Consider the following 53,999-nt stretch of genomic DNA (forward strand, 5'->3'; position numbering starts at 1 on the left):
GGCCCACTCCAGGGCTCGACCCATCAGACAGGAGACGAGGACGCTCACGCTCTCCTCCTCCAAGGGAGTCGGACGAACGGTAGCCAGGTACAACTCCAACTATAGCAGGAACCCCTTGCACCCAGCCGCCGTTCCACCGTACTCCCTGGGGAGAGCCAGACGCAGGGCACCGGATCCGGATGCCGAAGGAGGGGTAGGTGGTGCTGGTGGAAGAGGAGCTGGAGGTGAGGTAGGGAGGCCTCTCCTCTCCCATCGGTCCATCCTCTCCATCATCTGGTCCATTGCCGACCCAATCCGGTGGAGAATGGCCGTATGATGAAGGACTCGCTCCTCCATCGATGGGAGAGGAGGTGCGGCTGCTCCTGCTGACTCCGTTCAAAAAGGTGCGTATTCTCCGGCACAAAACGGTCACGCCAACATACAGGGCGCATAAAACAGACCAGCCCAAACACAGGACCAAACGGTCCATAGAACACAAACATGAAAACACATCCACAACCAACAGAGTAACAATCCCGCACAAACCTAGGCAGACCTAACAGGCTTAAATAGACACAAATCAAGAAACAAAACATGGAACAGTTGTAACCAATAAGACAAAATGAAACGAAAAGGAAAAAGGGATCGGTGGTGGCTAGTAGACCGCCGACGATGACCGCCGAGCGCTGCCCGAACAGGCAGGGGAGCCACCTTCAGTGGGAGTCGTGACAGTACCGGCCTCGGGGGCGACCCGGGGACAAGGCGCAGGGCGATCCGGGTGGAGGCGGTGGAAGTCCCTCAGTAATGAAGGGTCCAAAATGTCCCCCACCGGTACCGAGCACCTCTCCTCCGGACCGTACCCCTCCCAGTCCATGAGATAATGTAGGCCCCTCACCTAGCGTCTAGAGTCCAGAATCGCACGTACAGTGTACACCGGGGACCCCTTGATGTCCAGAGGGGGCGGAGGGACCTCCGGCACCTCACCTTCCTGCAGGGGACCAGCCACCACCGGCCTGAGGAGAGACACATGAAACGAGGGTTTAATACAATAGTAAGGAGGAAGCTGTAACCTCTAACACCTCGTTTATCCTACTCAGGACTTTAAATGGCCCCACACACTGCGGCCCCAGCTTCCGGCAGGGCAGGCGGAGGGGCAGGTTTTGGGTCGAGAGCCAGACCCGGTCCCCCGGTGCAAACACGGGGGCCTCACTGCAGTGCTGGTCAGCGCTCCTCTTCTGCCGTCCACTAGCTTGTTTTAACGATTTCTGGACTGCTCTCCAGGTGTCCTTCGAGCGCTGCACCCATTCCTCCACCGCAGGAGCCTCGGTCTGGCTCTGATGCCATGGAGCCAGGACTGGCTGGTAGCCCAACACGCACTGGAACGGTGACATGTTAGTAGAGGAGTGGCGGAGGGAGTTCTGAGCCACCTCCTCCTATGGGACGTACCTCGCCTATTCACCAGGCCGGTCCCCGCAATACGACCTCAGAAACCTACCCACATCCTGGTTCACTCTCTCCACCTGCCCATTACTCTCGGGGTGGAATCACGAGGTCAGACTGGCCGAGACCCCCAGCCCACCTGGCCTGACGCGGATTCAATCTCCTCTCTGCGCGGATGTACTCGAGAATACGATGGTCAGGCCAGATGAGGAAAGGGTGCTTGGCCCCACGTCATAGTTCTGCGGCTCCCACCCCAGCCTCGGACACGTCCACCTCCACTATAAACGGCAAAGAGGGGTCCGGATGAGCCAGCACGGGAGCGTCTGTGAACAGCTCCTTCAGATGACTGAAAGCTCTGCCCGCCTCTGCTGACCAGTGCAAGCGCGCCGGCCCCCCCTTCAGCAGTGAGGTAATGGGAGCAGCCATCTGACAAAACCCGTATCAACCTCCGGTAGTAATTGGCAAACCCTAAAAACCACTGCACCTCCTTTACCGTGGTCGGAGTCGGCCAATTACACGGCTGTAACGCGGTCATACTCCATCACCACCCCAGAGGTGGAAATGCGATAACCCAGGAAGGAAACGGCTTGTTTGGAGAACACACATTTCTCAGTCTTGACATATAGGTCATGCTCCAGCAGTCGCCCAAGTACCCTACGCACCAGAGACACGTGCGCGGCGTGTGGCAGAATAGATCAGTATATCATCGCTATACACTACCACTCCCTGCCCGTGCAGGTCTCTGAGAATCTTGTCTACGAAAGATTGGAAAATGGTTGGAGCATTCTCAACCCATACAGAATGACGAGGTACTCATAGTGGCCATATATGGTACTAAATACGGTCTTCCACTCATCTCCCTCCCGGATACGCACCAAATTATACACACTCCTAAGGTCCAGTTTTGTGAAGAAACACGCCCCGTGAAATGATTCCACCGCCGTGACGATGAGAGGTAGTGGGTAACTAAACGCCATTGTGATGGAATTTTGACCTCTATAATCAATGCACGGACGCAGACCTCCCTTCTTTTTCTTCACAAAAAAAGAAGCTTGAGGAGACGGGTGACGTGGAGGGCCGAATGTTTTATTTTTTTATTATTAACAACAAATCAATACATAAATCACATGAGGGAACACAAGCATACATAGATTACAAACAATAGACAATCGAGCTAGGGGCGGGGCTAGGTGGTACAATATCACATTACAATTACACAAGGACCTTAAGGGACATGCATATACTTACAATTCTAACAGCTTTTTTGTTAGTAGAGCATTTAACCATCTGAAAATACAGTTCAATTTCTTTTTGTAGGGTACGAAAATGTGGTTTTCTGTTTGTAAATTTACATTAGTGTATATGAAATTTGGCCAAAAGTATAATGAAATTAATTACATAAAAATGTTTCCGCTTATTTCTATTGTATGTAAAGAATCCAAACAGTACATCTCTCCACAATAGTGTAAAATCTTCATAAATGTGTTCAATTATAAACCTACTGATGTCTTGCCATAGTTTTCTTACATGCATACAATGCCAAAAAAGATGCAAAACTGTTTCTGGGTGGTCATTACAAAAGGAGCAATTTGAGTTGATGTTTTCCTTAAACTTCTTCATATAGTGGTTTGCAGGATAATATTTCTGAATAATTTTAAAGGAAACTTCCTTAATTTTGTTAACAAGTATGTGTGTGTGGCAACATCCAAACTTTTTTCCAACAGATATTATCAATAAATCCATTCCAATAAGGCATGACATAAGGTATAGATACAACATCCTGCTGAAACAAGGATCGTATCGCTCTGTTGTTGAATGGACCAAAAGAGAAACAAATCTTTCCTACAGGGTCAATAGAAGGTAGGCTCTGAGGGTCAGGTCTTGACATGTTCCTGAATAACATAGCAACACCTGAGGGAATGGCATCTAAAACAATTGCAAAATCTTTAGGTGTTACAGGGACCTTGTAAAGTGATAAGAATTCTTTATAACTGAGTAAAAGACCCTCTGCATTTACCAGTTGGCTCACCAATAGGATATTATTTCGGAACCAATATTCTAAAAACAGAGAGGTATTTTTATACAATATATCCCAATTATTCCATATATAATATATGTGTGGAGAAAAATTGTGTTTAGAAATTAAGGACCATGACAAGAAATCCTGCCGATGAAAAGCAGAAAGTTTCACTGAAACTTTGTCAATATTATAATTGCAAAACAACATAAAGTTAAGGCCACCAAAAGTAGAGAAGACATGATGAGGAATACAATTCCAGATAGAAGTGGGTCTTCTTAGGAATTGTTTTATCCAATTGATCTTGAAAGTATTATTTAAAGTAGTAAAGTCCAGAAAATTCAGTCCACCATTCTCATAAGTGTTCATTACAACAGTTTTCCTAATGTAATGGGTACGGTTTCTCCAAAGAAAGTTGAAAAGCATCTGGTCTATCTACTTGCTTATTTTACTGTGTTAGTATGTTAGTCTAGAGATACCTTCAGCCTTGGTTATTAGGACTCTACCTTTTAAAGATAAGTCCCTCTGTAGCCATTGATTTAGTTTCTTCTGGGGTTTTTTAATAAGAGGGTTAAAATTTAGTAAGCCTATAGACTTTTGATCCTTTGTAACAGTTATGCCTAAATATGTAAGTTCTTCTTTTACTGGAATACCATAATATGAAGGTGTCACACAATCTTTGACAGCTACAGTGCCTTGCAAAAGTATTCGGCCCCCTTGAACTTTGCGACCTTTTGCCACATTTCAGGCTTCAAACATAAAGATATAAAACTGTATTTTTTTGTGAAGAATCAACAACAAGTGGGACACAATCATGAAGTGGAATGACATTTATTGGATATTTCAAACTTTTTTAACAAATCAAAAACTGAAAAATTGGGCGTGCAAAATTATTCAGCCCCCTTAAGGGACATACACACATTTGTAATTCTAATAGCTTTTTTGTTGGCAGAGTATTGTTGGCAGAGGATTTAATTGTCTTAAAATATAGTTACATTTATTTTTGCAAGGTAGTAAAATGTGGTGTTTTGTTTGTAAATTTACATGTGTGAATATGAAATTTGGCCAAAAGAATAATGAAATTAATTATATGAAATTGTTTCAACTTACTTATATTATTTCTATCATAAGAAAAAAATCAAGTTTTATAGTAGACACATTTAAAAAAGTTCTACCCAATGACATCATCAGAAGTTAAAAACATTTACAAAAACTGTAGCTAGGTGTCCATCCAATTGGCGACACATTTTAATGCGAATATTTTAAAATCTACACAAAGAAAATATGCGTTCTTCCCACCAGGGATGTTTCCACCAAACTGACTTTTGCAGATAAAAAACACATTTTTCATGTAAGTTTTCATGTACTGAATAAATAGCAAATGTGGCTACTCTGGTATCCACACATGCACTCTAACCAGCAGTTCACAGATACAGTGTGGATAGGTTAGTTTACATGATACGATTGTATGGATAAGCGCAAGAACGGCAGTCAAGCACCTATCATATGTCACCAGAAATAAGACCCTTGATATTTATTTATCTCAGTCAGTTAGAAAAGCTAAGGCTAGCTTTTTCAAACAGAAATATGCATCCTGTAGCACTAATTCCAAAAAGTTTTGGGACATTGTAAAGTCCTTGGAAAATAAGAGCACCTCCTCCCAGCTGCCCACTGCACTGAGGCTAGGAAACTCTGTCACCACCGATAAATCTTTGGTAATCGAAAGAGCTGCAAAATATGGATCCCTACAAATCAGCTGGGATAGACTATCGGGACCCTCTCTTCAAAGGGGGAGACACTCTAGACCCAAATTTATGGATCTATATCCATCCTGCCCTGCCTTTCTAAAATCTTTGAAAGCCAAGTTATAAACAGATCACTGACCATTTCGAATCCCACCGTACCTTCTCCACTATGCAATCTGGTTTCCGAGCTGGTCACGGGTGCACCTCAGCCATACTCAAGGTCCTAAACAATATCATAACCGCCATCATTAAAAGACAGTGCTGTGCAGCCGTCTTTATCGACCTGGCCAAGGCTTTCGACTCTGTCAATCACTGCATTCTTATCGGCAAACTCAGTAGCCTTGGTTTCTCAAATGACTGCCTCGCCTGGTTCACCAACTACTTCTCAGGAAGAGTTCAGTGTGTCAAATTGGAGGGCCTGTTGTCCGGACCTCTCTATAGGGGTGCCACAGCGTTCAATTCTCGGGACGACTCTTTTCTCTGTACATATCAATGATGTCGCTCTTTTACCCTCGTAAAACTGACTATCCTACCGATCCTCGACTTCAGCGATGTCATTTACAAAATAGCCTCCAACACTCTACTCAGCAAACTGGAAGTAGTCTATCACAGTGCCATCCATTGTGTCACCAAAGCCCCATATACTATTGACCTGTATGCTCTCGTTGGCTGGCCCTCACTACATATTCGTCATGTAACTGGCTCCAGGTCATCTATAAGACTTTGCTAGGTAAAGCTCCACCGTCTCTCAGCTCACTGGTCACCATAGCAACACCCACCCATAGCACACGCTCCAACAGGTATATTTCGATGGTCATCCTCAAAGCCATCACTTCCTTTGGCCATCTTTGCTTCGAATTCTTTGCTCCCAATGACTGGAACGAATTATAAAAATCACTGACGCTGGAGTCTTATACCTCCCTCTCTAACTTTAAGCATCAGCTGTCAGAGCAGTTTACCGATCACTGTATCTGCCAATCTGAATATAGCACACCCAACTACCTCATCCCCATATTGTTATTTATCCTCTTTTGCACCCCAGTATCTCTAGTTCCACATCATAATCTGCAAATCTATCACTCCAGTGTTATTGCTAAATTGTAATTATTCTGCCTCTATGGCCTATTTATTGCATTACCTCCCTACTCGTCTACATTTGCACACACTGTACATAGATTTTTCTATTGTGTTATTGACTGTACGTTTGTTTATGTGCAACTTTGTTGTTTTTTGTCGCACTGCTTTGCTTTATCTTGACCAGGTCGCAGTTGTAAATGAGAACTTGTTCTCAAAATAAAGGTGAAATAATATATATATATTTTTTAAATGATTACAATACTGGGTGGGGTGAATATATTTTATATGACATACATTATTTTTTGTTAACTAGTAAATGGCAGCCTACAGCAGTGTGTTTAAATCATTTCTAACTTGTTAACAATTTCTGCTAGTTAGTTTTTGCTACCATGTGGGTTTTAGCTTGCTTGAGCTTGCTAACTGAGGAGTGTTAATTCACCTGTTTCCATACACGTTTCATTTTAAAGCATTTCTCTTACAAAGGAGTTGTTTAATCTAACTGCTTAACTATTTATCTGGACATGGAATTGTATTTGGGGATTTTTTTACTCCTTTTTTTCAGATTTTTACAGGAAAATGCAAAGGGCACTATCTGATGTGTGGAGACATTTCACTGCAGCTAATGTAGAAGGAAAAGCTGTGTACATTTGCAAATACTGAGACAAATTATATGTGAAGAATGCAACAAAGATGCAGAATCATCTGCCAAGTGCATAAAGTTCCCTAGCCGCGTCCTCAGAGCATGCGCAGACCAGCTGGCTGGTATGTTTACGGACATATTCAATCAATCCCTATCCCAGTCTGCTGTACCCACATGCTTCAAGATGGCCACCATTGTTCATGTTCCCAAGGAAGCTAAAGTAACTGAACTAAATGACTATCGCCCTGTTGCACTCACTTCTGTCATCATAAAGTGCTTTGAGAGACTAGTCAAGGATTATTTAATCTCCACCCTACCTGATACCCTAGACCCACTCCAATTTGCTTACCGCCTCAATAGGTCCACTGACGATGCAATCGCCATCACACTGCCCTATCCCATCTGGACAAGAGGAATACCTATGTAAGAATGCTGTTCATTGACTACAGCTCAGCATTTAACATCAGTACCCTCCAAAATGGTCATTAAGCTTGAGATCCTGGGTCTCGACCCCACCCTGTGCAACTGTGTCCTGGATTTTCTGACGGGCCGCCCCCAGGAGGTGAAGGTAGGAAACAACATCTCCACCCCGCTGATCCTCAAAACTGGGACCCCACAAGGGTGCGTTCTCAGCCCTCTCCTGTACTCCCTGTTCACCCATGACTGTGTGGCCATTCACGCTTCCAACTCAATCATCAAGTTTGCAGACGACACAACAGTGGTATGCTTGATTACCAACAATGACGAGATGGCCTACAGGGAGGAGGTGAGGGCCCTCAGCGTGTGGTGTCAGGAAAATAACCTCTCACTCAATGTCAACAAAACAAAGGAGATGATCGTGGACTTCAGGAAACAGCAGAGGGAGCACCCCCCATCAACGGGACAGTAGTGGAGAAGGTGGAAAGTCCCTTGGCGTACACATCACGGACAAACTGAAATGGTCCACCCACACAGACAGCGTGGTGAAGAAGGCGCAACAGTGCCTCTTCAACCTCAGGAGGCTGAAGAAATTTGGCTTGTCACCTAAAGCACTCACAAACTTTTACAGATGCACAATCAAGAGCATCCTGTCGGGCTGTATCACCACCTGGTACGGCAACTGCTCCACCCACAACCGCACGGCTCTCCAGAGTGTAGTGAGGTCTGCACAACGCCTCACCGGGGGCAAACTACCTGCCCTCCAGGACACCTACAGCACCCGATGTCACAGGAAGGCCAAAAAGATCATCAAGGACAACAACCACCCGAGCCACTGCCTATTCACCCTGCTATCATCCAGAAGGCGAGGTCAGTACAAGTGCATCAAAGCTGGGACCAAGAGACCGAAAAACAGCTTCTATCTCAAGGCCATCAGACTGTTAAACAGCCATCACTAACAGAGTGGCTGCTGCCAACATACAAACTCAAATCTCTGGCCACTTTAATAAATGGATTTAATAAATTAAATAACGTCACTTTAATAATGTCTACATATCCTACATTACTCATCTCATATGTATATACTGTATTCTATACCATCTACTGCATCTCGCCTATCCCGCAAGGTCCATCGGTCATCCACATATTTATATGTATATATTATTATTCATCCCTTTACATTTGTGTGTATAAGGTAGTCGTTGTGAATTTGGAAGATTACTTGTTAGATATTACTGCACTGTCAGAACTAGAAGCACAAGCATTTCCCTACACTTGCATTAACATCTGCTAACCATGTGTATGTGACCAATAAAATGTGATAAGATCTTTGTTGGTGTTGACCTAGAAATAATACAAATGTCTTGCTTCAAGAGGTAAGATGAGATGAAACTACTCAATATCCCCATCTGCTGGCCTTTGCGCCAGAACTACAAAGAAAATAAATAAATAAAAGTGAAAGCTATCCTAGCTAGATTAATTTCTCAAATAAAATACAAATGCAAATTTTTTAATTTCGCGTATAATTGATTACTTCCTTATGACATGTCTAAACATGAAACATTTTATTCACAGCACACCTCACCCTACCCTTGAAATAATCTCACTAGGACCTTGTGGCAGCCAAGCAAATCAAAAACAAGCTAGGGAGGGAGGGAGTTCACTGTTCAGCTGAGGAATTGAAACTCACATGTAAACTGTCCGTGCAGAAAGACCCTTGCACTGGATGGCTGGTAGCTGTACAGCTCTAAATTCTTTGTGCTGAGATTTTCCTCTGTCCATAGCAGTAAACGTCGATTTATGTGTTTTATCACCAGGTGGGTTGTAACTTTCTCGAATCGTGCCCAGCTAACGTTAGCTAGCTAGCATGAAAACTTGAGGCATGGTCAACTATTTAGCTATCTAACGTTAGCTAAACAAAACAAATGTTTGGCTAAACTGGCCAAGTATTGTTTTCTCGTTGCTGTATACTTCGCACGAGCTCTTGAACCTAGTTTATTTATACTGGCTAGTTAACGTTAATTCGATAGTAGACGTCAAAATTATGTTGATATGGGCCTTTCTCTTTTTACAGTGTGCAGAGATGGACATGGACCGTCAAAAGCGCCAGGAGGGCATTCAGAACGCCCTGGGATTCATACAGTGAGAAATTAACATTTCCCCTGCAATTCCCACAAGTTTTCAACTAAATTGTAGCCAGTTGCTCTCTTTCATGTTATTCATCCTATACCCACAAACGACCATACTGCACTAGTTCACTTGTATTGATAGGTTATCTTTTCCTCTGTGTCTTAGGTCTTCTTTGCCTTATCCAAAGCCTGAAGGCTATAAGGTAGGGATTAATGAATGCGGTGACTGTCTTCTCTCTTGACCTTAGTCTAGGCATGTCTACACCCCCTATACTGTTCCAAAGAACATGTTGTGGGCTCACAGTCATGCAGCTTGCCCTTTGCAGCGATTTTCTCCTTTTCACATTTGGTCCATGGGAAAAAAGTACCAAAAACAGCCATAATACTGATTAGACACATCCATGTCCTTTATGGCTTTTCCTGTGTACCATCTTTATCTCACTCCCATGCCATATTCCTCTCCTCTTCCCTGAATGTCCATCCAGGGGTTTCTGACCCAGTTGGTGTGTGACCTGCTGGATGAGGGAAATGCAATGTTCAGGGAGGGTGAGTGGCAGCAGGCCATAAAGGACTTCAGTGAGGGTGTTAACGTGGCCCACTATGCCCAGGCTGAGTCTCTAGAAATTCCCTCAGCCCTGCTGGAGAGTCTGTATTTCAACAGGGCAGCAGCCTACCACAGCATGGTGAGTCAGAGTGGTGTGTCACCAGGATTATGCATCTTTGATCCACAATATGGATGATTGAATGAGGTTCAAGATTCTGTATACAAAAGGTATGAAGTCATCTCTTAAATCGAATATTTAATAGCAATTGTGTTGTAAGCAAATGTGCGGTAGTGGGCAAATATTGAACCAACGGTGAATACCCATGGCACTTTCTCTATTTCAGTATTTTGTGTTGTTGCATCACATTGTTTCATTGCATCATGTGCAACATGTTTCAGCCTCATTGAACTTTTGCCATCATGCCACACTTCCTCAACATCCCCTTGAAGTTACAGAGCCTGTATCATCTATCATTACCCCATTCTCATTAGCCTGTATTAACCACTGTATGGCCTTAGTCTTTCACTCTGTGGCAGAACCCACACGTTACCTGTCATCTCTTTCTCTCCATCTCTCTCAGGGGGAGTATGAGCAGGGTGTGCAGGACTGTGACAGTGCGCTGGCGCTGTGCAAAGACAGTTGCAGGGCACTCTACAGGAAGGCTCTATGCCTGCGGGAGCTGGGCCGCTTCAGAGAGGCCTACAACTGCAGCACGGGCTGCCTGCTCACTACGCCTAACGTGAGTAACATTATGAATTACCCCTTCACATCAGAGGCTGTTTTCTTGGACTAGAAAAGCATGCACACCTTTAAAAGGTTAAGTAGCATATTGTTTTTATCTATAAAAAGTGTAGCACAACTGGCAACGTTTCTTTTTACCACTTGACATATGTCATTTGGGATTCCTCATGATGATCTGCTAGTGGAGAAGGAGATTTTCATTTCATACGAGTGGATTTGTTTCCACATTTCCTTCTCTCCTTCGAATACCTTTTGATGTTTTTCAAAAGAATGTGAGAAGATGTGACGAGGGGGGAGACCTCACACCGTACTTTTGAAGTATCATGTAGCTCAGAATAAGTGTTTGTGAAATTAATTTAATAAAAAGCTTATTTAAATGTCAATAATAATTTTTACAACTATTGTACTCTTCATAGGACAAACATGTGTATGACTTGGCACAGGAGCTAGCTAACAAACTGGGCCTGAAGATACGCAAGGCCTACGTTAGCACACAGGTGAGAATCCATTTCCAAAGCAGAAGGTCTAGATTTAAACAGCATGGCAATTTACCTTCCATGATAAGTGGCTTGGATTCAATTGTTCTCAATCTGCCATTCTCTGACCAAATCTGCCCTGGATTAAATCTCAATTTGGATTCATAACAATTGAAGTCATTAAATTTGACATTTTCTTTAGGTTGCCTCTTTATGGAGTTAGTATTTGTTTCCTTTGCAGGAGTCGGACACATCTGAGCAAAGTAATGGGAACACAGTTCCTTTTGCAGGAGAGGCAAGTACAACAACTTTCACCATTACACTTAGGGTTGCACAATGCAGAAATCGCTCTGCCATTTCCTGGTTGCTAAAAATAACAGTTTGTGTAATTATAAGGTAATTATAAGCTAGTATTGTTTAGAGAATCATTGTACCATCTAAACTGCTCTGAAATATATTTTCCATAACCAAAAATATTGTATTTTCAGCTGTTTGAAGCTGGTGTACAAAACCGAAAGTAAAAGATGCAAAAACAAAACATAAGAATAGGAAGCAGACAAATAGAGCACATAGAAAATATCTATTGCTTTTTAGACTTGCTTTCAAGTCGAATGATAGAAATGTGGTTATAGATCTATGTGAATTTAGTCGGGCTGCCCAAAAACTTGCCACTTAAACTGGTTGAGATTTGGAATGTACTTTGGTTTACCTGTTGATTTATTGTCACTTAAACAGCTGTTGTCTTTCTCTTTTCACCTCAAGATGTATAGCAGTGGTCTGGATTCCTTAAGTGACATTTCATCAGGTAGTAATTCTCCTGACCAGAAATGTTGAATTACCTATCACATTGTAATGTAAGGACTATCAAAGAAGATTTCTTCTAGAAAATTAAACTCACCTGTTCCCTCACCCTGTCTTTCAGTTGTTTTCTCCTGCAAGCCTCTATCTGCTGCTATCCCAGTTAGTGATGAATCCTCTCCCTCTGGTCCTCTGGTCTACTCCAACCTTCTGGGTAGCCCTGTCCAAGGCCCTCGGGGGTTGCCCTTCTCTGTGCCTGAGTCAGAGCACCTGGGTGACAGTGAGCTCATGGGAGATGATCTAGACAGCCTGTTGGACTGTGTGAGTTTGTCTACTGGTTGATGTAATATTCAGATATAGCTTCCTTGAATCTGTCAATGCAACTTCTCATTCTTTCCCTCTCGTTCTCATTCAGATTCCCCCTCAACGTGCCTTTCCCATCATCCTCCCCAGCTCAGCTTGTGTCCCCATCCAGCTCCCGTTTCCCTCAGGCCTACCCTCGCCCCAGCTCCCCCCAGCCTTCTTCAACTCAGCCATCAGCCAGCTCAACTCTCTGGACACCTTCCCAGGCATGGGTGGGGAGGATGCCCTAGGTGTGCTGAACTCTTTAGATGGCCTTGATGCACTAGACTCTCTAGATACTTTAAACAACCTGGACACCCTTTCAGACCTTGGTGGTGGGGATGCCCCAGCTCCCACAACAGCACTCTATTCACTTGATGCTTTAGATGCCCTGGACAGTTTCTACCCACTTGGGGATGCAATAACAGCCAAACCAGTGGTGGTGGGGGGAGGGGGGCTGGACTCCCTCTCTAAGTTCAACCTGCCTGGTGAGTCGATTGAGGGCGGTAATGTCTTGTTAGCTTATAGCAATGTATACATGGTTTATTTTTCTTTTAATGTTTAACACCAAGAAAGTTGTGAATCTAATGTAGATGTTATAATTGATTGTTTTTTGTTCTCACGCCATCTTAAGGTGCAAGAATCTCCCACAATGTTCTCTCTGCAACATGTTCGCCCAAGAAGTCCAAACACACAGTAAGCCATTTATTTCTGTCAGCAGAATTTGCTGGACTCCCTCCCGTACATTTAAATTAAAACATTTATTATGCAACATTTAGGTCACATAAAACTTTGTAGATGGAGTTCACCTTTCACAGTGTCATGCTAGTTTTGCCTTGACATATTAACTTAAATGAATTTCTATTACCATGGCGATGTAGGTGGTAAAGAATGGCCAGGTCTCCTCCAAGCTCTCTCAGCTTATCAAGAACCCCCTAGCAGCCACCCATGACTTCATGCAGGCCTGTGCCACGTGCTACAGCTGGATAGGTACAGTAGTGGTCATGAATAACTTGCTCTCAGACAGTGTCCTTCCCCCAGTTTACTACTTTACTACTTTTTGTTTTTTTGTAGTCTACTTTTTCTCCCCGATTGGTAGTTAGTCTTGTCCCATCGCTGCAACTCCCGTACGGACTCGAGAGGTGAAGGTCGAGAGCCATGCGTCCTCCCAAACGCGACCCCGCCCAGCCACGCTGCTTTTTGACACACTGTTCGCTTAACCCGGGATCCAGCCGCACCAATGTGTCGGAGGAAACACTGTACAGCTGGCGACCGAAGTCGGCGTGCTTGCGCCCGGCCCACCACTAGTCGCTAGAGCGCAATGGGACAAGGACATCCTGGCTGGCCAAACCCTCTCCTAACCCAGACAATGCTGGGCCAATTATGCGCCGCCTCATGGGTCTCCCGGTTGCGGCCGTCTGCAACACGGCCTGGGATCGAACCCAGGTCTGTAGTGAAGCCTCTAGTACTGCGATGCAGTGCCTTAGACCGCTGCGTCACTCGGGAGGCGCCCTACTTCTAACTAATAAGACTGACAGTTTCAAGGCCATCATAGCACTGAGGTTCACTTCTCTATTATCATTCTATGTCCCCCCCTTAACTCCCCTTTCTCTCTCTCTCTCTCTCCCCCTATGTACCCCTTTACCCGTATATCACTCTCTCCCTCCCTTTCCCTGTCTCTCAGGTCCAGGGGTCCTGGACTACCAGCACCAGGCAGAATTGGCCCACCGTTGTAAGCGGGACATTCTTCTGTGTAGGATCAGGGCTGCAGAGCACCCTGTCTGGAACAGGGTGCGACCCCGCCCTACGCACAATTTTACTGGGGCGTTTATGCTCTGCAAGGGTATGGAAAATAACAGTCGCTGGTGTGGGAAAAAGGCTCTTTAGATGAAGAGTGTGTGTGTGTCAGGATGAATAACCCAGTTTTAATCTGTGGGAAAAAGGTCCTAAAGGTTAGCGTTGGTCTGTTTGTATATGTAGTAATCTAAGTTCTTTCCCTCTGTGCAGAGGTGCTGGAGACTCAGAAGTGTAAGTACAGGGCGGGCTGTACGTTTGCCTACTGCCAGGAGGAAGTAGATGTGTGGACCCTGGAGAGGAAGGGAGCCCTGAACAGAGAGCTGCTGTTTGACTCACAGAGCCCCAACAATGACAGGCCCACACTCAGCATCAAATGCCTACTGCAGCTCCACAACGGCATGTTCATGTACCTCTGTGAGGTAGGACACACACACACACTTGTGCCCTTACACAGACCCGCCTCCATATGTCCAAGCTTGACCAGTGAAACATGTTAGAGGGCTGCAAGTCCCGACAGGGAGCGTGCAGTCAGACAGATGACTTTGGGATGAAAATATTTTTTCTTGTCCCGCAGATTATTTGGAAACAGTTGTCTTTCTGCTTTGTATGCTTAAAAGCACATGTTTTGCATTATTCACGCTCTGCTTCAACTTCAGTAGCCTACCTTTCCTCTCCTAGTTGGGAGTGAGAGTTCAAGTGTGCCGAGTATGTGTGGTCTCATTGAAATAGAGTAGGCTGCCTACATGGGCGGAGAATCACGTGGCCTTTAACTTAAATATGATTAGACTGTAGCTTACCACAGTGTGTATAAATACATATTGATAATGGAAAGAAGTGGAGGCGCTCAACCAACGTGAGATGAGGTGCAATAAAAATTGGATGGAAAAAATCTGTCCTGCGCAGACCTCTAAAACAACCTTACCCATGCTCCCCCCTACTTGTCTCTGTTTACCTCAACTTTCCCCCTCGTTCTCTTCCCCCTTTCAGGAGTGCTATGACAGTAAGCCTAGGATCATCAGTAAGCACAGTAAGGAGGTGCCGTCCACCTGCTCCAACCCCTACGCCCGACACCCATTCGACAAAAACAAGTGAGTCGTGTTTGGTCCCCCCCCACACACACACACACACACACACACACACACAAACCCTTACTCTCCCCCCCCCTCTCTGCCCTGCAGGTGCCTGGTGCATGCGGTGAGGTCCAGCAGCGTGCACTACACTAAGATCCGCCCGCTGTATACCCAGTGCCAGTTGGACGTGTGCCGCCATGCCCAGCGCTATGGCTGCCAGCGAGAGGACAGCTGCTCCTTTGCCCACTCTGTCATAGAGCTCAAGTGCTGGAGGCTGCAGCAAGACTCTGGTACAGTCAGATTGATGCACACACACTCATGAACATTGTACTTGGTCTCAGACACAGAGAGACATACTTATTCCTGTCTAATAAATGTGAAAACATTTTAAAATGTTAATGTAAAATATCTTTATTTGTAAATGTTAGTTTCTATACTAAAATTCAGGAAAATTTCAACAAAGTCCAGTAGGTGTCAGTAGACACTGCCATTCAATTTTGTCACAGTTGATAAACACTGTTCATAAATACTGTCTGTAAAAAGTGATGCCTAGGCTCGACTAGGCATCACTTTTCTGTGTATGTTCCTGTACTATAGGCATCACTCATGAAGAAATTGTTCAGGAATCCAAGCGACACTGGCATAAAAAACAGGAGCAGAACACGCACAAACCCAAGGTATAATATCCCTGCTATGCTACATCTCATTATATGGTGAGGCAACGGCTCTTGTTTAGTTTGTCTGATTCTCTCTACCTTTTGCCTCTGTTTTTGTCCTCTCTGTTTTTGACTCATTGACTATAGCCGGTGTACATGCCACCACCATCTTCATCCTCAAGTGGTGGAGGAGGCTATAGCTTGAACCTGAAGAGGAAGTTTGTTTGTGGTCAGTGCTGGAGGGACGGGCTGGTCAGCGAGCCGGACAAAGTGCTTAAGTACTGTGCAGCCAAGGCCAGGCACAGGTGAGGCTGCACCCTACCTAGCATCCCTAGCCAGATGGAGGCCAGTGCTTCACTGTAGTATGCAACAATTCTATATGACTAACCACTGTTATTCACTATTGTCTATCAAATGGCCAATGTATGTTAGATGTGTAGTCTGAGATATCTGTGTTTGGTTTTTTGAATAACAATAGAAACTGTTCATCTCGGGGACACAAACCAAGGTGTATGGAGCGTTTACAGCAAAACCCTATGTAATTTAGGATAGTATTTTTCTGGAGAGTCCACCATAACTCTTACATCTCTCTCCCTGTAGTTGGACGAAGGAGCGTCGGGTGCTGTTGGTGAAGTTCTTCGAGGGAAAGAAGTGGGTGATGGTGCGGACGTTGCCTTTTGCCAAGACCTACCCCCAGCAGTATGACGTGTGTGCTTCCCCCTGCTACTTCTCATGCACGATCTGCTAGAAATGATTTTTGATAGACACAATGATAATATGCTTGGTTGAGTCTATTTAACTTATAATGAACTATTAATAATGTTTGTGTGATCATGGGTAACGGTATATATTGGTCAGTTGAATTTAATACTTAATCATTGACACTGTGCAAACTTGTTTCCACAAACATCCTCGCAGTCTGTGTGTAACGGCATAACGTGTCCCCTCAGATATGTGCCCATGTGGTGAAGCAGAAGAAGTGCCACTACATTGGGAACTGTGCCTTTGCCCACAGTGAAGAGGAGAAGCAAGTATGGACTTATATGAAGAACAATGGCTGTAAGTTTACACAATATTTTCGTTATCCATTAAACCTTTTGTTCCACATTATCGCCTTTGTTTACGTTGATCTATGAGAGGGATTGGTTCAGATGCCTATTATCCCCACCAGTACACATTAAATCAAATTGTATTGGTCACATACACATGGTTAGTAGATGTTAATGCGAGTGTAGTGAAATGCTTGTGCTTCTAGTTCCGACAATGCAGTAATATCTAACAAGTAATCTAACAAATTCACAACAACTACCTTACACACAAATGTAAAGGGATGAATAAGTGTGTACATATAAATATATGGATGAGCGATGGCTGTGCGGCATAGGCAAGATGCAGTAGTCTGATGGCCTTGAGATAGAAGCTGTTTTTCAGTTTCTCGTTCCCAGCTTTGATGCTCCTGTACTGACCTTGCCGTCTGGATGATAGCGGGGTGAACAGGCAGTGGCTCGGTTGGTTGTTGTCCTTGATTTTTTTGGCCTTCCTGTGACATTGGGTGCTGTAGGTGTCCTGGAGGGCAGGTAGTTTCCCCCCGGTGATGCATTGTGCAGACCTCACTACACTCTGGAGAGCCTTGCGGTTGTGGGCGGAGCAGTTTCTGTACCAGGTGGGGATACAGCCCGACAGGATGCTCTTGATTGTGCATCTGTAAAAGTTTGAGTGTTTTAGGTGACGACAAATTTCTTCAGCCTACTGAGGTTGAAGAGGCGCTGTTGCGCTTTCGTCCCTACGCTATATGTGGGTGGACCATTTCAGTTTGTCCGTGATGTGTGCGCCGAGGAACTTGACTTTCCACCTTCTCCACTACTGTCCCGTCGATGTGGATGGGGGGGTGCTCCCTCTGCTGTTTCCTGTAGTCCACGATCATCTCTTTTGTTTTGTTGACATTGAGTGAGAGGTTATTTTCCTGACACCACACTCCGAGGGCCCTCACTTCCTCCATGTAGGCTGTCTCGTTGTTGTTGGTAATCAAGCCTACCACTGTAGTGTCGTCTGCAAACTTGATGATTGAGTTGGAAGCGTGCATGGCCACGCCGTCATGGGTGAACAGGGGAGGGCTGAGAACGCACCCTTGTGGGGCACAGTTTTGAGGATCAGCAGGGTGCAGATGTTTTCTACCTTCACGACCTTGGGTCGGCCAGTCAAAGTCCAGGACCCAGTTGAACAGGGCGGGGTCGATACCCAGGATCTCATGCTTAATGGCGAGTTTGAAGGGTACTATGGTGTTAAATGCTGAGCTGTAGTCAATGAACAGCATTATTACAGTGGTATTCCTCTTGTCCAGATGGGATAGGGCAGTGTGATGGCGATTGCATTGTCAGTGGACCTATTGGGGTGGTAAGCTAATTGGAGTGGGTCTAGGGTATCAGGTAGGGTGATGACCGAAGTGAGTGCAATGGGGCGATAGTCATTTAGTTCAGTTACCTTCGCTTTTTTGGGAACAATGGTGGCCATCTTGAAGCATGTGGGTACAGCAGACTGGGATAGGGATTGATTGAATATGTCCGTAAACACACCAGCATCCTGGTCTGCGCATGCTCTGTGGGATGCCGCCTGGGCCGGCAGCCTTGCGAGGGTTAACACGTTTAAAATGTCTTACTCACGTTGGCCACGGAAAAGCAGAGCCCACAGGCTTTGGTAGCGGGCCGTGTCAGTGGCACTTTATTGTCCTCAAAGCGAGCAAAGAAGTTGTTTAATTTGTCTGGGAGCAAGATCCCAATGTTCGCGACGGGGCTGGTTTTCTTTTTGTAATCCGTGATTGACTGTAGACCCTGCCACATATGTCTCGGGTCTGAGCCGTTAATTGCGACTCTACTTTGCCTCTATACTGACGCTTTGCTTGTTTGATTGTCTTGCGGAGGGAATAGCTGCACTGTTTGTATTCGGTCATGTTTCCAGTTGCCTTGCCATGATTAAAAGCGGTGGTTCGCGCTTTCAGTTTTGTGCTAATGCTACCATCAGTCCATGGTTTCTATTAAGGAAAAGTTTTAATAGTCACAGTGGGTACGACATCTCCGATGCACTCGCTCACCAAGTCAGTGTACATCAATGTATATGGATTAGTATTGTTACTTACGTTCCTCTTTGAACCTGTTCCTGAAGTGAAGGATATGCAGCAGATGTACGACATGTGGCTTACCAATCAAAACCGTCCGGTGGATGACACCCTGATCACCCAACACATAGAGGAGAAGCAAATTGTCATGCCAACCGACTATGCCGAGCCAATGGTGAGTGAATGCACTTACTCACACAACCTGTTTGTTGGATGTAGAACGCAAACAATACATTCACCTTTCTCATTTGTAAAAGCTATCTACCATTATCAAGAAGGACTACATTTTGATAGTGTGTGCGTGCATCTTCATGCAATGTATGCGTATGTCTGTCAGTACGTTACGCATTCATACACACTATGAAGACAGTTCTACTGTGTGCGTGTATTCTAGAGCGGCTTCCACTGTCGTCTGTGTGGGAGGCATAGTAACAGTGAACGCCAGTGGCAGCAGCACATCTCCTCAGAGAAACACAAGGACCGTGTATTCAGCTGCGAGGGAGAGGACGAGAGCCTCACCTGGACATACCGCTTCCCCGGACTCCGCCTCGCCCTTTGTCCCAGGTAACACTCGCCCAGAATCACAGTACTGGGTCTCAATACTGTAGTTCCTTTCTCATTACCCATCAAGAGATGCTCTGTATATGCACACAGAAAACAACTGGGATATGGCAGGGTTCACAAACCCTTGTCCTATTTGTTCCTATCAAATTTTATCGGTGCACAGTGATTGACATATGCATAATATAGATCAATGTGATTGACAGGCTGGAGAGTGGCTGTCTCGAGGGGGTGAGCTGTGACTACGCCCACAGTGCTGAGGAGCTGGTGGAATGGCAGGAGAGGCGGGAATTCCTGCGGCGGAAGCTGGCCAAGGCCCGTGAAGACATGCTCATCATGCCAGACGAGTTTGACTTTGGGAAGTACAACTTTCTCCTGCAGGACTGAAGCCCTGTCCTCTATGTGAGACACTTGTACCTGTAAACAGACAGCAGTCGTCTGTTTTGTTGAAAACCCTGGGGGGTATTTTCTTCATTAGTTCGGTATTAGTTAACAGTTAATACAGTTTATACCTGTTTGAGCTGGTTAGGACTGCAAGTGCCTTATTTGTCCAATATTTTCAAAAGGGCTTAACAAATGAGATCTTGGTACCTAATTTGAGTGGGGGGAAAAGTAATTTAGCACTGCCATTTAACAAAACCGTACCGATCAAATATCTCCATTACTAGTCTGTTTAGTCTATGTATGTCTTATTGAGGGATATTAAGAAATCATTTAAGCTTGCGTTCTGATTGGACTCTTTATACAACCCTCAAACATTCACATGTTCTTCCATCAAATGAAAACCGATTTGCTGGAAGGCACAAGTTATTAACTTTCACTTTGTTAATGTGTCTTATGCCACTTAAAGCTGCAATGTGTAACTTTTTCGGTGACCTGAGCAAATTTACATAGAAATGTTAGTTATAGAGCTGTCATTCTCATAGAACAGATCATTCAATGTGCCCTATTTCTATGCTTAATGTTCTTAAGTTTTGTTTTTGTACACCAGCTTCAAACAGCTGAAAATACTATATTTTTGGTTATTGGAAAGATATTTCACAATTAAGATGGTACAATGATTCTCTACATTTGCTTGTTTTGTCACAAACTGAAATTGGGCAACTTATTTTAATTTTAGCAACCAGGAAATTGTGAGTGATTTCTGTATATTGCATCTTTAAAGAATTTGCTGCTGCCATTGTAGACAGACAAACATTACAGAATGTGATCACAGTAATACAGGGGTACTGCAGGATGTTCATGGAAATATATAAAAACACATTTTATTTCAATGTTTTATTCAATATTGTGAGCAACAAGATTAAACTTTTTTTAAAATTAGACATACAATATGAGGATAATACCTTATTTCTAATGATGTGAACTTTATTTCTCAACTCCTTATATTGAGCTAATTGCACTCACAGGACAGTGTTTCTCCTATATTCATTTAGCAGCGGTGGCTCACCACTCCAAAAAATATGATAAAACATTTTTGGGCTGGTAAAACGTTTTCAGTGTAAACATAAACAACTAAACTAGAAAAGACATAATGGGGCTATATATTTTAAATAAGATAATTTAAGAACAACCACCAAAATCACTATATAGAAAGGGAAAATCTAAAATTCAAAACATTTAATGGAATTAGATTTGAAGTCACTCCAATGGCATAAGAACATGTTGTAAGCCATGGCAAAATGGGTAGAATTTCAGAAAATTTGCTTTAAAACTGCAAATTGTCTGTCAGCGACACGCGTATATGCCGGAGTTGGCGTGGGTTTGAAACCTGCCCACTACCCTTTGACTCACCCTGTCTTTCACATTGTACTCTCTTCAATAAAGCAAAAATTATGAAAGGAATGGGACTGCCACACTCTTTCAACAAAAAAATCGCTTAAACTTAATTTTCTCTCAGCCTGATGATAAAAATGTGTGGAATTGCAGGAAACTAGCTTTAAAACGGTAAAATTTTCTCTCCGCCTCATGACAATCAAAAAATACAAAATTTGTCTCTGCGGTCAAGAGGGCCTCTACAATTAGTGGTCAGACTCTACCACTACACTACTGGGTAAATAGATTGAGGATGCTAACTAAGGCCTTACCTGTGGGTATATAGTTGATCTATAATTTAATATCCAATACAAGGGAGATTGGAAGTTCCTCAAATGTGCCTGTAGTAGTAGTTTCCTATCTAGCGTATAGACTCACTCATGGTATGCTGAAGACAAGATTATTATCTGCCCAGTAAATTTGAAGATGGGAATAATGTATCTCCGCATATCTAGTCCTGCACATTAATACATATCGATGTTGGAAAACAATAGGTAATAACACAGCAGTTAAACCTGGCAAAATAATCGTATTGATTTTTATACCTTCGTTCTTTGTTACCAAATCATACTTTGTATTGTTGGGTTCAGAGTATGCTTCTGGGTGTGTCATTCCTGTTTTGCAAGGGTGGTGGCCTAAAAACTAAGACTGTCATTTTAAATAAGGAGAAGGAGAATACATAATTCAGATTTGTGCAGATGAGAGCATTTAGCCTGTAACCCTAGAAGCGGACAGAGGCAGTGAAGCATACGTAGTCTGAGCATTTTCTGTTATTCTGTATGTCAATCGAGACACTGATTTAAAAAAAAAAAAAAAAAAAAATTATATATATTTTTATTTAAATGTATTTTATTTAACAAAGCAAGTCAGTTAAGAACAAATTCTTATTTTCAATGACGGCCTAGGAACAGTGGGTTGTTCAGGGGCAGAACGACAGATTTTTACCTTGTCGGCAAAGGGATTCGATCTTGCAACCTTTTGGTTACTAGTCCAACGCTCTAACCACTAGGCGACCTGCCGCCTCAGTATGATATTACATAGTTATATGTTACGTTTCATATGGTATGTGTTCATTTGTGGATTTCCATCACCTGTACAATATGTTCCGAATTAGCAAAATGTATGGTATGTTACAAATTCTAGCTAGGCGTCTAATGTTAGCTAGCCTAGGGGTTAGAGTTTACGAGGTAGGTTAAGATGCTAAAAAGTAGTAAGTTGTAATATTGAGATGTTCTGTATACATCACTGGTAATTATGTTAGTGTTAGTTCATAAGCTTTGCATACTGGAAGTGTGTTGAATACCAGCTTTAGCCAGTATAGAGAGGTAATGGATACTCTCGGAATGAACCAAATAGAAGGTTTAGTTTGTTACTAAATACTATTTCGATGACAATTATTATGGCTATAACGATTTTAATTTACAACATTTTAAAAATCTATAGAGTGGGAAGTGGTATGTTTCTTACTATACCAAGTCAGTGAGCTGGATCCTGTTGATTTGCCATAGGTTGTCCAAACTCTGAATGTTTTTGGTTTTTGCCCTGACACTACACAGCTGACCCAAATTACCAAAGTTGGATGATTCGTTTATTTTTTTGAATCAGCTGTGTAGTGCTAGGGCAAAAACCAAAAAGTGCACCCTTGGGGTCCTGAGGACCAAGTTTGGGAAACTGTTACATAGGTTTTGTCCTGGATTAAATCATTCTAATCAAGAGTGAATCACATTGACCTTTATCACATCCATCTATGTCATTGAACTGATTGCACCACAATATATCTACCTATGTTACTTTTTTTCAGGCAGTTTAATCCTTGCTGGCTGGAAACAGTTCTTGAAACTGAAGTACCCCCTCTCAAAGCCATCAAAATGACCCCTTTATAAAAGTGCACCCTTGTTAAACAGTATTCACACTGCTCTCGTGACCATGCACTATTTTATTGTAGCTGCCATACTTATTGAACAGATGGTTAGAGACCGCAGTGTTTGTGCATTTAATTTCCAAAGTCATGGGTTGGTAAGAATGAGTTGTATACTAGACCTAAGAAAACAATAATTACTTTTATTTTGTGTGAGCTATTGACCAAATCTGACATGCTAAATAAAACTATTTTTGAGAGGGAATAGATGCCAGATCCTTTTTTACAGTTATTGACAGTTTGTTATAGTTGTGTAAAATTAATAAATTACAGTAAGTAATAACTACTACTGACCAAGGTCTGTTATCTTATTAAAGGACATTTTTTATGTATATTGTGTAAAAATCTGTTGTGTTCTAGTTAGTGTGGTTCAAATCAATGAGGTTCAAGCGGCGGGTTGGCGGGTTAATGATTTCCACCTTCAGATCTTGTTCATGATGTGTTGTTTAGTGTCCCGATTGCTTGTGAGTGCGTGGTGAGATGGGGGGTTTCGTACCTTTTGTGATCGAATACACAAACCTGCTCCCAACTTGTAATTGGCTGATGGGTATGATTGACAGCCTATAATACAGCAAACCGAAACGGGATAAATTGAACGATTAGTATCATTGGTCTTTCACAGAGTATGTTGTATATTCATAATACTAGTAGGCGTGGCTACTGAACTCAACAAATTGCCCGCACATTGTATCCTCGTGACATGATTGAAGTTCTTGCAAAGTGTATATCAGACAAAGCAATTCAAGTTTTGTTTCTCAAGTCAAAGCCCTGATGAGTTTCCATTCTCGTTTTCCATTGACAACGGTAATAGAAATCGGTGTGAATTTGTTATACCCTTGCTATTCTTTTCAACACATTTGTGACAGACACATTTATCCTGATAGAGGGTAACTTCATGCCAGTGACGTTAGCTACATTCATACAGTAATGTTTTAACAGTCAAATTTCATTAGTGTCCTGTAACTTCTTTGTGTTAACTAAATGGACTGATGCAATGTCATTGAAATATAAACTTTGCAGCATGTGCAACATCTTCAATTGCTTAGACGTTAGATACTGGCTACCTGGGTTTATCAACCTTGTCTTATTTACAGCTAGCGCTGGGATGCAGTGCCCTAGACCACTGCGCCACCTGGGAGGCCCGCTCCTTGTTTTTTTAAGTTTAGGAGTATTTGACTATGTCCATTTGACTGAACTGCCTTGGGGTCCAAAAAAAAGACCACCCATGGTTAAATGCTGCACTGTCGGAAACTAGAAGTACAGGCATTTCGCTACACCCGCAATAACATTTGCAAAACACGTGTATGTGACCAATTAAATTTGATTTGATAACAGGAACTGGGATGAGAAACAGGTTGGCCAACTGAGGCGTCACAAGCATGGTAAGCATCCCTTTCACTTCCAGCATTATGCTGTTATTATTGGCACCACTGCTTAAGGGTGGCACAAATGTGTAGCCTAACAAAGCAGTTTATTTATTTCACCTTTATTCAACCAGGTAGGCTAGTTGAGAACAAGTTCTCATTTACAACTGTGACCTGGCCAAGATAAAGCAAAGCAGTGCGATACAAACAACAGAGTTACACATGGAATAAACAAGCATACAGTCAATAACACAATAGGAAAAAAAATCACGTCTATATTATTGGTCGACCTGGCCGATTTAAATTGGGGCCGATTTCAAGTTTTCATAACAATCGGAAATCGGTATTTTTGGACACCGATTTGGCCGATTAAAAAATATATATATAATTTTTAAGTAAAAAAAAATGTAAACAATTTTTACACCTTTTATTTTAACTAGGGAAGTCAGTTAAGAACAAATTCTTATTTACAGTGATGGCCTAGGAACGGTGGGTTAACTGCCTTGTTCAGGGGCAGAACAACAGATTTTTACCTTGTCAGCTCTGGGATTCAATTTTGCAACCTTAGAGTTAACTAGTCCAATGCTCTAACCACCTGATTACATTGCACTCACGAGGAGCCTGCCTGTTACGCGAATGCAGTAAGTTGCTAGCTAGCATTAAACTTATAAAAAACAATCATAATCACTAGTTAACTACACATGGTTGATGTTACTAGTTTTATCTAGCGTGTCCTGCGTTGCATATAAACGATGTGGTGGCATTCGCGAAAAAGGACTCGTTGCTCCAACGTGTACCTAACCATAAACATCCATGCCTTTCTTAAAATCAATACACAAGTATTTATTTTTAAACCAGCATATTTAGTTAATATTGCCTGCTAAAATGAATTTCTTTTAACTAGGAAAAATGGTGTCACTTCTCTTGCAACAGAGTCTGGGTATATGCAGCAGTTTGGGCCACCTGACTAATTGCAAACTGTGTGAAGACTATTTCTTCCTAACAGACAGCCAACTTCGCCAAACGGGGGATAATTTAACAAAAGCGCATTTGCGAAAAAAGCACAATCGTTGCACGACTGTACCTAACCATAAACATCAATGCCTTTCTTAAAATCAATACACAGAAGTATATATTTTTAAACCTGCATATTTAGCTAAAAGAAATCCAGGTTAGCAGGCAATATTAACCAGGTGAAATTGTGTCATCTCTTGCGTTCATTTCACGCAGAGTCAGGGTATATGCAACAGTTTGGGCCGCCTGGCTTGTTGGAAACTAATTTGCCAGAATTTTACGTAATTATGACATAACATTGACGGTATTGCAATGTAACAGGAATATTTAGACTTATGGATGCCACCCGTTAGATAAAATACTGAACGGTTCCGTATTTCACTGAAAGAGTAAATGTTTTGTTTTCAAGATTATAGTTTCCGGATTCGACCATATTAATGACCTAAGGCTCGTATTTCTGTGTGTTATGTTATAATTAAGTCTATGATTTTGATAGAGCAGTCTGACTGAGCGGTGGTAGGCACCAGCAGGCTCGTAAGCATTCATTCAAACAGCAATTTTGTGCGTTTTGCCAGCAGCTCTTCACAATGCTTCAAGAATTGCGCTGTTTATGACTTCAAGCCTATCAACTTCCGAGATTAGGCTGGTGTAACCAATGTGAAATGGCTAGCTAGTTAACGGGTGCGCGCTAATAGCGTTTCAAACGAGACTTGGAGTAGTTGTTCCCCTTGCTCTGCATGGGTAAAGCTGCTTCGAGGGTGGCTGTTGTCGATGTGTTCCTGGTTCAAGCCCAGGTAGGTGCGAGGAGAGGGACGGAAGCTATACTGTTATACTGATAATACTAAAGTGCCCATAAGAACATCCAATAGTCAAAGGTATATGAAATACAAATCGTATAGAGAGAAATAGTCCTATAATTCCTATAATAACTACAACTTAAAACTTTTTATCTGGGAATATTGAAGACTCATGTTAAAAGGAACCACCAGCTTTCATATATTCTCATGTTCTGAGCAAGGAACTTAAACGTTAGCTTTCTTACATGGCACATATTGCACTTTTACTTTCTTCTCCAACACTTTGTTTTTGCATTAATTAAACCAAATTGAACATATTTCATGAGTTATTTGAGGCTAAATTGATTTTAGTGATGTATTAAGTTAAAATAAGTGTTCATTCACTATTCTTGCATTGTCATTACAAATAAATGTTAAAAATTGTCAGATTAATCGGTCTGCTTTTTTTGTCCTCCAATAATCTGTATCGGTATCAGCGTTGAAAAATCATAATCGGTCGACCTCTAGTCTATATACAGTGTGTGCAAATGGCGTGAGGAGGGAAGGCAATAAATAGGCCATAGTAGCGAAGTAATTACAATTTAGCAAATTAACACTGGAGTGATAGATGTGCAGATGATGATGTGCAAGTAGAAATACTGGTGTGAAAAAGAGCAGAAAAGTAAATAAAAACAATATGGGGATGAGGTAGGTAGATTGGATGGGCTATTTACAGATGGGCTACGTATAGCTGCAGCGATCGGTTAGCTGCTCAGATAGCTGATGTTTAAAGTTATTGATGGAAATATAAGTCTCCAGCTTCAGCGATTTTTGCAATTCGTTCCAGTCATTGGCAGCAGCGAACTGGAAGGAAAGGTGGCCAAAGAGATGTTATATATATATATATAACAACAACATCTTTATTTTACTAGGCAAGTCAGTTAAGAACAAATTCTTATTTTCAATGACGGCCTAGGAACAGTGGGTTAACTGCCTGTTCAGGGGCAGAACGACAGATTTGTACCTTGTCAGCTCGGGGATTTGAACTTGCAACCTTCCGGTTACTAGTCCAACGCTCTAACCACTAGGCTACCCTGCCGCTCACTGTTGGCTTTGGGGATGACCAGTGAGATATACCTGCTGGAGCGTGTGCTACGGGTGGGTGTTGTTATCGTCACCAGTGAGCTGAGATAAGGCGGAGCTTTATCTATCAAACTCTTATAGATGACCTGGAGCCAGTGGGTCTGGCGATGAATAAGTCGATGAGAGCAGACAGGTCGCAGTGGTGGCTGGTATATGGGGCTTTGGTGACAAAACGGATGGCACTGTGATAGACTGCATCCAGTTTGCTGAGTAGAGTGTTGGAGGCTATTTTGGAAATTACATCGCCGAAGTCGAGGATCGGTAGGATAGTCAATTTTACAAGGGTATATTTGGCGGCGTGAGTGAAGGAGGCTTTGTTGCGAAATAGGAAGCCGATTCTAGATTTAATTTTGGATTGGAGATGCTTAATATGAGTCTGGAAGGAGAGTTTACAGTCTAGCCAGATGCCTAGGTATTTGTAGTTGTCCACATATTCTAAGTCAGAACCGACCAGAGTAGTGATGCTCGTCGGGCGTGCAGGTGCGGCAGCGAACGGTTGAAAAGCATGCATTTAGTTTTACTAGCATTTAAGTGCAGTCGGAGGCCACGGAAGGAGTGTTGTATGGCATTGAAGCTCGTTTGGAGGTTTGTTAACACAGTGTCCAAAGAATGGCCAGATGTATACAGAATGGTGTCGTCTGCGTAGAGGTGGATCAGGGAATCACCCACAGGAAGAGCGACATCGTTGATATATACAGAGAAAAGTTGGCCCCAGAATTTAACCGTGGTAGCCCCATAGAGACTGCCAGAGGTCTGGAAAACAGGCCCTCCAATTTGACACACTGAACTCTGTCTGGGAAGTAATTGGTGAACCAGGCTAGGCAGTCATTTGAGAAACCAAAGCTGTTGAGTCTGCCGATAAGTATACGGTGGTTGACAGTCGAAAGCCTTGGCCAGGTCGATGAAGACTGCTGTACAGTACTGTCTTTTATTGATGGCGGTTATGATATCGTTTAGTACCTTGAGCGTGGCTGAGGTGCACCCGTGACCAAATCGGAAACAGGATTGCACAGCGGAGAAAGTACTGTGGGATTTGAAATGGTCAGTGATCTGTTTATTAACTTGGCTTTCGAAGACTTTAGAAAGGCAGGGCAGGATGGATATAGGTCTGTAACAGTTTGGGTCTAGAGTGTCACCCACTTTGAAGAAGGGGATGACCGCGGAAGCTTTCCCATCTTTAGGGATCTCGGGCGATACGTAAGAGAGGTTGAACAGACTGGTAATAGGGATTGCAGCAATGGCGGCGTATAATTTTAGAAGAGAGGGTCCAGATTGTCTAGCCCAGCTGATTTGTCAGGGTCCAGGTTTTGCAGCTGCTATCTGGATTTGGGTGAAGGAGAAGCTGGGGAGGCTTGGGCAAGTAGCTGCGGGGGGTGCGGAGCTGTTGGCCGGGGTTGGGGTAGCCAGGGAAGCATGGCCAGCCGTAGAGAGATGCTTATTGAAATTCTCGATTATCGTGGATTTATCGGTGGTGACAGTGTTACCTAGCCTCAGTGCAGTGGGCAGCTGGGAGGAGGTGTTCTTATTCTCCATGAACTTTACAGTGTCCCAAAACTTTTTGGAGTTAGAGCTACAGGATGCAAATTTCTGTTTTAAAAAGCTAGCCTTTGCTTTCCTTACTGACTGCATGTATTGTTGTTCCTGACTTCCCTGAAAGTTGCATATCGTGGTGACTATTCGATACTAGTGCAGTCTGCTACAGGATGTTTTTGTGCTGGTTGAGGGCAGTCAGGTCTGGAGTGAACCAAGGGCTATATCTGTTCTTAGTTCTACATTTTTTGACAGGGGCATGCTTATTTAAGATGGTGAGGAAATTTATTTTAAAGAACAACCAGGCATCCTCGACTGACGGGATGAGGTCAATATCCTTCCAGGATATCTGAGCCAGGTCGATTAGAAAGGCCTGCTCGCATAAGTGTTTTAGGGAGCGTTTGACAGTGATGAGGGGTGGTCGTTTGACCGTGGACCCATAGCGGATGCAGGCAATGAGGCAGTGATCGCTGAGATCCTAATTGAAAACAGCAGAGGTGTATTTGGAGGGCAAGTTGGTCAGGGTAATGTCTATGAGGGTGCCCATGTTGACGGATTTAGGGTTGTACCTGGTGGGTTCCTTGATAATTTGTGTGAGATTGAGGGCATCTAGTTTAGATTGTGGGACTGCCCAGGGGTTAAGCATAGGTCACCCAGTTTAGGTCACCTAACAGAACGAACTCTGAAGGTAGATGGGGGTAATCAATTCACATATGGTGTCCAGAGCACAGCTGGGAGCTGAGGGGGGTTTATAACAGGCAGCAACAGTGAGAGACTTGTTTCTGGAGAGATTCATTTTTAAATTTAGAAGCTTTTTACATTTTTTCTAAATTTTTAAATTTAGAAACTGTTTGGGCATGGACCTGGAAATTATGACAGCCTGCAAAGTTCTATCTCTGCAGTAGATTGCAACTCCGCCCCTGTTGGCAGTTCTATCTTGATGGAAAATGTTGTAGATGGGGATGGAAATTTCAGAATTTTTGGTGGCCTCCCTAAGCCAGGATTCAGACATGGCAAGGACATCAGGGTTGGCGGAGTGCGCTGAAGCAGTGAGAAAAACAAACTTAGGGAGGAGGCTTCTGATGTTAACATGCATGAAACCAAGGCCTTTTCGGTTACAGAAGTCAACAAATGAGAGCGCCTGGGGACACGCAGAGCCTGGGTTAACCTCCACATCACCCGAGGAACAGAGGAGTAGGTTGAGGGTACGGCTAAAGGCAGTCAAAACTAGTCGTCTAGTGCGTTATTGGACAGAGAATAAAAGGAGTAGATTTCTGGGCGTGGTAGGATAGATTCAGGGCATAATGTACAGACGGGTATGGTAGGGTGCGGGTACAGTGGAGGTAAACCCAGGCATTGAGTGACGATTAGAGAGGTTGCATCTCTGGACGCACTAGTTATGCTGGGTGAGGTCGCCGCATGTGTGGGAGGTGGGACAAAGGAGGTATCTGAGGCATGTTGAGTGGGACTAGGGGCTCCACAGTAAACTAAAACGATAACTATCCTAAACAACAGTATTCAAGGCATATTGACATTTGAGAGAGACATAAAGTGAGGCATAAAGCAATCACAGGTGTTGATTGGGAGAGCTAGCTAAGACAACAACGGGTAAGACAACAACGGCTAATCAGCTAAGACAACAACAGGTAAAATGAAGATGAATGGGCAGAGAGGGTCAGTTAACTACACACAGGGCCTGAGTTTGAGGCTGGGGCCGACAGATAAACAAAATGGAGTACTGTGATTAATGAACAGTCCAGCAGGCATCAGCTATGTAGCCAAGTGATCATAGGGTCCAGTGAACAGCAATAGATGACAGGGGAGCCGCTGGGTAGTCGTTACTACGCTAGCAAGCAGAGACTCTGTGTTCAAAGTTAGCAGGCCGGGGCTAGTATAAGCGTCTGCTCCGACGTCCGGAAAAGGCCGGTTGAGTGCACAACGGATGGAGTTACGTCGGCAGACCAGTCGTGGTGGAACGGCGGGGCTCCGTGTTGACAAAGGGTCTAGGCCAGTTAGCGAAAGAGGTATTGTAGCTATAGTAATTGCTTTTGCTAGCCGGGAGATGCGCCTGGCTCGCGGCTAACTAGTGTTAGCTTCGGAGCAGGGGCGTTAGCCACTATAGCCACTTGGTAGCAGCTAGCTAGCAGTGATGATCCGATGACAAGTTAGTCAGTGTAAATCACATGAGAATCCCTTTACATAGTCCTACTCTTAATAGTACATAACTAACCCCTCTGCTAACAGGCCTTGTATATACAGAATATTGCATAGGCCGTAGGGCACTTATGCACACAGTGTTCCCTCATTATGCGGAGAGGTATCCTCACAACTTGGTGTAGTTCTAGTGTATGTTCACACACTCTTCAACATACCCCTGTTTTTAATTTAGAGCCCAAATCCAGTGCCTTTGCTTTTCTGTCTGGCATGTTTTACTGAATTGTGATGGACACAGGCCATAGACATTCAAATCAAATAAGTTTGACACGTGCACATGTTCACTTGCAAGCTCTTCCTCGACAATGCAGTATTCAATATCAAAGAAAATAGAAAATCCGAATAGAATGTTTCATTCTTTGTCAGTGTATGGTGTTCACAATGAAATTAATTTGCATGCTCCCATGATAGAGTTCATATCAGACTTGCTTACATACCCATAGACAGTCTACACATCAGAGCTCTCACCCTAGACATCAGTGTTTTATGCCACATTAATTTGGCATGGCATTGGTGATTCACAGTGACCCTCTCGTAATCATTTTGTTATCTGTGTTTACAAATAGCTTGTTCTTTCCATATATCTAGTGGGGGAAAATCTAACAGCAAGTACCAGTGACACACTCAATTCAGAAGTGGACTGATGAAGCAAATTCTAAGCTACAGGACAGTTTTGCTAACAGACTGGAAAACAGTGCCTTCAGAAAGTACTCATACCCCTTGACTTATTCCACATTTAGCGTTACAGCCTGAATTCAAAATGGATTAAAGAAATACATGTCTCACCCATCTTCCTTTACACTTGTGTGTATACGGTAGTTGTTGTGAAATTGATAGGTTAGATTACTCGTTGGTTATTACTGCATTGTCGGAACTAGAAGCACAAGCATTTCGCTACACTCGCATTAACATCTGCTAACCATGTGTATGTGCCAAATAAAATTGGATTTTTATTTGATCTACACACAATACCACATGAGGACAAAGTGAAAACATGTTTTTTGAAATGTTTTCAAATTTATTGATAATGAAATACAGAACTCTCTCACATAAGTAATTACATGTTAGAATCACCTCTGGCAGCATTTACAGCTGTGCATGAGCTGTGCATCAGCTGTGCAAGAGCTTTGCAAGTCTAAGAGCTTTGTACGTCTAGGGCCTCATTTATCAATATTGCGTAGAAACTATTCTAAAATACTACTTACGAGCGGAATTTAGAATGTTTGTACCCATAGAAAAAGTGTGATTCAACAAACAATCCTACCACTGTCACACTCACACCAGTAAGAGAACCAGTGCTTGTGCACGACCTTGGTTATTTGCATTTTTAAACACCCCTAAATAACCATATGGCCAAAAATATAAACGCATCATGCGACAATTTCAAAGATTATACTGAGTTACAGTTCATATAAGGAAATCAGCAAATTGGGCCCTAATCTATGGATTTCACATGACTGGGAATACAGATATGCATCTATGGGTCACCTTAAAAAAAGGTAGGGGTGTGGATCAGAAAACCATGAGGTGATGGCGGCGGATGAATGGCACGACAAGGATCTCGTAACAGTATCTCTGCATTCAAGTTACCATCAATAAAATGAAATTGTGTTCGTTGTCTGATAGCTTATGTCTGCCCATACCATAACCCCACCGCCACCATTGGGCACTCTGTTCACAACGTTGACATCAGAAAACTTGTCACCCACACGACGCCATACACACTGTCTGCCATCTGCCCAGTACAGTTGAAACTGGGATTCATCCGTGAAGAGCACACATCTCCAGCATGCCAGTGGCCATGGAAAGTGAGCATTTGCCCACTTTTACGATACCAAACTGCAGTCAGGTCAACACCCTGGTGAGGACGACGAGCATGCAGATGAGCTTCCCAGAGACGGTTTCTGACAGTTTGTGCAGAAATTCTTAGGTTGTGCAAACTCAGTTTCATCAGCTGTCCGGATGGCTGGTCTCAGACGATCCCTCAGGTGAAGAAGCTGGATGTGAAGGTCCTGGGTTACACGTGGTGCGAGGCCGGTTTGACGTACTGCCAAATTCTCTAAAATGACATTGGAGTCAGTTCATGGTAGCGGAATGAACATTATATTCTCTGGGAACTGCTCTGGTGGATATTCCTGCAGACAAAATGCCAATTGCTTGCTCCCTCAACTTGAGACATCCCTGATATTGTGTGACAAAATTGCACATTTTAGAGTGGCCTTTTTATTGTCCCCAGCACAAGGTGCACCTGTGTAAGGATCATGCCATTTAATCAGCTTCTTGATATGCCACACCTGTCAGGTCAATTGATTTTCTTGACAAAGGAGAAATGCTCACTAACATGGATGTGAACAAATTTCTGAACTACATTTTTTAGAAATAAGCTTTATGTGCGTATGGAACATTTCTGGGATATTTTTATTTCAGCTCATTAAACATGGGACCAACACTTTACATGTTGCATGTATATTTTAGTTCAGTATAAAGTGATCTTAAATGTTGTGACCTGACTAAATAATAGCCATCTTCAAGTACTGTCTGTAGAGTCTATTAGATTGGCATTTGTAGAAGCTTGTCAGAGTCTATATAACTTTGCTATACATTTAGGTGCTAGTCTAGATACAAGGTAGCCTACTGACCTATTTTCTGGGCTCATATCATCTATATTTTAACCTAAATAACTATTTGTGGCTAGTTCCTCCCTCATGAACACACTTGAACTTTTGTTTACTCTGTAAAAGTTCAGACGTACTGTTACTGTACCACTCTGTCATGTATAGTGTACAGTGAGTGAACAGTTGAGCTGTTGCACCTGCTAGAATAACATTGCATTGCATCTTATGTTGTGTTGCCATAAAGGTTCATATTGTCTGAAGGTCAGACCTAAATCCACTGTACAAACTGTCTTCATACAAAATATGACACTGACCTAAATAGATAATACATAGGTGACCTAAAACTAGAACTCAACGAATCAGATTTAATTCACCCAATAAATGAAGCCCTTAATTGGTTCCAGGTATGTCCAACATGGGCTATTAAGTATTGTTGTTACTTGGAATGACTGGTTTGTACATTTTTTTTAAAGGGCAGTGGTGGAATGGGTTTAGTACATCATGTTCCTGTCTGAACATCCTGCAACAAAAAACAGACTGATGTTGAAGCCCCATTTGGATGAGAATTCTAGTCTATTAGCATATCTGAAACCATTATCAATATAACAATTTTATTGATGTGGTGTAAGGTGAGGGGATATGACTCATATGTTATTAACACATTTCCAATCCAATGGTAGAACGGTTGCGCTGGGTGTAAATACATGATAGGGACACGCCAGCTGTTCAGTATAGTGCTGCTTTTGCACGTGCCATAACCACGCCCCTCAACAGCTTGTCGCTGCACGTGAAGGAGAGAAAAGAACACACGTGTTTTGTTTGGTCACGAGTGTGGATACAAATGTATCAATGTATAATGCATCCAGTCATCATATCGTGCAGAGGAGAAACTGGATGCAATGCATCGTCATATAAAACGTAAGTAAGTATCCAACGTCGACAGGGATCCTCAACTAGATTCAGCCGCGGGCCATTTTTTTCTTGAGTGGGTGGTCGGGGGCGGACCATAATTAACCGTTTTTAAAAAAAAAAGTAGACTGCAAATTAACCGCAAGAGGCCTTAACAATGGCGCTCATTGTAAGAGTAGGGACGTTCCCCCCGGTGTCATGGCTAAATTCTCAACCTGGCCACATTCCATCATGGCCACCTTATCACCCTCCTCATTCCTAATTGGCATATATCACTCCCCACCTGTCCAACTGATAGCTATTGTGTGGTGAGAGTTATGGCACAATCCTAGTGCATCACTGAGGTGGGTGCTACTCATTGATGTTGGGTGAGGTGGGTTTCACCCTACGATGTAAAGTGATTTGAGTACCTCAGTTGGTAGAAAAGTGCTATATAAAATCCAGGAAATTATTATACGACCACATATGTCTATATGAGTGGGAATACTGGGGAACAGATGTTCAAAATTAAAATCAATTGGAGCTGATTCCCTGGTGTTTTATCTCCAACAATGAAAACATGTCTTTTTTTCTCAGAAAACTTGGGGGCGGGGGGGGCAAATAAAACCACCGCTGGTTGGGGAAGCCTGGCCTACTACGATTTGATAGCCTAGTAGACATTAAATGTCGCGAAGCATCATTGTCTTCGTCTCCTCCAGTTCCCAGGGTCAGTGAATGGCCATAGTCATACAGTTCCAGATCTATCTGGTTTAGCTAAATGTGGCAATAATAGAAGTCAGGAGACACAATATTGACATTCTGCACGCAATGTACAGTTATTTCCGTACGAAGGATTGAAACGGAGTGTTCCTTCAGCCAATGAGCTCCCGGTGTGTTCTACTGCTTCTGTTTTGACTGGCTAACCAGCGCGTTTTCTGTCAGCTACTTAATATTAAAAGTTACATATGGCCAATCCACGCCGAGTATTTTCTGAAGAGGCGTAAAGCTCATGAATAAGAAAACAGTGCTCGCAGTAGGCTATGACTGTCGGGATCTGTGGTGTTTGTTTTGACAACGTTTTAATTTGTGAAACGGGTTTCAAAGCAACAGACTGAAACACTGCTTTGACTTCATTTATCCACGGATATTGCTAACAGTGCCTGCTTAACTAGACTCAAGGCGCCTCTGCAGCCTAGGTCGGATCCACAGAAATCGTTTCCTATTGTTTTGAAGAAGATTATGGACATTCCCCCACCTAATATTCTCGAAGGCGACGATGGTAAGACTAGCCTACTGGTGTCGTTGTGGATGAATTGAGAGATCCTTTCCAATGTACACATTTTTTATGTGAACTGCATAGATCTGATGTGATCGTTGACGTCGCGGACATGTTGACTGGTGTATGGAGACGCATTAGTGCTTTTAATGAGCGTTTGTGTACCCTCAAACAACTGGACACATTTTTTAAAATCTGCTATGTTTGATCATTATATATGACTAGTTCAATAGTTGTTCAAATGTGCCAAGTATAGAGCAGTACTGGGGAAGAAAACCCTGTGTACATTCTGATTGCTGTTCCAGTTTCCCCTGAGGCACTGAACTGAGGGAGGAAAAAAGAACATAAAGTTCTCACACCTCCCTACTTGTCCTAGAGCACTGCAGTCAAACCATTTTTTCACATACAATATGAGTACATAATTGTCTTGCATTTGAAGGGCAATTTTTAAAAAAATTTCACGTTCGTTTTTGCGTTTAGGGGCTGTGTTGACACGTCCAGATTTCCCTTCCCCGTTGTTTATGGGTTGATGCAGCCCTCTTTTCTTTTCCCTCATTCTGTCATTTCACCACTTATTTTTTCTACTTCTTTCCATGACATCAGACTTCTATCTTCCTTTATTTACCACCCTGTTTGTGTTCACATGGCCGTGCAACCTTCACCCATTATGCTCTTCACGGTTATCTCCACAGAAATAGAGAAGAAGAAGTTGTGCTCTGCCGATAATGGCGAGGCCGGTGTTGGAGGGGCCAGTGGTGGGACTGGAGGTACAGGCATTGGAGGGGTGTCCGCCTCCCTTACCCCTGCCATCTGGGAGAAGACCATCCCCTATGACGGGGAGACCTTCCACTTAGAGTACATGGACCTGGATGAGTTCCTGCAGGAGAATGGCATCCCAGTCACCGTAGAGGAGGAGCTGCAGAAGAGCCTGGCCCAGGAGGAAACCAAGGGGACAAGACCCCCTTTCACCACCCCTGACACAGAGACCATCACACTCACCTTAGAGCCAGCTGAACAAGAGAAGGAAGAAGAAGATGGGGACGATGAAGATGCTGTGTCTGGGTTTGAAGCAACGGAGTTTGAAGTGTCTAAAAATAAAAAAGGTACATTGTTGGGGCCCATTTGTTAAAAGACCAGACACGGTACCACTGTAACAAATTCTACCTTTGAACTCAACATGCACATACACTGACACTGTATTAGACACTTGCAACATGCTGACACTAGATACTCCCATATTGTATACAAATATCAAATAGACTTACCCGACGCATTCGACACCTTGCCCAAAGCACACCCATGGACATGTACATGTGAAACCTGAGCTCTACAGCATTAACAAATAGCAGTATTCATATAGTGCTGACCTTAGTATGTCTTAAGGAAAAAATCTAGCAAACAGTTTGAATTTTCTATTAACTATAGCCTTCAAGATTATAAGAACATACTTAACAGCTACCAAAATAAAAAATATACTCATACTCATCATTGAACTGACTTTGTCTCCCTCTAGAGGGGAAGTCTGCAGACCGACTCACATCCACTCCCATCGACCCGGAGGACATTGAGGTGGACATCAACTTCCAGCCGGACCCCACAGACCTGGTGCTGTCCAGCGTGCCTGGGGGTGAGCTGTTCAACCCACGGAAACACAAGTTCTCTGACGAGGACCTCAAACCACAGCCCATGATCAAGAAGGCCAAAAAGGTCTTTGTGCCCACTGAGCAGAAGGTAAGATGACCAGTGAATATTTGTTTCAGGGAGGTGATGAATGATGGAACTGGTTGTTCTGTAGTAGGATAATGAGAATGTAGCCACTGCAATTGGGCACCAAATAATCATTGGTTGATGAAGATTGTAGTATCACTATGTTACACCAGAAAAATTAATGAGTGAGTAGTAAGCCATGAAATAAAGGGGCTTGTCTGGGATTAGGGATGTTTCCCCAACACTGATTCTATTATTTTGTATTAAAATCCTCTGTCTCCCACAGGACGATAAATACTGGTCGAGGAGGAAGAAGAACAACGTGGCAGCCAAACGTTCACGTGACGCCCGGCGACTGAAGGAGAACCAGATCACAGTGCGCGCTTCCTTTCTGGAGAGGGAAAATGCGGCGTTACGGCTACAAGTGGCTGAGTTGCGAAAGGACTGTGGTCGCTGCAAGAACATCATGTCCCGATATGAAGCCAAATACGGACAATTGTAAGGGACAAACTTTATCTTTCAAGAAAAGAACCGAAAAATAAAAACACCCCCAAAACGGAGACACAAAGAGAATCTGAATTGCACTCCTTTCATGGTGAACACTGGTCACTGCGTCAAGTTCTAGATCCTTTCCAACACGACAGTGGAGGCATGGATACACACTGTCAGTGAGCCCGGCAGCAACATGGCGAGAGGTGGACATGAAGGGTTGTGGAGAGCGACTGGCTCCTACACATACAGGGACTCAATTACAGACATAACATGTATATTGTCTACTGCTAGTCAGGTCTTATCACTGATCAGAGAAAGCTGGTGGAGAAAAGCAGGCTTGTGAAAAGAAGCGCTTAAAAGTTACACACACATTTATACAGCGTATTAATGGGTTGTTTTGTGGACCAAAGCATGAACATCATCAGTGATGAGTAGTGAATATTGAAAGTTGTCCCCCTGCCCTCTTCCCACTGTTTGCAGTAACTGACTGTCTCTCTCCTCTGTTTCAAGTACTTGTGCAGAGGCTCTGAAGAAGGACATGTGAACTCTTGATTTATTCATAATTGGGTAGGGGAGAAAACAATGAATAACAAAACGGACAGATTGAGGGTTGCACCTTCGTGATCATACACAGAGGAAATAATTGATATTGGTCAGACAAAGGGTGAGATAGTGGTGTTTTCTTGTCACAGCTTTTCTGTGTGTGTGGAGAGAATTCTTTGTAGATAGTTTTCTCCCTGCACCACAGATTGTGTTACCCCTGTTTTGCACTCAACCCTTCCAAAGCAACACCTTGTGGGTGAAGATTAGATATAGGGCTGGGCGGGTACTTTTTTCCTATTACGACATGACCCACACATTTTAAACAATTGTTTATACAAAAACTAACTCTGCTTCTAATATCTTTCCCCCAAAAAACAGTTTTTGGTGGAAAGAAGCGTTTTAAAAAGTAGTATGGCAAGGACTGTCTTTCCTCAGTATGTTTATTGCTCATAGGTCAGGCATTTATAAGGGCCCTCACTGGTGGAGGGGTATTTAATATGTATGTTGGTTTATGTCATTGCTCACTGCAAGTAGAGGGCACTGTATATTTGTGCCTCCTGTAGTTTGTCTGGGATTAAGAGTCAGTTATTTTGTCAATACCTGTGTCTTTTTATCTTAATTTACTGCTATTCCTTATGTTTGTTGAATAGCTATTATGATCAATGCTGTATTTATTCTAACAATGCATCTTGATTGATGTGCAACAATCTGTCAGATTTATATTTAGAGGAAAGAAAACAATGAACCAATGATTAAGCAGGGATCTCAATGGACAAACTGTGGTTTTTGGTTTATTTATTTTTAACCGGTTTTCAACCAGAATTTTACAGAAATATATTTTTTTTCTAAAGACAATTTCCTATTTACCTCATCCAACACTTCCATTGTTTAATGCTCCTATCTTATTGGATACCAATCATTTTGAAGGGTTGGGGTGCCTATGACAATGTTGACAGGAATTGTGAGCACAAGAATGGTGGTTTTGGTTAAGTCTGATAAAAAATGATAGGTCAAGGTACAGAGTCGACGCAGAGTTCTGTTTGTCAAAGTGGCTGTGCCTCAATTGTTGCAAATACTACAGAGCAGACTGTTAAGTAAAGGGACTCAATCTCTTAAGTGTCTGATGAATTTGTGTTCCTGTGCTGATCTTCATTATGATGCATATTAGAATCATACATGTGGCAATAACATTCATTTTACTCTGCTTTGTTTCTGTAAAATAACTATGATAGACAAAATGTTGAAATGGTGCAAAGTCATGTGTGCTTCCAATTAAGTTTCCCAGTAATTCTGCTGCACGAAAATGTGTTAATGGTGTAATGTTTGCATCTGTTTTACACTAAGTGTATGTACTTATGTCTGTAAATTAAAGGATCAAAACAAATATTTACTGAATTTGTTTCAATGGAAGGCATTGCATTGCGCTGACATTCATATTTTGTATGCTTAGGCATATAGTTGTTTAAACAGTGATTTTAAGCTTGGTGCAGAATCTTGTCAGATTGATAGACCAACATTTAGGTATGATAGTCATTTTAGTATGATATGAAGTTAAAGCTGGATCAAAGCCAGTTTGTATGTAGAAATGAAACTCCTCAAGTTGTCCCAAACTATGTTCATTTTCTTTGTAGAAATTCCTCTACAATCTACATGACAAAGCAAAAACAGGTTTTTATAAATGTTTGCACATGTGTAAAAAATGTAATAAGTATTCAAAGTACTTTGAAGCAGCAATTACAGCCTCTTCTTTGGTATGACGCTACACACCTCCAATTGGATGGGGAGCATCACTGCACAGCTATTTTCAGGTCTCCAGAGATGTTCGATCAGGTTCAAGTCCAGGCTCTGGCTGGGCCACTGAATGCCACTGAAGGACATTCAGAGACTTGTCCCGCTGCCACTCCTGCATTGTCTTATTAAAGGGGGATAACCTAGTCAGCTGTACAACTGAATGCCTTCAACTGAAATGTGTCTCTCTGAATCAGATTGGTGCGGGGGGCTGCCTTAATCGACATCCCTGTTTTCAGCGCCCGGGGAACAGTGGGTTAACTGACTTGCTCAGGGGCAGAACAACATATTTTTACCTTGTTAGCTCAGGGATTTGATCCAGCAACCTTTCTATTACTGGCCCAGCACTCTAACCACTAGGCTACCTGCTGCTCCATATACAGAGGGTACCGGTACCGAGTCAATGTGCGGGGGTACAGGTTAGTCGAGGTCATTTGTACATGTAGGTAGGGGTGATGTGACTATAATAAACAGCGTAGCAGCAGTGCAAAAAAACAAATGGAGGGGTGGGGGGTGTCAATGTAAACTGTCCGGGGGCCATTTGATTAATAGTTTAGCAGTCTTATGGCTTGCGGGTAGAAGCTGTTAAGGAGCCTGTTGGTCCTAGACTTGGAGCTTCGGCACCGCTTACCGTGCGGTAGCAGAGAAAACAGTCTATGACTTGAGTGACTGGGGTCTTTGAACATTTTGGCTGTGTGCTTAGGGTCGTTGTCCTGTTGGAAGGTTAACCTTCGCCCCAGACTGAGGTCCTGAGCGCTCTGGAGCAAGTTTTCATCAAGGATCTCTCTGTACTTTGCTCTGTTCATTTTTTCCCTCGATCCTGACCAGTCTCTCAGTCCCTGATGCTGAAAAACATCCCCACAGCATGATGCTGTCACCACCATGCTTCAACGTAGGGATGGTGCCAGGTTTCCTCCAGACGTGACGCTTGGCATTCAGGCCAAAGAGTTCAATCTTGGTTTCATCAGACCAGAGAATCAGGTTTCTCATCGTCAGAGTAATTTAGTGCCTTTTGGCGAACTCCAAGCGGGCTGTCATGTGCCACTCTATCATAAAGGCCTGATTGGTGGAGTGCTGCAGAGATGGTTCTCCCATCTCCACAGAGGATCTCTGGAGCTCAGTCAGAGTGCCCATCGGGTTATTGGTCACCTCCCTGATCAAGGCCCTTCTTCCCCAATTGCTCAGTTTGGCTGGGTGGCCAGAGTCTTGGTGGTTCCAAACTTCTTCCATTTAAGAATGATGGATGCCACTGTGTTCTTGGGGACCTTCAATGCTGCAGACATTTGTTGGTACCCTTCCAAAGATCTGTGCCTCGACACAATCCTGTCTCGGAGCTCTACGGACAATTCCTTCGACCTCATGGCTTGGTTTTTGCTCTGACATGCACTGTCAACTGTGGGACCTTATATAGACAGGTGTGTGCCTTTCCAAATCATGTCCAATTGAATTGAATTGATACTGATAATCTATTATTGTGAAGAGAATTGTATTGGATTCACCGTTTGTGTACCATGTCTCATAGAGGTCTGAACCAAGAGTTTAATATCAGACTCTTTCTTACATGAATATGTCACTTTGATTTGTCTGGCCTTCCAGGTCACCTACTTGGACATTTTGCAAAATATATTATTTTCTGGAACTAGTACATGTACCCATCTCCTTGTTATTAAATTATTAGAGATCGACAAATTGTTTTTGCACCCACCATGCATCATGTCCGCAATGGTCATGTGAGGTGAAATGTGTATATTTTGGGATATGAGCACTCAGTTTGTTTGTTCGACCTGACGAAGACCCGTTTTGGATGTAAACGTTGTCAGTAAAGCGGTGAATTGGGAGCTTTAACAATGTGCGGGCCTTCTTGTTCGATACTAGTATTCTTTATTAGCCCAGCACCTATGTTTCAATCAGTTTTCAATCAATCTCAAAGATGATCAATGGAAACAGGATGCACCTGAGCTCAATTTCTAGACTCATACGAAAGGGTCTGAACACTTACGCAAATGTGATATTTCAGTTTTTAATTTTAAATGACCTTTTCGCTTTCTAATTATGGGGTATCGTGTGTAGACTGATGAGGATTTAAAAAAATATATATTTTAGAATAAGGCTGTAACGTAACAAAATGTGAAAAAAGGGAAGAGGTTTGAACACTTCCCGAATGCACTGTATATACATAAGTATGTGGACACCCCTTCAAATTAGAGGATTCGGCTATTTCAGCCACACCCGTTGCTGACATGTGTATAAAATCAAGCATGCAGCCATGCAATCTCCATAGACAAACAGTGGCAGTAGAATGGCAGTAGAATGGCCTTACTGAAGAGGTCAGTAACTTTCAACAGTGACTTTCGACTCATATCAAACATCTCCAATCTAAATTCAAATCTAGAGTCGGCTTTCTATTCCGCAACAAAGCCTCCTTCACTCACGCCGCCAAACTTACCCTAGTAAAACTGACTATCCTACCGATCCTCGACTTCGGCGATGTCATCTACAAAATAGCTTCCAATACTCTACTCAGCAAACTGGATGCAGTTTATCACAGTGCCATCCGTTTTGTTACTAAAGCACCTTATACCACCCACCACTGCGACCTGTATGCTCTAGTCGGCTGGTCCTCGCAACATATTCGTCGCCAGACCCACTGGCTCCAGGTCATCTACAAGTCCATGCTAGGTAAAGCTCCGCCTTATCTCAGTTCACTGGTCACGATGGCAACACCCACCCGTAGCACACGCTCCAGCAGGTGTATCTCACTGATCATCCCTAAAGCCAACACCTCATTTGTCCGCCTTTCCTTCCAGTTCTCTGCTGCCTGTGACTGGAACGAATTGCAAAAATTGCTACAGTTGGAGACTTTTATCTCCCTCGCCAACTTTAAACATCTGCTATCTGAGCAGCTAACCGATCGCTGCAGCTGTACATAGTCCATCGGTAAATAGCCCACCGAATTTACCTACCTCATCCCCATACTGTTTTTATTTATTTCCTTTTCTGCTCTTTTGCACACCAGTATCTCTACCTGCACATGACCATTTGATCATTTATCACTCCAGTGTTAATCTGCTAAATTGTAATTATTTGCCTACCTCCTCATGCCTTTTGCACACAATGTATATAGACTCTTTTTTTATTTTTCTACTGTGTTATTGACTTGTTTATTGTTTACTCCATGTGTAACTTTGTGTTGTTGTCTGTTCACACTGCTATGCTTTATCTTGGCCAGGTCGCAGTTGTAAATGAGAACTTGTTCTCAACTAGCCTACCTGGTTAAATAAAGGTGAAATAAAAAAATAAAAAATAAAAAACATGGCACCGTAATAGGATGCCAACTTTCCAACAAGTCAGTATGTCAAATTTCTTCTCTGCTAGAGCTGCCCTGGTCAACTGTAACTGCTGTTATTGTGAAGTGGAAACGTCTAGAAGCAACAACGGCTCAGCCGTGAAGTGGTAGGCCACCCAAGCTCACAGAAAGGGACCGCAGAGTGCTGTAGCGCATACAAATCGTCTGTCCTTGGTTGCAACACTCACTACAGAGTTCCAAACTGCCTCTGGAAGCAACATCAGCACAATAACTGTTCATCGGGAGCTTCATTAAGTAAGTTTCCATGGCCGAGCAGCCACACACAAGCCTAAAATCACCATGCGTCGGCTGGAGTGGTGTAAAGTGCCCAGCCATTGGACTCTGGAGCAGGGGAAACGTGTTCTCTGGAGTGATGAATCATGCTTCACCATCTGGCAGTCCGACGTACAAATCTGGATTTGGCGGATGCTAGGAGAACGCTACCTGTCCCAATGCACAGTGCCAACTGTAAAGTTTGGTGGAGGAGGAATAATGGTCTGGGGCTGTTTTTCATGGTTCGGGCTAGGCCCTTTAGTTCCAGTGAAGGGAAATTTTAACACTACAGCATACAATGACATTCTAGACGATTCTGTGCTTTCAACTTTTTGGCAACAGTTTGGGGAAGGCCCTTTCCTGTTTCAGCATGACAATGTCCCTGCGCACAAAGCGAAGTCCACACAGAAATGGTTTGTCGAGATTGGTGTGGAAGAACTTGACTGGCCTGCACAAAACCCTGACCTCAACCCAATCGAACACCTTTGGGATGAATTGGAACGCAGACTGCAAGCCAGGCCTAATCACCCAACATCAGTGCCGACCTAACTAATGCTATTGTGGCTGAATGGAAACCACTCCCCGCAGCAATGTTCCAACATTTAGTGGAAAGCCTTCCCAGAAGAGTGGAGGCTGTTATGCCAGCAAAGGGGGGGACCAACTCCATATTAATGCCCATGATTTTGGAATGAGATGATTGACGAGCCGTCCACATACCACATACTTTTGGTCATGTAGTGTACTTCCTATTTTGAGCGCTATCTTTGGTGTTGTAGTGTTTGCCCTTGGGCAGTCACAAGGTAATAAATGATTCCTTTTATTTTAGTTTGAAACATCTTGTAAAATACTAAATATCTATTTAGAAATTAACTGGACGTTAGCTTTTTGTGATGTCAGATGTTTTTGGTTCCTTATGTTACACGTGTTTCAGGATAATGAAGTCTTCTCAATGAGGTGGTGGGGACTGAATTATTTATTTTTACATGGTTCATGAATACAATTACAGTTACTTCCTACCAGATCTGCATAGAAAACTGTTATAAAAGATACCAACTCCAGGATGAAACAGCCCTTCACAATACAAACAGCCAAGGTCATCCTAAAAGAATAGCCTCTTTGTATGTAGAAAACAGTCCAAAGAAAATTATAACGGTCTCTTTTAACAGCTATAATACTCCTGATAGGATAAACATTACTTTGAGGGCATTTCAAACTTTACCTGTCAAGTGCATTTTTTTCAACTCTTAAATAAAGATGCATTTCCTGTTGTGATTTTTAATCTGTATGTACCCATGTATGGGATATGTATCATGTATATTAATGAAGTGGAATTCAATGAAAGATGAGCCCTTGCCTTGACCTTGCCTGAACAATCGACCAACAGCAGTGATTTTTTTTTTACCAACGCTGACAGGATGCACATTGTGATGCTGGGAGACAAACAGGGAGCACATCACTCTTCTTGCATCACACACACACACACACAAAACAGAGATTTGAGGTCCTCTGTTTCTGCTCTGCCTATCCCCCTACCTCATCTACATTAGTATTCCAATGGAGTATGAGATGTTGCGTAATGATCACATCCACACACAGGGGAGCAGTGTTGCATAAACACAGCCTCAAAGACAAGGAGGGATAGAGGAGGGGTGGTGAGGGACGAGTGGGGAAATGCGATGGGATAGAGAGCAGAAAGGCTAAGGGGAAAAATAGGGATTTGGTGAGAGAACAGAGGCGAAAAAGGGAAGATGAGAGGGTGATGGAGGAGGGGAATGAGATGTGGTGAGTGGGCGGTGAGGAGATAAAGGGAAGATGAGAGGGTGATGGAGGACAGGAATGAGATGTGGTGAGAGGGCGGTGAGGAGATAAAGGGAAGATGAGAGGGTGATGGAGGACGGGAATGAGATGTGGTGAGTGGGCGGTGAGGAGATAAAGGGAGCCAAGGAGTAGCTGACCAAACATCGACACGCCATAGGAGAGCAGAGCCCAGTGGAGTCACAACAGGGAGTCATGCAAACATCTGACAGATATAATAACACAATCAAAATAATGCACCGGACATATTTCGAGGTGATGAAATTCGGCAATATTTGTCTGGGATCTAAGTCGAAGAGTTTGTGAGATGAGCTATTTGAGGTTTTCATATCTGGGTTGAATTATTAATCAGACTTCAATTTGTTTACATCAATATTAGAATGTATTGCAATACTATGAAATACATGTTTATTTTCTACAACCTCGCGAGGGCTTTTTATACCACAGGGGAACATAAATACTAGAAGAATTCATGATCACAAGAAGGCCAACAGACACTATTCCAAATAATTTTGTAATAATTATTTTGCCAGGATTTGTCACATTTGACAAACTGAAAGACAAAAATGACAAGAGAACTGTATTATTTTCCATGCTTACTTTTGCAATTGTTTTATTACAAACTTAAAAAATAATCTGATACAATAAGAAAGTGCAGTAGTAAGTCCCCATTCCCATGGGGGAGCACAGAAAACAGGTCATTGCATTTCAGTAGTGAAAGGTTCATATACATCTACAGGGTGTACAGATCAGATAGGAAATAGGAAAATGATAACAAAATACACACAAAAGAGAAAGTACTATATTAATATATCTTACTTTTCAATTATATCCATTTATCCTTAAATGTTAAATAGAAAATACTTCTTTATTACAACAAAATATTCCAAAGTGTTAAATAAAACACACGTAGATAGATAGAATACGAAACTCTTGTTTCTCACTTTGATTCAATCCTGGTGGTAGAACAGCCTGCTTTTAGTGTGGATTTAAAAACCAAGTATTTTTAATTACAATACTTGGAGAGGATAGTGTAATCTGTTACTCATTTTTAAATGCAAGACGTATACCAACAGCCAACCACTATACTGCAACAAAACACTGTCCATCCTGTGACCAAAAAGCCAATGTGAAACAATATTTATAGTCTTCCTGTAATCCATCAGAGCTTCCAAGTAGAGCAGCCCCCATCCCTCAAACGTCACAGTCCTCTGGCCTTCCCATTGGCAGTCAGTGACCGCAACATGGCCTCCAAGCCACCACTCAAACCTCCAGACCTGCTTTGCAGGCACAGGGAATTATATACAGCACACATCCGATTACCAAGAGTAATCTGACCATTATTTAAGCAATGGGGGGCGGCAGCACTTTGGGATGCTCGTAGGGATTTTGGAAACCAAACATCTCACTGAATCAACAAGCACAAATAAAAAATAGCTCTATCCATCAGCCTGTCCACCAGGATTGACCAGTCACTGATCATAATAAACAGCACATTCAATGACGATCCTCCTCCTAAACCTACTTGAAACTCTTGACTTGAAGAAATGTATTGGAATATTTGTGGTTTAAAAGGGCTAAGACCCCCCCACAATTGTGGTCTAAAATATGGCGTTAGTTACACATTGCACTGGACCAGGGTCAGTGTCTGTGTGAGTAAAGACAGTCTTAGTTATGGCTATAGTAGCTGGAGCAGGGGAATGTTACCACAAAATGGATGTGAGGTGAATACTCATCAAGGATTAGACTGCAGGAATGGGTTTTTTGCTTTCCCTCAGTCTTTGTGTGAGAATGAAATTGGCAGCCAATTCAGTCACAGTAGGACTGTTCAGGCACACAAATAAGGTTAGTGGTATAAAGAAAAGATGTATGGCACTGGACAATATGTAAATGGAATATGAATGAGTAAGGGACAAAATTAGTAACATATGAGCACTACTAAGGGGATTTGGTTTAAATGTGGAGATTTTGGTTTAAGTGTACAAACTATGAAGGAACAGAAATCTTACACAAGTTATCAGACTGCCTTTAGAAACAGACTGAAAATGATGCTGTCAGACTCTCCACCCATTGTAAACATTCATCTCTGAAGCTCTTCAAAACCCCAATTTAACAAATTACATTTACCCGTCTTTTATTGGACAAATTCTGTACAAGGTACAATCCACATTCAATACTTTATACATCTTTATTTTTATTCCCAACTTGCATATATATATTTAGTTATTTTTGTAAAAATAACTTCACCACATAACTAAACAAAGGAAACCTGAACATAATATATACATATTCCTACTGTTATAACATCTCGCTCTCTCAACTTTACAAATGTACTTAATTACTTTTGAAAAAACATAGGAAAAATATAGAAAATTTAAAATAAATTACAAATGTAAAAATGACCCCTTCCCTCACAACCATTACATTTATAAAGAGATCCTCCCCTCCCAACCCCTGGACGGAAAGATAAATAAACAGTTTGAATGACACGCATATGACCGACAATCACAGCAATTACCAGTGTACTTATGTTAGCTTATACACAGATGTTAACATGGCACAATCTAGAAAACATTCAGATGGATAGGGACACTCCCCCTTCTATCCAAAATCTCATTGGACCAGAACCAACATTTCTTAGCAGATGCAGCTGGAACATAATGGGCCAATAAGAAGAAAAAAATCATGTTTAGCGCCTTACATGACTGGGGGGGTGTTACATGGCATCTATAGCCCAATAATATAAAGTGCTGGATGGCTCAAAAGGAAAGGTGGGGGCTTCCTGAACCCTGGTGACAATTACTGCCCCCTCGATTACCTATATGGAGTCAGGGTATCACCACCACCTACATGAGAATGATCTGACATGGAATCATAAAGTGACAAAAACACAAGTTTAGTTAACATTCATAGTCCTGGAAATTGAAAAGGAAAACAGCTTTCATTATATGATGCTGGTCTCCCACTGGAGCGGCAACTGGAACAGAGATAATTAAGGGATTAAAGAGCAGGGGACCTAGCGTGGGCCTTTGGCTGCAACGCCACTAAAGTTCTACAGAAACGTGCTCCGGGTTTTAAAGTATCAGTCTAAAGCCATTGCACCCAAGATGCCAAAAGTGTTAAAATGCCATCGATGCCCCTGCCTTGCCATCCCTTTTTCCTCTCCTTACTCCCTCCCCGTCCTCCTTTCCCTGCAGAGTAAGACCTCTCCTTCATAGTCACGCTAAGCCATTCATCACAATCCCCATTGCTTAGCAGCATCCTATTCCCCTCCAACAATGCCCGTTCACCTTCACACACTGCTGACAGATCCGGTCTGTGTGTGTGTCTGTGTGAGATTAGTACATCATTATATCCAAAGACAAAGATCAACTTGCCTCACATTCACCAAGGTTCGCTGACCTCCCTGGCAGTAATTCTTCCTGTCATGACAGATACATTTCCTCATACCCTGCACATTAAACCCTCCCTTTTCCCAAGACACTACACACAGGCTCCCTTTCTAAGCAAGTCCATGACCAGATTTCAGAGCTGATGAATGGCAAATACTGATACCTCACGCCAAACCAATTCAGACATGTTTCAAAGCTCTAGTAACAGACTCACTATATTCACAATGACCACAAGCCACAGAAGAGCACATTTAACACCTGTTAGCATGAATAAGACATCACCAAACCCGCACAAACCCCTCTGTGCATTTTTGGTAACTAAGGCCGAGCAGATTGCAAAGCGCTAAGCTTTCCAAAGCCATCTTACAGGACATTGGTCCCTTTTCACAGCATAACTACCATACTGCTGTTAATAGACCAAAGCTGAAAGGCATTTTACTCTGCTGAACATTCAATGAAAATGATGCATGTGCAATAGGAGGCTGGTTACTCCTCTGGTTAGAGAAACTGAAATCAAAATCCACCAAAAAAAACATGAATGATATGGAAATAATCATATTGAAATATATAGTGGAGGTTGTAGTAGTAATAAAACGAATTCTACGCCGTAGTATCAGTAAGAACAAATAAAAAATACAAAAAACTTGATCATTACTGCCCTACTGCTGCAACAGAAATACTCTTAAAGGCTTAGTTGGCCAGCACCACCGGCTGGAAGGCCTGGCTGGGATATTGCAGGTTATACCCCCCTATACCCTCCACAAATGAGGGCTTCTCAATGTAAGAAATCCCACCGCTACCACCAATGATGCCAACAGCTGGACCAGGTGGGGGGCTGGAGAATGGCTCAAATGAGGGGTGGGAGTGGGCAGGGTGAGGGAGCTGGAAGGGGCTTGAGTGTGGTAGTATGGGCGGAGCATCGTTGTCAAAGTATAGGGGCCCTGGGGATGCCGGGTAAACAAACTCTTTGGCATTAGGGGAGAGCTGGCTGGGGATCTGAGCCCCCAGGGAGTGCAGGGAGACTGAGAGGGGCTTGTGTTTCAGCAGCCCTGGGGGAGAGATGTTGGGAGGGGAACAGGCGAGCATCCTCTGTGGCGGGGGCACACCTACACTCGAGCCGCCAGCCGATCCGGAACCGCCACACTTCTTCATCTTAGTGGAGCCAAATTTTGTGGCGGCAAAACTAGCCGTGGTGAAGGTGATGGGCTGCAGCGGTAGACGGGTGCTGGGCAGTGCGGTCATTGGCTGCTGAGAGGGGAGGTAAGGGAGTGCCCCACTTGGAGGGGAAGGTGTGGATGTGTTAGAGTGGGCCGTTGGGTTCGTGGGTGTGCTGGAGCTGGGATAGCTGAAAATCACTGGGCAGGATGAGGCCGAGAGAGGTGTGGGTGAGCTGGAGAGGGAAGGAAGCAGAACTGGAGATATCTGGGCTCCAATTGGAACAAACACCTGGGCCTCAGGGTTGAAACCTAAGCTCTTGGCCTCCTCTACCTCCATGTCCCCTTTACTCACTCCACTTACTACTTCCACCATTTCACCTTCCCCACCTAAGCCAGATGGATCCTCCAAGTACAGGACCTTAACGGCTCCATTCTCCCCGATTTGGTAGGACACCTCATAGGGGTCGATCCACACACTCAGCTCAGGGGGGACATTGGCACGCACTTCCTCTGTGTCCAGTCCACTTCTCCTGGCAGCTAGCTCCACCACTGGGTCCCTGGGGGCCCCTAGGTGCAGGCAGCGAAAGGCAGAGCCCCGTAGAGGAGCTTCAGGGTACCAGTGGCCTTCATAGCGCGACAACAGTATCCGCTCCAACTCCTCCCCGAAGAGGTCAGCACGACGACGGGGCAGTTTGTTGTACAGGTAGGACACAATAAAATTCAGAGCTACCTTTACCTCTAGCTGCATGACTGTATCTGGCCAATGCAGTCTGGATAGCCAGGTATTCAAATCAAGCCCAAAATTAGACTATACTGGAACAGTTATCTCTGGCTTGTAGAGGTCTGATGTTTTCTTATCCACTACATGTACTGCAGGTAAGTTGAAATCTGGCAGAATCTTTAAACCTCTTCCTGGGTGGTCAACATGGACAGACTTGGTGGTCAGGAGGCCAAAACCTAGTCCAACCAGTTGTTTTCAGTTACCAGGTAACAAGACTTGACAGGTAACGAGATGAGGAGTCCAACTGGTGGAAAAATAAAAACATGGTGTTATTTCTAGGAAGATAAAAGGCAGACCAAATAGGTTCAAAAGAAGGGATAATGAGAGAGTGAATGGGTTAGCCAGCCAACATGGAGGGGAGTAACAGCTGCAGTGATCAAGGCAGAAAACCATGATAATCTGCTTCTGCCAGATGCTTCACTACTCAGGATTACACAATTAGAGAAAGTTCAAAATCAAACAGTGTAGGTGTGAGAGAAGGCTGTGGGTGTACAGTTCACATGTAGGCATGTTTTGCATACTGTAAATGGCAAGGTACTGGCTACAGTGCATAAAGGACACCATTTCCCATCATGCAGCACTATTAACGTCATCACAACACGTGCAATAGATAGTCCACCTACGCACCATAAACATTGCCCAGCAGGCAGGATTACCCAGCAAGCTAAATTTCACAACTGTATACTTGAGATCTACGAGAACATGGTTATAATGTATGCATCAAGGACGATGAATTTTATATTGTGAATCAGATTAGCTTGAGAAAAAATATAATTATTGATATGAGATATAGCTACTCTGTTTGCAGGCAGAACATTGCGTCGATGGCTAGAAGATGGGCAAGAACAAGATACAATACACAACCTGACTTCACTTCTTATTTAAGACAGTATTTTACTTGTTAAATCTATGAAGAAGCTCATTTGGAGAGGTGTGAAACCATTCAATTGGAGATGTTTGGCAGACGGCAAACAAACTTTCATGACTACATTTAAATCAATGATAATGAAGTTTACAGTACAGCTTCAAAAAGCATTAACCACCAGTCATTTCCCATATCCAATGTCATTCAATGTCATCCCTACAAAGCTGTTTTTTCATATTTTCATATGCAGCTGGGACTTTATGTACAGTACAAAGTAAAACCTGTCATGTATCAAAATGGATCCTAGTTGTTAATTTTGACAATTGACCTATAATGCATACACTATTAGTTAAAGCAACATTACTCAACCATGAACATGTTTGTTTGTCATGGTTGTATCCTACTACTAAGTAGACTACACACACCAACAGTAGTTGCATGACCTAATCTGATAGTTGACATTGTTTACAGTGCATCATCACCACCATAAAGCACACATCTGTCCACTCACTGTAACAACGTGGCAAGCTTATTCAAGTGGAAACTATACCTGTATATAGTAGCAGAACACATTTTCCTAATAAAGGACACATACACTATTCTAACAAACTGGAAGACCTTCATTTATTTACAATGCCAATTTGTAAGGAGACTAATAAAGTGGTGAATGTTGCAGTCTCATGTCATTATATCGACACATGAGCAGGACTACAATAGCTCAATAATAATTGGTCCTGCCCGAAAACAGGAACAAATGGATTAGCTGTATATGAGAAGAATAAACACGACTCGAATCTCAAATACGAGTTTGAGTGGGTCCTTCTAAAAATAAAAATAAACAGAATCTAAAATGGATGACAGAACCAATTACAGTGTCTGTTTCTCAAAAGGCAGGGCATATTTTGAGAGTCCTAAAGCCTCTTTGATTAAATCATGAGGATGCACCATCTAGCCAAATGTACGGTTATGGCAGATAAATAAAAATGTATGTCAATGCCATACATGTTTATATGCGGACGCTGTGTATACTTACTAATGCAGCTTGTGTTCAGTTCCTGCGGTTTTAATTCCCGTATTTTACATTGCATTTGAAGGTGATGTGGCTTTTCAAAGTAGTTGTTTAGAGGCAGATATAATGTGGTGTGTTAAATGGGTATTGAAACGTATTCTCTTCATACGGTCTCCATTTCCACAACCGACAGGATGACCAAAACTGCCCGAGAAAACTTTAGTGTTTGACAACCTTGCGCATTTATACTGGACTATTTCGCCCACACCCCCTGTTCTATGACGTTGGTCTGAATAGGGACTACTTTCTTGATACTTTTGTAATGTACACTATCAAATAAACTCATACACTCATAAGAGAGAATAGTCGACCCTCAGTAATAAGCCTATAGTTTCAAGAATAAGTAAATCATATGAAATAGGTTACGGGTAATTGAGGATTGCAAATTATGGTAGTTATGATTGAACATATTGGTATGAACAACGATGCTAAATAACAAAATGCATTTTCTTTATTTCTCCCCACCCATGAGCCACACAATTACATCCATGGCTCTACAAAACCAGAAAGCGAAATCCTAGTTTAGTTGGCGAGCGGATATTTGTAACTCCAAGTAAGTACTGTGCCATTGCTAAAAATATAAGCGGTGATAGCAACAGAGTCCCTATTGGCTGAGAAGGGGGAGGACCCGTATTTTATTGGGCTGCAAAAGGGTGTCCAGTCAGCAAGTAAGTGA

The 53,999-nt window shown here is 42.9% G+C and overlaps 3 protein-coding genes across 4 annotated transcripts; 2 read left to right on the plus strand and 1 right to left on the minus strand.

Annotated features, from left to right (window-relative positions):
• Positions 1-8,942: 8,942 nt before the first annotated feature.
• LOC112259215 (zinc finger CCCH domain-containing protein 7B) lies at positions 8,943-20,867 on the plus strand. 2 transcript variants are annotated; one of them, XM_042327536.1, is made up of 23 exons: positions 8,943-9,132; positions 9,390-9,457; positions 9,611-9,647; positions 9,930-10,127; positions 10,570-10,728; positions 11,147-11,227; positions 11,448-11,501; positions 11,969-12,011; positions 12,129-12,325; positions 12,420-12,834; positions 12,981-13,042; positions 13,228-13,336; positions 14,031-14,189; positions 14,354-14,562; positions 15,131-15,231; positions 15,322-15,503; positions 15,811-15,890; positions 16,017-16,174; positions 16,470-16,575; positions 16,820-16,928; positions 19,029-19,156; positions 19,376-19,545; positions 19,749-20,867. In XM_042327536.1, the coding sequence occupies exons 2-23, from the start codon at positions 9,399-9,401 to the stop codon at positions 19,927-19,929; spliced, it is 2,997 nt and encodes a 998-aa protein (XP_042183470.1). In that variant the 5' UTR covers positions 8,943-9,132; positions 9,390-9,398; the 3' UTR covers positions 19,930-20,867. The 2 variants fall into 2 exon arrangements, with proteins under 2 accessions (XP_042183470.1, XP_042183471.1); XM_042327537.1 differs by lacking the exons at positions 8,943-9,132; positions 9,390-9,457; positions 9,611-9,647; ... (2 more) ...; positions 11,147-11,227; positions 11,448-11,501 and adding an exon at positions 11,528-11,602.
• A 14,979-nt stretch (positions 20,868-35,846) lies between these two features.
• Positions 35,847-40,223, plus strand: LOC112258807 (thyrotroph embryonic factor). The gene is made up of 4 exons (XM_024433402.2): positions 35,847-36,098; positions 36,788-37,198; positions 37,609-37,826; positions 38,089-40,223. Exons 1-4 carry the CDS (start codon positions 36,059-36,061, stop codon positions 38,302-38,304), a joined length of 885 nt encoding a protein of 294 aa, XP_024289170.1. The 5' UTR covers positions 35,847-36,058; the 3' UTR covers positions 38,305-40,223.
• Positions 40,224-46,642: 6,419 nt separating this feature from the next.
• Positions 46,643-53,493, minus strand: LOC112258806 (protein Tob2). The gene is made up of 2 exons (XM_024433401.2): positions 53,288-53,493; positions 46,643-51,633 (listed from the first exon to the last, which is right to left on the minus strand). The coding sequence occupies exon 2, from the start codon at positions 51,354-51,356 to the stop codon at positions 50,142-50,144; it is 1,215 nt and encodes a 404-aa protein (XP_024289169.1). The 5' UTR covers positions 51,357-51,633; positions 53,288-53,493; the 3' UTR covers positions 46,643-50,141.
• Positions 53,494-53,999: the final 506 nt, after the last annotated feature.

The sequence above is a fragment of the Oncorhynchus tshawytscha genome, linkage group LG09 (genome assembly GCF_018296145.1).
Source record: "Oncorhynchus tshawytscha isolate Ot180627B linkage group LG09, Otsh_v2.0, whole genome shotgun sequence".
In the NCBI taxonomy this organism is placed as follows: Eukaryota; Metazoa; Chordata; class Actinopteri; order Salmoniformes; family Salmonidae; genus Oncorhynchus; species Oncorhynchus tshawytscha.

What these genes read in the sequence shown, in the direction of transcription:
- LOC112259215 (XM_042327536.1), top strand. Translation starts at nt 9,399, where the DNA reads ATGGACATGGACCGTCAAAAGCGCCAGGAGGGCATTCAGAACGCCCTG. An exon ending in CACCCATTCGACAAAAACAA is followed by an intron (nt 15,232 to 15,321) that starts GTGAGTCGTGTT and finishes TCTGCCCTGCAG; the next exon opens with GTGCCTGGTGCATGCGGTGA. An exon ending in CGCCTCGCCCTTTGTCCCAG is followed by an intron (nt 19,546 to 19,748) that starts GTAACACTCGCC and finishes TGTGATTGACAG; the next exon opens with GCTGGAGAGTGGCTGTCTCG.
- LOC112258807 (XM_024433402.2), top strand. Translation starts at nt 36,059, where the DNA reads ATGGACATTCCCCCACCTAATATTCTCGAAGGCGACGATG. An exon ending in AGTGTCTAAAAATAAAAAAG is followed by an intron (nt 37,199 to 37,608) that starts GTACATTGTTGG and finishes GTCTCCCTCTAG; the next exon opens with AGGGGAAGTCTGCAGACCGA. An exon ending in TTGTGCCCACTGAGCAGAAG is followed by an intron (nt 37,827 to 38,088) that starts GTAAGATGACCA and finishes TGTCTCCCACAG; the next exon opens with GACGATAAATACTGGTCGAG.
- LOC112258806 (XM_024433401.2), bottom strand. Translation starts at nt 51,356, where the DNA reads ATGCAGCTAGAGGTAAAGGTAGCTCTGAATTTTATTGTGTCCTACCTG.